Genomic DNA, 61,114 nt, shown 5'->3' on the forward strand with positions numbered 1-61,114 from the left:
ATCTGCATGCTCTTGGTCTATGGACGCTGCATTGCTGGTGACAATTCGGGAGTTAAGCACACCATTCCCAGGACACTGGTCGGTGGCACCAGCCGGATAACACAGCCTTAGCTGCCAACTGAAATGCTGAACTGGTGATACAGACCCCTGCCCAGTCTGATCTCCACCCCTAAGCCCAGCTGAAGGTTGCAAAGCAGTGTTTGAGGTGGAGACACCACACTTGGGACTTGCACAAGGTGTTTCTATTTATTACCTGTGTGTCCCTGCCAGTGAGCAAGAATAAGCTTCATAGAGATGGGCCAGTGGTGAAACCAGTTTGTTCTTGCTGGTGTTACAGAACGGTAGTGGTGGAGGTTGGCAAGGTGAACACAGAGGTCAACTTTTCCAGGAGGTGACAATGATGCAAGCAGATGGTCGCAGCTACAGCATGAACATCTGATCTTCGTTCCGGGCAGGGGTGCGATGCTCTCTCTTCCCACCCTGCTGGGACTTTGCCAGGTCCTCACACTTGGACCCGTCACGTGTAAGACAATCGTGGCCACTCACAGGGCAGCTCCATGGACTACAGGCGGATGTGAATCAGCTTTTAATTTAGAAATGCTGACAGGTAAGGAGCTTAGATCCAGCATCATGAGCAAGTATATCTTGTGGATCTTAATTCCTGTGGCAGTTTTGAATGAAAAAAAAAAAAGAAAAAAGTAGAAACCTACACTTTCTTCCGTAAGTCCCCTGCTCTCAGAGCTGTATTTAAAAGGTTGGGTTAAAAACTGTCTTTAAAAAACAGACTCCCTAAAGTATGCTATTGGTCCCCCAGTGTCAGCCACGCAAGATGAAAAGATTGCCATTTTTCACTCCGTTGTCTTCTCCATCTTTATTTGTGTAAGAAGCCCACTGGAAGCACGAGGGAGCTGAGTAGATGGGTATTTCTGGTCACTATGTGCCATCCTTGCCTAGCCGGTGCTGTGCAGAAGGGCAGCTGAGACTTCAATATATCCATCTGGCCTCAAAATCTATTAACCTGTCAGTATTAGTTCTTGCCTCATGCAAGTCCCCTGCTAAAATCAGACCCCAGATGTGCCTGACATTACGCAAAACCCAGGTCCCAGCATCATAAGCTGTCCTCTGCGTGGTCACAGAGATCTGAGGGGGCTGGCAGGGGATTTGTCTCCTGCAGAGCTACGTGCAGTGGATCTGCGGTGACGTGGAGCTACCTGTGGCAGATCTGTGGTGACACTTTGTCCCCCAGCCGGCGGGGGCTGTCCCACGTTTGCAGCCCCATGTGGTGGCCTCTTTTCCCCTTTGCAACCCCACGTGCACGTCAGATGCTCTCAGGGACTTGCAGAATGATGAAAAGCCCGAACAGGAACCTGACAACAAGTTTCCCCACCGTGATGTGACCCATGGGTGCAGACACATTCCCACCACCCCAACCACCCTGCTTTGGCACTTCCTCAAGCTTGGGGAGACCACGGGGAGGTGCAAACCCAGATGTGCCACACAGCCCCACCGCTCACGCGGGTAGAAACATCACAGGCTTCAACATCTGCAGGGCAGATCTCTCCCTCCCCTTCCCCAGGAGTTTGCAGCTCAAACAGATGTAGGATCCTCTACAGTTTATAGTCTTTTCCTTCTCTGTCCCGGTCTTTGAGAACCCAAGGATTCACCAGTTGCAATATGTTTTGGGCAGAGCCTGGCATCTTGCCCTTGGCTGCACTGTGCGGGGTAGAAATGCTGCCGGGAGAGGTGGACAGGGAGCATCAGCACTGGGAACGGCATCGGTGATGAGATTGCTTTTATAGTGCTCCTCTGCTGTGTTAAAGCACATAACAAAAAAAACAGTCCAACCTTTTATTTTAAAACAAAATCTATACGTTGGGCTTAGCCAGGCCTGAGAGCATCTCTTAATTTTTCTTTAAATAACAAGTTGAGCGCTTGCCAAGACAAGAGGAGGAGAAAAGGGAAAAAAATCAAAAGTATCTTCCTAACTTGTTTGGGAAGCCGAAAAGTCCCTATTACACAGTCGCCGTGTCAAACAGCCTTTTTCCCCATGCAGATAAAATAATTCCCTAGATCTAATTTTAGACAATTTGCCATTTTGTGTGGAAGCTTAAAAAAAATTTAACTGGTGTCTCATGAAAGTAAAATCGAGTTGGGTCTTTTTCTTTCCTTCTTTTTTTTTTTTTCTTAAAGATGATTTTCCCCTTTACTTGGGGTTCTCACTAAGTGAAGCCGTGAACAAAGTCCTTCAGCACAAACTGAGCTCCTCCATGGCTGCTTTCATGCTGTGCTCAAATATGAGAAGGGAATACATATACATATATATGCATGTGCATGTGTGCGAGCAAGAGATACTTAAGAGAGTGGTTTTCTTTTTTCAAATGTTAATACTTAACCTGACCCACCTCTACAGCCCACTTCATTATTCATTTTATCTAATTTAGAGATGGGGAAACCGAGGCACACTGACTGTGCCCGCATTATGAGGGATCCTGCTTGCTCAGCTCATGGCCTTGCACCTTGGCTCTGCCTTTTGGGCTGGATCCCGGTCTCAAAGCACCCTTGACAGGACGAGCATCTTCCAATGACAAGGTACATGCCTGGACATCTGGGGAGTGTCACGAGGCAGAACTGCTCAATGACACTGGCCCCACACGGGGAGGTCCCCGTGGTTCCTGAAGTAATTTGTAAGCAATTGCTGAGCAGTCAAGCATTTAAATACTTTGCAGAGTCAATTAAAAGGTTTGGGGGAGTTGCTAGTTTTTGGGTTGTTTTTTTTTTCCTAAAAGCCTTTTAAATACCAATAAGGAGGTCTTTATTCATTTCCACTAGCGTGATTGGCAGAGCAAGGATGCTGAAAGCCTGGGGTCATTCGGTGAGCCATTAATCCTGCTGGACATAAGCTTTGTTAGCAATATTTTCTTCTCCAGCTGGGTGAGATCCGACTGTCACTGAGAGCCTGGTGGAGTCAGACCCACCTTTGGTCTCAAGCTGGGGCAGCAAGTGTTAAGGTCATCAGCACAACACCAAGTCGGGTATATCTTTATCTCTCCCTGTGAGAAACAGCATAGAGCCAAGACACGAGGGCTTTGTGACAGCAGTTTCTCCTTGCTGGGCATTTTCTTCTCTGTTTAAGCACTGTTGCCCTCTCTGGTAAAACACAAAGATCTGGGGAAATCTTGGCTGTTGGTTGATGGCAGAGGAGAGGTGCTTTGAAGAGCCCTGAAGATGGGCAGGGTTCTTCCAGCTGCTGCTTTAGTTGGCCCCATGAATTTGGATCTTTCAAATGACTGCTTCAGCTTTCTTTCCAGGCTGTTAGATCCACAGGGGATATTTAATCTGTAGCATCACGTGTATTTCATTCTGTATTGAACCCCCTGGCTTCATGGAAACCAAAAACTGAAGTGCTGCAACTCTCAGCGGCTGCCTACCGCAGGCAGAAGGCAGGACACGCTGTGTGATGGCTCGTGCTGCTGAGGTCCTTGTAGTGGCTAAGAAGTTCTTGGCTGGCCAATCATCTCCTGGGCTGGAGAGGAAGGCAAATTCTCCCCAGATCTCTGCCAATCTGCCCTGGTAAGCGAGGTTGCTCCTCCATCCCCTTCATGGGATCGGTCAGTCTCTGAGCACCCGCCAAGTAGTGGGAGGATGCCCTGAGTTCACCTTCTCTTCCTCTCCACGACATCATATTTCCCACTTGTTTCTTGCACTTCTGGCAGTTTTGGAGCATCTTTAGGAAAAGCAAAGCTTGCTCTTTCCCCTCCGCCACCCTCCACCACTGCTGTCATCCCAGTCAGTCCAGGATGCTGTCCATAGCAATACTCATCATTGTCAATACTGTCTTTGATGGCTGGGTTCACCAGGGTCAATGTGGTCAGAATTCACCCCAGAATATTTTATGGCTGTTGTTACAGATAAAATCAATCAATCCATGAATGACTCATTACCAGCAAGCATGGGTTGGGCCTTCTGCATCCCATTGGGTGTGAGATTGTGGGATAAATTAATTTTGCCTTTTTCTTGCCCCACCTCGTTCCCCTTCCACGCCCCACCCCCCTTCAAACATTCATATTTCCCGTCCCAAGCCTTGGAAGGTGCCTCTAATGAGCCAGCTGGGCTCCATAAGCTCTTAAGCAGCTCTGGACATGCCCACGTCACAGAAGCCATCGCTGTGATAGCGGAGGTGAGCAGGACAGATTTTCAGAGGAGCTCATCTTCTACCGAGATGCTCCAAGGCTTGGGCAGACGTTGGATTAGGTGCTTATTATCCTCCCCCAGTTATAGCAACGCATAATCCAGGGATGATGTTTTTGACAGGCAGAGATGAGCGGGTAGACCCATCCCTCCTGCCACTAAGGCGCTTCCAGCAGCTCTGTAACCAGTCAGGGTCCCCATCATCCATCGAGGGTGCTACCCCAAGTCTGCCCCGGGTTTAGCTTGCTTCTGGTGAGGTTCTCAAGAGTCTGCACCTTTGCTGCTGCTGGATCATCTCCTTAGCCTTCAGCTGGAGATAATAAGCCCCTTTTACCCCCCATCAGATTTGTGAAAGGGTTTCCAGTGGGACCAGAGGGTTTCCAGCAGAGACAAACAGGAGGGACCATATCTAGGTACCCTTATCTCCCATCCCTGGGGGCGAGCAGCAGGCCAGCAGCTCCTCGGATTTTTCCTCTAGTGCAGCAACTGACTTGGCACTTTTGCATCTGTGTACTAACGAAGCAGTGATTAATTTCACCGGGCCACGCTGGGATCTTATTAAAGTGAGAGCAAGCACATCCCGAACCTGTCCCCGGCTCCCCTAGAGCGGGGCTGCGCTCTCTCCTCTCCCCCCTCCTTGCTTTTCCACTCTGCCTTCTCTCTCCTACTAAATTAATCTCCATTGCTCCAAAGGTCTCTCTCGCACACACCGCTGACCCAAGCTCAAATTGATTTTTTTCCCTTACCCCTCACCCCCTGCTGTTTTCTGCCAGCAAAGCAGAGAGAGGATTTTTTTCTACTAGTATTATTTTTGTTTTTTATTTTTGGAGGTACTAAACTTTGACCTTCTGGGCTCTGGAAAAAAAAAATAATTTAGAAGTGAAAACTAATTATTTCAATGCAGGAATGTGAGGAAGGAGCCTGGAGGGTGGGGGCCCTTTTTACTGACTGCTTAAGGGGTGAAGTTATCAAGCCAGCTGCTGGGGTTTCATTCTTTCTTGGTTGCTCCCTGCCTGCCCCAATTCAGCTGTGGATTGGAGCCATTTATTTCTTCTGTTTCAGACAGATTGGGGCAGCAGCATCTTGTCCTGTGGCTCTGAGATGTTATGATGGTCCTGGTTTTGGGAAGCCCTTCAAATTCACCCTCTTTGGTGGATATGTGATGAGTTTGAGCAGAGGAGCCAGGCACGATGCTCTTAATTATAATGATGCTGATTGCGGCATCTTGGGAAAGAGCCTGCCTCTCTCCCCCAGTCTCCACCTCTCGTTAGCGAAGAGGGCCCTTGCAATTAGGTCATCAGCCTGGGAGCTGGGGATCTGTTGTGTGCCAGTCTCGGAGCTACCTGGGAGAAATTGCTGCCAAGACTCGGCACCATCTGCTCAGTGGAGCTGGTCTCTTACCCTTAACACCCCTCTTCACTGGGGGCTTCTTGACATGGCCAAGAGAGAAATGAGTGCTGCTGCAAAGCTCCCTTCAAGCGGAGATGCTCGGAAATTGCCATTCAAATCCTCTTGCTGACAAAAAAGGAGGCTACCTTGGCAAGTGCCTGCTTTTGATGAAGTTTTTTCAGGTCTCCAGAAAGAACCGGTAGTGGAAATGTTTCTTGCAAGAGGAAACCAAAAGTTCACGTGCCTTTGTGACAACGACATTTAAAGTTTTCTATAAAAGAAGAAATCTTCACGCTGGCGTGCGGCAGGATGGTGGGGATGAGAGTTGGTCAGTCTCCACTTTCAATCCTCTGCATAGAGGAGAATTCACTGGCAGAGGCAGCAAACACCTGCCTGAAGGAGAAGGAAATATAATTAGTAGCCCTGGTCAATAAGTTATGGCTCAATTAGGCAAACAGCAGGTTCATGGTGTTTAAGAAAATCCACAGGACAGAGAGAAGAAGAACTGGGCATAGGAAGGGGAGCTACAGCAGAGTGGTTATGTTGGTTAGGGCGTTTCTGATGATCTAACACCACCACCAGCCTGAAGAGGATGGCTTTGCTGATGGGGCAAAGCTGTTGGTGGTACACAAGTTTGGAGGAAGCCCAGCAAGGGCCTTCTCCTGGTGGGTTGGGGCACCTGAAATGTATGGTGTCCCTACAGCACTGGCCAACAACTCCTTCACTGTCCTCTGGTGTATGTTGTCTGCTAAGGGCAGGCACAGACTGGTGGGTGCAGGGCGCAGGAGGAAGAAGGAAAATCAAGGGGTGACCCTGACCCATTGGTGTCCACCTTGGGGTTGAGGCACCAGGGATTTTTGTCTCCTGGGAAGTCAGAAAGGGATGGAGGGATGGATGGGGCAGCTCAGGTCACTCAGCTCAGCTTGTCCTGGCTTGCTTTGTCAGCACGGCTGCATCTGCCCTACAAGCATCCTCCCATGAATTCCCCTTCTTATGTGGGGTCAGGTGTAGCACAGTGGGTGCTGGATCCTCCCTTTCTCCTCCTCCTCCCACTCCTGAGCCTAGACATGCTGCAGGAACATGTCCCATGGAGGAGCTCCCATGGGAGCTTTGCTTTGCTTCTACACTGGGTAAAACATACCACTTGCCATGGCAGGGCCTCTTCCCTCCATGCACAGTAGCCCCGTAAGGAGTCTGCAGGCTGCTCCTGGACATGCAGACAGGATGTTCTGGAGTCTGTTACATGCAATGAGAGGACCGTTCTCAGCCCTGCGCATGAAACTGTTGACTCACCTTGGCCAAAGAACAGAGGAAAATATGTGTCTATCTCTACTGGCCCTACAGGTCTTTCTTCTTGTTCCAGTGTTTGGAAAGGAGATGGTCATGCTCTTGGCAGATGCACTGAGGGCAGTGTTAGTTAAACCCTGTCAAGGCCCAAAGGGTTTTGTGCAGATGAGGGTCATTCTGCTCTTCCTTGGTACAAGTGGGTCTGAAAAACGGGTGGAAAAGTTTGAAAGCCTGGCCTGATCAGGAGCTCTGGGAGCAGCATCCCGGCTCTCCACAGCAAAACTCCTCCCTGACAGGGACAGGACGGTCAGCCTCCTTCCAAGGGTCAACCTGGTGTTGGATTTCAATTCCAGGGCCCAGGTGGGGAAGCTGGCCCCAAAATGCCTCCGTGCGTGAGTGCAGCCAAGGCACCAAGTCAGCAGCCTGGGAACTGGCTGCTCAGCAGCTTCTGGGGGACGTCTCAAGGACGATGCTCCCGCAGAGGCCACATGGGACTGGGAGGCCAGGATGCCACACACAGAGCGGTGTGGCCAGTGTGTGGCAGGGGCAGAGTGGAAAGAAGAGGGCAAGCAAAAAGTGCAAGGTGTTTGGGGCGGACTTGTCCCTGAATCTGGTATAGGAGCAAGTTTGGGATAGGTGGGTACGGGGTGAGTGTACCTTCTGCAAGTGTCTCGGGGCCATCTGTCCATCAGACAATTTGCCTTCCTGCTGAGGAGCACCTTGGACAAGGAGTGAGAGATTCAGGGCACCCTTTACCATGCCCATAAAGCAGGACTTATGGGGCCAGCCCTGCATGGGGACAGCCCCTGCTCCAGGGACTCCCTTACAAAAGTGGAGAGAGATGTGACCTTCAGGAAGGAGACAGAAGTGACCGACCTATCACACAGGGACTCTGAGGCATCAGGGAGCATCACACATGGATCACCAGAATCCCAGCCTGGTGCCTGAGCAGTTAGGGAAGAAAAAGGCACCGGGTTGATCCCAGGCAGTGCTGCTCTCCTCGACAGGAAGATTTATCCTTCTTTTACTGAGCACTAAACCTCTGGTGCTGTGATGTTGTCAAAGACAAAGACAGTCCAACAGGAGAATGAGACTGAACGTTCTAAATATCAAAACCAGCCCAAATTCCAACCTCCTTTCTAGACTCAAATGCAGCCAAAACAAGACTTTTTTTTTTTTTTCCCCACTGAAAAATCATGGAAAAACATTTCCTGGTCTCCTTGGACACCAGAAGTGATATTCACAGCTTCTCTATCCTTCTTCCTTTAAAGAGGTCTCATCTGGTCTGGAGTGGCTTTGCTCCTTGCACCCCATCAGAACCACCTTCCGTCTTGCAGCAGCCCACGAGTGGGTACAGGAATCCAGGGATAAGAAAAAGGAAGATATGGGGATCAGCAGGGATGGGGTCAGCCATTCCCTGAGCTGTGTAAAGGTTCTTGTTTGGTGCTGGAAGAAACCAGCTCCTTTTCCTACGGTTCTTTACTGTTGGCACTTCACAGCCTGGAGGTCGGCGGTGTCAGAAAAGAGTTGAAGCATCCGGAAAGGAAATGCTTTGGGGGCGCATCTGCAGGGTGAAACATATTCAGGTGGTTATAGAATCATAGAATCATAGAATTGTAGAATAGTTTGGGGTGGAAGGGGCCTTTAAAGGTCATCTAATCCAACCCCCCTGCCGTGGGCAGGGACATCTTCAACTAGATCAGGTTGCTCAGAGCCCCGTCCAACCTCACCTTGAATGTTCCCAGGGATGGGGCATCTACCACCTCTCTGGGCAACCTGTGCCAGGGTCTCACCACCCTCACTGGAAAAAATTCCTTATATCTAGACTAAATCTCCCCTCTTTTATTTTAAAACCATTCCCCCTTGTCCTGTCGCAACAGGGCCTGCTAAAAAGTCTGTCCCCACCTTTCTTATAAGCCCCCTTTAAATACTGAAAGGCTGCAATAAGGTCTCCCCGAAGCCTTCTCTTCTCCAGGCTGAACGACCCCAACTCTCTCAGCCTTTCTTCCTGAGAGAGGCGTTCCATCCCCCTCATCATTTTCATGGCCTCCTCTGGACCTGCTCCAACAGGTCCATGTCTTTCCTGTGCTGAGTGTTCCAGAGCTGGACGCAGTGCTCCAGGGGGGTCTCACCAGAGCAGAGCAGAGGGGCAGGATCCCCTCCCTCGCCCTGCTGCCCACGCTGCCCAGGATATGGTTGGCCTTCTGGGCTGCGAGCACACATTGTTGGCTCATGTTATGTTGTGTCCTCAGAGGCTGCTCGGGTTTCTTCTGCTTTGCTGTGCAAAACAGCCTGGCGTTGGATGGCAGGGGAAGGGAGAGGCGGTAACTGGAGAGGATGCTTCCCAGCAGAGCTGCTGGGAGACATGTCCAGCTGCCATCCCCAGCAATATGGGGATGCAAATGCCCGTGTACTGCTGGCCCACAAGGATCCAGCAGACAGCAGGAGAGTCTGCAGGGCAGGATGGAGGCCAAGAGCCTCCCATGGGGCATGGTGGAGCTGGAGGAGTGGCTGTCACAGTCAGTGGCTGAGGTGCGTGAGGTCCTTTGGGATGTATCCACATCACAGCCACCTGTATCAGTGTAGGCAGTGTCCAGCTACCCTGGACTGGTGCAAAAATAGACACAGCCCCTTTGCCAGAGAGGCTGGAGATGGTAGGAAGGCAGTCAGTCATGCGAGGTTAGAGCCAGCCCAGGCACGCCAGAGTGATGCTGCAATCCTGGCAGATACGTCGGTGTAGACATGATCTTCACCTGCCCGTTTGCCCACGTCTCTGCTGGCATTTTAGCCAGGGCTGCAGGGAGGCTGGGTGGGAGCACACACCTAATTGTCCCCACAACGTGTGAAGAGCAGTGGGATTTTGGGGTGGGGGTCCCTAGGTGTCAAGGCAAGGCTTTCCCATTCCTTAGCAGAGCAGCTCCGTTTGAGTCAATGGGACCCACTCAGATGCCCGCAGCATGTGCAGAAAGGAGAAACAAAAGAAAAAAAAAAAAAAAAAAACAACAAACCAGCACACCCAACAACTTGTTTACCTAGATGAAACATTTATATGCCCATTTGATCTTGGAAATGTAATTACTGCCGCTTGCCCATTGATCGCAGCGAGGCGTATTGACCAACCCCGGTGCTCGTGGAGTCCTTATCTGACTCCACTAAGATACGTAACGCTGAGGCCAAGCCCAGAGTCAACTCTCCCCATGGTCCCAGCCCCTTATGGTAACCCCACCTTGATGTGCATCACCCTAGGGACAGCAAATGCCTTTTGGATCTCAAAAAGAGTTGTTTTAGGACGTGATGTTGTTTTTCTTCCATCACCAGCTTGGCTGCCCTGGGGCCCAGATGGGCTGAACCTGCATCTCTTTGGGACAGGAGGGTCTGGGATGAACCTTTCTGTGGAACTAGGTCAGGAGCTGGGGTGATGCAGAACAGCATGGGGTGCCAAGCGGAGAAACTGGGACCACTGGGCACCTGGACTTTCCATCTGAGGAGAAGATGCCTATTGCACTGGTCCCAAGGATTCAGGAAACACCAGCTTTCCTGAGGGCTGCCCATGCACGTATGGCATCTGCAAACGCATACAGGGATCCCGTGCATGAGGATGTGTGTGGGACAGCTCTCTCGTGGGTACCCATGCTTTTGGGGCAAGTGGAGGCATCACAACCCCATGTCTCTCCACCTCCTACCCACCGCCGGCAGCCCTGTAGGATTTGTGCATGTTCTGCTGAGCTGGTTGCACTTGCAGCTGCGTTGGCACGGAGAGCAGCAAGCTCACATGAGGAGAAGGTGCTCATTTCCCTCTGGACGTATGGGTGCGTCACTTCCCTTGGGTTTAGGATGGAAAAACCCAGAGTGAATTCACAAAACTCCCCTGCCCCAAGGCAGTCGTTGCTTCTGCATTGACCTATATAAGCTCTCAGCTGCCCAAGGGTGAATATGTACACGCACGCACACGTCCAGCGTGTTTCCCACTCTCCGTGGAAAGTCACGGTGCAATCATAAACAGGTGAAAACCCTCTGATTTCAGCCTCAAAAACCCCAGAGCGGATCAGATCAGCCACTTTTTGCTTCCCGTTTGCACTAGTGAGGTAGTTTGTAAATTGGATAATACGGGCATGAAAATCTATGGGTTTAATGCAAGTGGTGTTTTCTCTCATTCATGTTTATTTTTGTTGAAATTCTCCATGTTTTCAATGAGAAAATGAAAATGCAAAGCCTCAACTTCCAAGTTTTTGATAAATGAAAACACTTTATAAAGCCAATTTGATAGTTTTTAACAAATATACCTTGAAGGGGTATGTGGGATTTGGGTTTTTAAAGAAGACCATCCAAACAGCACTTTTTCTGGAAATTTTTCATAAGTAACAAACTCCATTTCCCAACTCCTCCTACTTCAGATGGAGGTTTATGCAGGCTCCAGAGGGTTTTCATCTTTTTTTTCCCTTTTCCTTTCTCTTTTTTTCCTTTAAAAAACCATAATAACCTTTTCATTTAATATTTCTGAAGGAAACCCACCGTTAATCTGTCCGAATGCCGCAAGTAACAGCCGTCTACCTTACAGCAACAATGCCGCAAATGGATCCCTAAGGGCAGGTGAAAATCCTGATATACCATCGGCTGCGGATCTCTTTCAGCAGGGACGTAACCGCTTTACAACCAGGTAGGATCGTGGAGAAAGGACGGGAATCAAATTGGAAAGGGATGAGCGTGGGGATGAGCGCATTGCTACTCCATAAATACAGGATTGGGGCAGGTGCCCCAGACCTCTCTGGCTGTAGGTTTTTTGGGGTTGCAGGAATACGAGTGGTGGCATTTGCACGGTGACATTGCGGGACGTCGTCCAGTCTCTTCTGGCTTAAATCCATGCAAATCTGGTCATGCCACGAAAATCCTTCCTGGTTTTCACTAGTAAGCCCTGCATTAAGTAGGGATGGGCACAAGGTAAAGACTCCGCTGGGAGGGCTCACGTGGAGGATAACACAAGTGGGGTTGCTAATGGGGAGAGGGCAGGATGCTGGGGTTCATTTCCCAGTAGGGCTCCCCTGAAAAAGACCCCCTTCTGCTACTCAATGCTCTGGGAAATGGGGTTCATCCCTACCCCACGCCTCGGTTGCAGAAAGGGGTTCACACCACTGGCCCTTGGCGCTGGTGCCGCAGGACACAGAGCTGTGTTGGACATGCTCTGCAGACACCTCTGGTCTCTGAAATCCTGAATTTGCCCCCTCTGAAGCTGCTCCCAAAGCAAAGCAGCCCCATGGGGGGCATATGGGGAGGTTCGAGGGTGCGCAGGTCTCTAGGACCATTCCTGGTCATCACCACCCTGTTGAGCTGAACATCTCTGGTCTTACATTCTCTGATCTGGGTCCTGCATGGGCACTTTAGGCTCTCAGGATGCAGGGGGATGAGGAAAGGGTTAAGAGGATTGAGGGCTGCTCAGGCCTCCCTGCTGTGGGGCTGGCAGCCCCCCACCATGGTCTCAGGGTAGAGAGGAGGGCTGCGGGTTAAGGACACCCCAGGGAAGGCTGCCTTGCACGCAGCCCATTTCTAAAGGCTTTTTTCCAAGCCGTGCTTTATTTACCTGTTCAATATCAGAGAGCAATTCCCGCTGCAGCCTTAACATTACACGCCACAAAGTGCTAACTCTGCGAAACAGGGCTTCCTCTTAAAGGAGCACATGCCGTAACACCCTGCACCCCACCGGCGCATGGAGTACCCGTGCACCCCCAAAAATACTCCGCGAGGGGCTCTCAGGCTACACAAGAGCATCTGCGTATGGATTTGCACACACAGCATCCTCCCACTGGCACACAAATAGAGTGCATTTGCACGCTCGGGGGTGGACGGCAGCCCCACGTGCACGCCTGCAGCAAGCACACACACGCGCAGAGCTGGGGGGGAGGGATTTGCTCAGATGCTGCCTGGAATTTGCTCAGATGGTGCTGGGGGCTCCAGCGTGCTCGTCCTCTGCCCATCTGGCTCCGAACCTGGGAGGTATGGAAATAGGAGCCCATTGCAGCAACAGAGTGCAAGGGAACAGCAGAGGACAACAGACGAAGGAGCAAGGAGATGCGTCCCAGAGCTCTGTGTGTTGCTATTTTTTTTTTTCAGTGGGTGAGCTCGAGGGAGAAAAGAGGCTGAAAGGGGCTGAGGTGATTTTGCCTCTCTACTCTGCTCTGGTGAGACCCCCCCTGGAGCACTGCGTCCAGCTCTGGGGTCCCCGGCACCAGACAGACATGGACCTGTTGGAGTGGGTCCAGAGGAGGCCACAGAAATGATCAGAGGGCTGGAACAGCTCTGCTGTGGAGAGAGGCTGAGAGAGTTGGGGTTGTTCAGCCTGGAGAAGAGAAGGCTTTGGGGAGACCTTATTGCGGCCTTTCAGTACTTCAAGGGGGCTTATAAGAAAGATGGGGACAGACTTTTTAGCAGGGCCTGTTGCGACAGGACAAGGGGAAATGGTTTTAAACTGAAAGAGGGGAGATTTAGACTAGATACGAGGAAGAAATTTTTTCCAGTGAGGGTGGTGAAACCCTGGCACAGGTTGCCCAGAGAGGTGGTAGATGCCCCATCCCTGGGAACATTCCAGGTCAGGTTGGATGGGGCTGTGAGCAACCTGATCTAGTTGAAGATGTCCCTGCCCATGGCAGGGGGTTGGACTAGATGGTCTTTAAATGTCCCTTCCAACCCAAACCATTCTACAATTCTATGATTCTATAAACCACTGCCAGGACGAGAAGACGCTACAGAGTGGTGAGTCCTGTGCAGCACCTTGCCACCAGCAATGTGCCTGTGACCCGTGAGGGAGAGACAAGTCTCAAAAGACCTTGCTGAGCCATGGGTCCCCCCTTGGGTGCACCAGCCTCAGAGCCCATGGGCAGCCCAGGAGGCCTTGAGCGACCAGCGGGTCCCATCTACAGTGTGACCCTTCCCAGCCCACTGATTTGCACCGCTCTTGACTGCATCCGCTGTGGTATTGGCTCGTGTGAAATCCCATCTCCATCCCCACTGTCATCCTCGGTCATGTCCCAAGGTAGGGAGAAGGATGGAGGCTCAGGGGCATCACAAACTGCCATCCCTCACTGCAGCCCTGTCCCCAAACAAGTGCCTTCCCCAGGAACCGGGATATTGCCCAGGGTTTTCTGGTACAGGGGAGGTCCCGGAGTCCCCCCTGCCCGCCGGTGACAGATGTGCTCGTCTGCTGGTGGCTCGTGCTGCCAGTGGCTCCTCTCCTTGTGCCGGGGTGATAAATGGATTTACCCTGCATGAAATTGCTGGCAGCAGCTCAGCCCATCCATCAGCTGCTCCTTGCTCACCGCTTTTCAGTTCCCCAGGTGAGCTTGGTATCCACAGCCTTTCCCCAAGGCTCAGAAAGCCTGGGGATGGGGACAGGGACAGGAGGAGCTGGGGTCCAGGGGAGCAGGGACATCCTGGTGGAGTTCACCCCATGAGCACCCCAGGGCTTGGCATGTGGTTTCAGTGTTTGCAGACCAGCCAGAAAGCATCTTCACATCCATATTTTTAATTTCAGATTTTTAATTTGAAACTCTACCGGATATCACCCCAGTTGCATGATGGGTCTTGTCCCATTGGAGAGTCTGATCTGAGGGGGGGGCCAGCTCTGCCCTCCATCCCTGAGGGGTGGGGTGGCAGAGAGGGACGGTGGGGCAGGGGAGAGGCGGCGGTGCAGCTCCCTGCCTTGAGCTTGTGCTCATGCTTGGCAGAGCCCGACTCCGCGGAGCCCGAGGATTAATGCTTGTCCTTGCATTTCCGATGGAAACCCATCTTCTCCGGAGGAGCCGGCTTGCCTGGTACTTTTCCTGCTAAAACCTGGATGCTGGGACAGGGAAAATCTTTCCTGGGAGGACGCCGCAAGGTGATGGGGAAGGTGGTGGGGCTCCAGCCAAGCCTGGTCTTGGGTTGTCCTTATGGCATGGGACAGCAGCTATGGATGTCAGTGTGGATGTTGACCTGGATTTGGATGGGGACGTTCATTCAAAGGGATGGGGAGGGTTGACAGCAGGGTTGAAACCTGCAGCCACAGCCAGGAGAAACATGAAAGAAGTCAGGTCCTGCTAAATCGTGGATGCCCAAACACCCAGCCAGGGCTTGAGGATATTATAAATACCTCCACCAAGGGGATGCGCTGATTTACTTCCATTGGTTTCAGCTGAGCTGAAACCTTTTCCCGTCTCCTCTCGCCCTAGACATGCATTCAGATGCTGCCTGTCAGGGCTGGGAGCTGTTTCTTTCTCACCTGCAGCAGCAGAAGGAAAGGAAGAGCAAGGACAGGAGACAAAAGGAAGATTACAGCTCATGGACCAAGGATTGCACAAAGTCCCAGCCCAAAAACCTCTCCTGTTCCCTGCGGGTGAGATTTAAGAGACCAACTGAGCTGCTCTGACAGCTCACAAGGAGCATCCTGGTGCCTCGGCAAGGGTGTCCCTGATGAGGGGACCCCAGGGTCCTGCACCCACGCAAGCATTGCTCTTTGCCACCGTAGCACGGTGTTGGGGCTCAATCAATAGCTCTGGATATAAAGAGCCGCAGCAGCAGCATCGGTGTGGGCTGGGGCAGGGTAATGGATGGGAAAAGCCAGTTCACCGAGAGGAAAAAAAAAAAAAAAACCACCCAGAAAGAAAAAAAATCAATGGGCAGGATTGAGATGACATCATATCGCCATTATTATATCATCAGCCCCACGCTGCTGATTTATCACTCGGGTAATCACTCTCCTTCCGCACTCACTGGCCTCGGCTCGGCGTCTCCTGCCCTACTTAAACCAGAGCTCTCAAAAAGCAGCTCTGGGGTTAAAAAGCAGAAACTGGAGCCATTACGGGCCCTGTGACATCCCTCTGATCTCCTCATCCTTTGCAGGTGTCCCCAGAGGGATTTGGGGAAAATAACACTGCTGGTTCTTCACTATTTGCCTTTTCGCCAGGGCACGCTGGTGCGTCCTTTGGGGATGAGCTTTTGCTCGAAGGCTTCCTGAGCCTGTGCTAATCTCTTCGCTCTAATCATGTTTTCATCGTTTGCCTTTCTTTCTGCGGAGGCAAACACGGAAAGGAGAGCCCAGTCCCCTTTGAAAGGCCAGATCCTTGGTGGGGGGCATCAAAACCCTTCTTTCAAATCTTCTGATGCATCATCTGTTACACGTGTCCTGGTATCAGCATAGAAATTCAGCTTGTTGACTTTCCTACTTTCCCAGCCTCCTTTCCCATCCCTTTCTGTTGAGTTTTGGTAGAGATAACATCAGCACGGCACAACACCTTCAGCCTTTCGCTGAATACGGAAGGGAAAAGGCCACGGTGAAGATGCCACCTCTAGCTACATTTTTCTCTTAAATCACAGAAATAATCATGTTGGTCTCAGTCTGATTTAAATAAAAGACTCCCAAAAACAAACAAACAAAAAAGTCAGGAGAAAGTAAACACGCCCCAAATCGGGTAATTAAGAAGTTCAAGTCTCTGTAGAAACATTAGCTTAGTAACATTACACATGTATGGCAATTTTTAATGGCTGTTCAAGCAATTTAATATGCACTTTAATATATCTGTGTTCTCCACAATACGGGGCCTGGGCAGGGAGGCTGATTTCGGCTCAGCAAGGATTAAATGATTTGGTTATATCACATAAGCAGCTGAGGAAACGCCACCTCCCAGCCCTCAACCTGGCGATTAGAGAAGATAAGGGCAGCAACAGACCCAGCCAGCTGACCCCACGTGCCTCAGTTTCCCCTCTCTGTAGAACAGAATGCTCCAAGGAAGCAACAGCACGAGAGTTTTGGGGACCTGTCAGGAGGGCCGAGCCATCTAGACATGGGAAAAGCCAAATTTTCATGCAGGGCTGAACTGAGGCCAAGCAAAGCATCCCTCCAGAGTCCTTGCAAGCCACGTAACCCTCCTCCCTTTATTTCACAGAGCCCAGAAACTCCCTCCCAGCCTGACCCCCATCACGGGGACAGGCACCGAACTCCCCAACCCTCCCAGTCCCTCCACCTGCTATTAATTTTTGAGCTTTGCCAGGCGGTGACTCACTGGTTTTCCTCACATCCCCCTATAGCCTTCCTGCAGCCATCGCTTTCCCTCTGCTGCTAATTTTGTTGCCTTGTTAACAGTAAAAACAAAACTCTGGCCATATCATGTTCATTTTGGCAGGACTAATTCCCCGCCAGGCCCCTCGGCCTTTTTTATTGCTGCGCTCCCGCTGCGGGAGCAGCCCCCCTGCCTCGCCGTTAAACCCGAGTTTGTCACCTGATCCCCAAAGCTCGGCACGCCAGGGCTGCAGCGGTGTTGAGGCCGCGCGATCTCGTTGCACCTGACTCCCTCGCAGGCTGTGCAGCATCCAGATGTGCACTGCTCAGCCTTCAGCTGTGCTGGATTTGGTATCCAGCTGTGCCAGGCTCCAGATCCTTGTGCAGAGCTCAGCATCCAGCTGTGCGGGATTCAGTATCCAGCTGTGCAAGGCTCCTGATCTCTGTATAGGACTCAGCACCAGCCCATGAAGAGCTCAGCACCAAGCTGAGCAGCATCCAGATGTGCAGAGCTCAGCAGCCAGATGTGTCGGATTCACTGTCCAGCTGTGACAGGCTCCTCATGCCTGTGTAAGACTCAGCACCAGCCCAGGCACAGTTCAGAATCAGGCCTCACAACATCCAGATGTGCAGAGCTCAGCATCCAGCCGTGCCAGAGTCACATCCAGCTGTGCAAGGCTCCTCATCCCAGCATAGGACACATCACCAGCTCAGCATCCAGCTGTGCAGCACCCAGATGTGCAGAGCATCAGGGCACAGCATGCAGCTTGCAGGATTCAGCATCCAGCTGTGCAGGGCTCAGCACCAGGCTGTCCTGGGGCATCCTGCCCATGCGGAGGAACGGGCTTGGGCTTACGTCGGACATCCCCACCAAGGCAGGAGTCCAGGGAGAGGCAGAGACGATTCACAGCCGGCGGCTGACAGCAGGGACTCGCTCCGGGGAAAGGGCAGGGAAAGTTTTGGCAGAATGGAAACGTTTCATCACCAAGATATCATCAAGCTGAGATCTTTCCTCGGGGAAATTTTTTTTAACAAAACATTTCCAATGAGCATTTCCTTGTCTGAAAGAGTTACCTGCATGTTATGGGGGGTTGCAGTTTGGTTTTCTTTCAAAAAGTAGAGGATCTTCTGTTCCTGGATAATATGGCATGGAGGTGCTGCGCATCAATGTATTCATTGACCCTGGTTGCAGCAGCCGTGCGTTTCCCCTTGGCATCTTGCAGCATCGTCAAGGGGTTAATGAGGGATGCAGGGGAGACAGAAGGGACCTTTGAGACCCTGCCAACTTGCTGCCTGGCTGCCGGCAGCCTGGACCATGCTCCCCACCTGAGCTGGTGGCCGGAGGTGGCAGATGCCACCACCCTGCCCTGCCGCATGGCTCTGGAGGCAGCAATTTCCCCGGGGCTTGGCAGCGCAAGGTTATGGACTCTCTGATTTTTAATTAATGCGATTGACTCGGTGCGTGTTGGGAAAGGGGAGGGCCGGGGACGGGAAATTGTCCCTTCGAGGGACAAACCCTGACAACCTTGTCATCCCCAATTAGCGGGTAATTACCTCAATGACGTACGTCTTTATTAATCCAATTAATAGAGCGGGTGGCGTGACCTCGGCAGATCTGCTGACTCAGGGTGATGCTCGCCAGGAGGCGACGCGGGAAGGGGGTGGAGGAAGGAGTGAATTCCTCCTCTCCCGACCCCTCTTCTTCATCACTAATTAGAGTGGCTGTTTGCAAGCCCACACACTGGCATGGTTCGAGCAGACAGGGATGTCTTCCAGCCTGATGCCAACTGTTTCCTCTTTCGTTCCTCCTTTCCCTATCTGCCGTCCATCTGCCTTCTTGTCTGTTTGTCCCCTTATTCATCCATCTTCCAACAGACACTTCTCCGGGGAGAAATAACCCTATCTCAGCGTGTCTAGCCCCAAACGGTCATGATCCAGGACATGGGGATGTCTCCCAGCCTGGAGTGTTGGGCTCATCCCTGGTGACTTTTTTAAAGGGCTGCAAAGGTCTCAATGTACAAAGCTTCCCTGGATGGAGAAAAGCTCAGTGCTGGATGACAGGATAGATGGAGAGATAGATGGATGGGCAGATGGATCAATGGAAGGATAGAGAGGTGGATAGATATATAGATAGACTGATAGGTAGATAGATGGATGGGTAGATAGGTGGATAGATGGACTGGTAGATAGATGAATGGATAGATGGATGGACAGATAGATGGATAGACTGACTGATGGATAGGTAGATGGATGGATAGATAGATAAATAGGTAGGGAGGTAGGTGGATAGATAGACTGATAGAGGTGAATGAAGAGATGGATGGGTGGATGGATGAATGGATATTGATGGGGCTGGGGCAAAACGATTGATGATGCTGATGTGTATGTGTGTATGGGACCAGGTGTCCAGGAACCTGTGGGGATGGCTGGGCAGCCTGATGGGTGACTGGAGGGCCATGTGCAGGTTGGACGGGTGGAGAGACAGTCAGATCAATCGCCCAGGCCATACCTCTGGCGAGGCCACCGTGGAGCACGGGCAGCTGATGGTGCCCAGTATGGATGACGGTGCTGCCTGCACATGCTGATGGGCTTTGTGGACCGAAGCTGCTTGTCCTGGCCAATTGTAAAGGGGACACCCTTGCAAAGCTAGAGGGGATGCATCACAAATGGGGGTGCCCCCTTTCATGCAAGGGACAGTCCCAGGGGGCTGGTGGTCTCTGGTCTCCCCCAAGGAGGGGACACTCTGAAGGTCCCATGTTCCCAGGGCCACTGGTTGAAGTGGGATTTGCTGCTGGGAACTAACCAGGCAGGGCAGGAGCGGGGGAAGGTGGAGAGAGCTCTTTTTTTTTTCATAGCTCTCTTGTGGAGCGACCTCTCCTCTGTCTTTCCCCACAGATGGAGCCTCAATTAAATTCGGAAATACATTTTTTAATAGGACTTTCACCTCAGCTCCCTCCCGGGCTATTAAAGCCATTATGGCAGAGTTAAGTAAAGAACTAGCAGCCAGGCAATAAGCTTGAGAGCCTCTGTTGCTGTCATCATATGTTTATGGCCCAGGCAATGTTTGCTTTATTAAAGATTCAGGAGCCATTTCCGAACGGCTCAGTTCTGTCCTTCCCATTAAAGACTGGGCCCTGGCGAAGGAGGCCCTTTGTGGGTGCGGGGAAAAAGAGGGCGACTGCTCCCGAAACGAGAAAAAAATAGGATGAGCTTGTTGGGAGAGTCTGGGGGCATGGCAGGCGTTGCTCCATGGCAGGAGAGGAAGAGGGAAGAGGCAGAGCAGGGAGATGCACCCCACAGCATTGCTGGGTGCTGCAGGGAAGGGCCTCTCCGTATGCTGCAGGGTTTATTCGCCCCTGGTCCCCCGGAGTTGAGCAGGACCCACAGCTCCCAGAGGGTCATGCAGGCTGCTGGCTTGGCTCAATGCAAGGGCACATCCCTGTTTGGCCCAGCCGCTGCATCTAGCCATGCAGAGCAAGGTCACACCAGCCAGACTGGCTCCGGAGGTATGAAGGATCCCCACTGAGTACCAGGACCCTGAAAGCCCCCTTTCCCCACAGCATGACCCTCATTGCCCCATAGCATGACCCTCTTGCCCTGTAGCATGTCTACCTTGCTCTATAGCACAACCCTCTTGCTCCATAGCGCAACACCCTTGACCCACAGCATGACTCTTGCTCGATAGCACGACCCCATTGTGGTCTAGTGTGATGTCCTTGACCAATAGCATAGCCCCCTTGCTCCATAGCATGACATTCTTGCCTCCTAGCATGATCCTCTTGCTCTACAACATGACCTCCTTGCCCTATAGCACATCCGCCTTGCTCCATAACATGACCTTCCTTCATCACAGCATGATCTCCTTGCCCCATAGCATGGCCGTCTTGACCTCATTGCTTGGTGTAGACCCAGACCCAGGTCTCCCAGTGCATCCTGCAGCCTGCGAAAGTCCTACATTCCTGGTCTGGTTTCAGTCTTCTATGCCAGTGGAGTTTGTGCCACTCTTGCCCATCTCTCCTTGCTGCTATCGCAAAGGGATGGTCAGAGGCAGCTCCTCATATGGGGATGCAAATCCCGAAGTGGGGCAGCTTTGTACTTTGTCTAAGGTAAAAATTTTGCAGATTAAAATAAGGAAGAGGGGGCTGCGTGAAAACTACTAGCTTAGAAAAGGTGACCCACAATGCCTCAGGACAAGTTCTGCAGATGAATCCAGGACCAGCATCCTCCCCCATCCTCCTTTGGACTACAGAGCACAGACCCTTCAGAAACTCTCACGTCGCACAGAAAATAGGGCACGAGGGATCGAAGGAGGTTCCCTTTCCACTCCCGCCCTGCTGCCAAACCAAGTCCACCCTGGGCCGGGTCTAACCCATTCCCACACGGGAGACGCTTGCTCCCATGGATGGGAAGGTGGCTGAGCACTCCCCAGGGACCACACAGGGATGGCGGGGGGGAAGGGGCTATCCCCAGCCACCACTTTTGTCCCTGGTAGGAAGCAGCTGAGGATGACGGGCCCTGGGGACAGGCAGGTGCCTGCTCGTGGCAGCTCGCCTTCCCTCCTCTCCCAGCATTTTCCCCACTGGGAAGATGCAAAAGGACTTGTTATCGGGCAGCATCGAGGCCATCGCTAGAGCAAGAGCTGACTTGGGTGTGAGGATGTAGATCGGTTTGCAGAGTCTTGTGCGTGGAGCTACGTGCATGGGGGGGTATGTGACAATTCGGGACTCAAACACCATCCCACCCCGTGCTGGGGTGACGAAGGGCTGGCCAGGTCGTGGGGAGCAGGATTCAGCGTGAATCGACTCTGCCCTCTAGTGCAACGCTGCCAGCTCACATCCCCACCAGCTCCTGAACCTGCTGGTCTCTTCCCTGCAGCCTCCAGCGCCTTGATATGAAGCCCAGCCTTGACCCACCCGGCTCTGCTGCCCTGGTGGCTTCACACCCCTCCGGCACAGCCCCTCTCTTTGTGGCTTCAGTTTGATGGGCCTCCCACTGCCGTTTGCTGCCACGCAAGGCCATGCTGGAGGGGTTTAGCATCTCCGAGCTTCTGGGGAGCCAGGGCCAATAGAGGACCTTGCAAATCTCAAAGAGCACCTTGGCAAAACTTTTAGGATCAGCCCAGGGGAGTAAGCTCCCCATTGCAGCCCCAGTGGGGCCTGAGGGCCAGCTTGTAGGCGCAGGATGAGTGCTCCCAGTACTCCCAGCACTCCCAGCACAATTTCACCCCTTCCTTTACGGGGTGGATGGAGCTTGCTATGAGCTCAGGGTGCTCTATCCCAGAGGATGCTGCAACGCAATGCTTGATTTCTTGCCCACTTCCCCCATAAGGACCTCGCAGGATATATGGTTTAAAACAGCTTTTTACGCCATGCCTTTGCAATGCACTGGTCTCTGAAGCACCCCAGGGACACCTCTACTCACCCTTGGGTGGCAGAGTCGAGGGGTGCCAGCCTGGCTGGGCAGATGAGGGGTGCGGGTGCTGCGAGGAGCGGGTGCGTGGGACAGGGTGCTGCTGCCCTCCAGTGGGCTCAGGCTAGAAAGGAGGATGGCTGTGGGCACCTCGCTCCGCACCTAGCACATGGGTGCTCGGGAAGGGCAAGGTGGGCTGAGGATGACACCTTCCATGGGATGGAGTGAGCACTGGACAAGGGACCAAGTGGGCACAGCATCGCTCCCCTTCCTGGGAGCAGAAGAAAGCCTGCTCTGCCCCATCCTTCTCCAGAGATGATCCCACTGATCTGCTCCTGGCCCAGGACTCTTTGAAAGCAGCACTAGGTGCTGCCCGCTAACAAATTGCAAATCCAGTGTAGCAAGCAGCGAGAGCGCCTTGCACGGCTGTAATGTCCCAGCACCAAACCACATTAGGGCTGGGGGCCACCAGCCCAGTAGCTGCTTTCCCCCTGTTGTCCCCAGGGACAGGCAGGAGCATTAATTTGTAGTCAGCGACAGCTCCAGAGGAGCCATTATGGGTTACGGTACCAACGAGCCGTGAAGCGAGGAGGCAGGCGCACGGCCGCGGCTCCCAACACCGCAGGTACCTTCTCCTCTTCTATTAAGAGAGCCGTTGTGTACTTAATGGAGGGGAAAATCAAAACATCTTCCCACCACACTGGAAGGGCTGATATATGGGCTGGGAGATTTTTTTTTAATCGAGCGTGAAGCTCTGAGAAGAGGAAAATTCCACCTCAAAGGCAGGGAACTGGGCTGAACCCCTATGGGTTTGCTGGGCTTTCCCTGATGGGGTTTTCCAGGATGGTGGGCACCACTGTTTTCTGTCTCAAGGGCCCTAGAAATCAACAAGGGATAAAAATAAATCCTCTTTGCACCTCCTCTCTGATCATAAGATGCCCCTAAGAGCTGCATTAACTGGTCCCAGCCCAGAATGCCCAGACCGAGGAGCATTGCACATGGCCTCAGCTCCTGAGCCCACCCAGAGCTCCTCTCCACAGGGACAGAGGTTGGAGAGAGACTTGAAGTTCTTAGTCACTGTAAAGCTATTTTTGCAATGGTTCTTGTGCTTTCTACCCATGTTGTCCCCCACCACCAGGATCCTACAGGATCCCTTCACCTCCTGGTCCAGATGGAGAAGACAAGCACGGAGAGATCCAGCGAGGAGGCAGGGAGCACCAGGCTCTTGCTGATGGAACACACATCTCGTCTGAAAATATGTCATCAGAGGGGGAGGCAATCCCGGCTATGGAGTCACGAGTTTCCCACATCCACTGAACGTAGGTGGGAAAAGGATCTTCTGCAGCAGAACAACTTACTGTGGGTGGCTTAAAAAACCTGGTACGGCTTTGAGGTTGGTGCTGGGTACAGGAGGTCTGATGAAAGGGGAAACACCTTAAATTACAAAAATATGTCAAAAAAAAAAAAGTCAGATGCTGTTTTAACCCTTGATAGATGGGAGAAAGAGAGGATCCCCACCACCCTTTTATATATTAACCCAATGTTGAAAGCACTGACCCCGGTTCATTCCCATCTAAGAGGGTTTAAACCCACCTCTGTGTCTCTGAGGAGGAGTTACTCTGTCCTTTCACCTCCTGTGGGGTGCACTGGGGTGCACAATCCCTGAGCGAGGGACTTGTCTGACTGCCAGGAGCCATGGTCCAGCCTCACAGCCATGGGCTTGGTCATCCTCCCAGGATGGCGGGGAGGTGGGGTCCAGGGAAACACAGACCCCCAAGGGAAAACAGAAGGGGTGGTCCCATGGCTTTGCTGTTCACCAGCTACCATGAGCTCCTCCAGCGCGAGTGATACCTTTGTTCCCATTGATGTGCTCTTCCAAAAAAAAGGGAAACTCTTGTTGGAAACCTCCTTGGAAAGCCTTTTTGGAAACCCAACACCAGATCAAAACATGCTGTGTGAAGCAAAGATGATTTTCTTGAACGATTTCCTTTTTTATCCAGGAGAAAAGCCCCAACGGGATCCAGCCTGAGCCCCGCTCTCCACATCCCGTGTTACTTCCTTGAAATAACTCAAGCAACAAAGCCACCAGCTCCCATTACACCACACTAGAGATGGAGATGATGGCTCACCAAGGGCTGTCGGGCTGATTTGGATGCTTAGGAGCTCAGTTTGCCTTGGATTAGGTTGTACTAGAGCCAAATGATCTCTCCCAACCCCAACGGCTCCAGATTTATGTAAAAATCACCCCAAAGCAACCCATTTACAAGCCCAAGCTGGGGCTTTGTTCCTCTCGTGCTCGGTGCACCCAGTCCACCTGCAATTTGCAACAGAGATGCGCTACGAAGTGTTTTCAAATCAGTGCTTTTTAATCCACAAAAGGTGAGAGTCCACGTACAAATTAAAAAAAAAAACCAAACCAAACCAAAACCACCGGTGTTAGGGAAATCATCCCACTCGCACAAAACGCAACCCCTCTGCCAACAGAGGAGTTGGGTGGTGCGGGTGGAAATGCGATGCGCAGGCTCGCCGCTTGTGCGTGCTTCTTCTAAATAAATACATCTCCACCTCGGAGACATCCGTGTCGGCAACACATTTAGGATCGGGGGAAGATGGTGCCGGGATGCTTTAACGGCAAGGTGGCCTTTTCTGTGAACCTACCCCCTTCCTTACCAACTCCCGCGCCAAGCAGCTGGCAAGATTACGTAGAAAAGCTGACTGCACCAGATGGCCTCGTGGTGGCAGCCGGATCTGTAATCCGGTCTGATGATGTCTCAGTCTACGGAGAGGCCTCTTGGTCAATAACGCAGAGTTAGAAGCCCTCCTTTAGTTCTCCTTAAATAAAACTGGGGCTGAAAGCTTGGCACGTGGGCACTGAGCCACCTAGAAGAAGTCACGGTACAACCCCGGGGAGATGCTCTCGCGACGATATCCCGCTGCCAGCGCGCGTTCACTTCATTAAACTACCGCTACAAATTTGTCACGACTTAAAAAGTACAAAAATACAATTGCATCTCTGAAGGGTATTTTATACCTACCAAGATCATCCAAGCACTGAAGACCAGACAGCTCTTTAGCCTTCAGAAAAATAATGCACAAGGCAGAAATGGGATTGAGAAAATTTTGCCAATATATCTAAGCGTATATTCGGAGTCTCCCAGCATTTCCAGTACAATTACCAAGATGTATGTATCCATCAGCCCAGCTCTGGTACGAATGCTGACAGCACAGTGTTAGGGTATTAGCAACGTGTGCAAGATCCAATACTAGCACAAATTTAGTAGTTTAATAATCTGGAGGAGCTATCTTCCTGGAATTTTAATCTCATACCAAGAAAAAAACAAGGCTCTTAGCTATTAATCTACTCACATATTTAGGGCAATCCACCTCTACTGATTAAAAAAGTGAGACAACAAATGCACGTTAAGTCTTTCCCTTTTCTTCCAAAGGAGCAGGCTGTGCAGCTGGGTTGTATTTGCTGGGCCAACCTAGGTGTCCATTAAAAAAAAAAAAAAAACCAAAAAGTACTAAAAAATTGGTCAAACCCATCCTAACTTCAACCCATTTCACTGGGACATCTTCATAACTGGTACCGTGGCAGAGATGCACAGCCCAGTGCTGCCTGGGCAGGTCTGCGCCAGACCCCATGATGGGATCACCACGAGTCATCGATGCCCACGCTATCCCCTCTCCCGAAAAAGGGGAGTTGAAGGTGACCTCCAGCTGGAGCTGCTGAACCATTTGGCTCTGCCGGCAACTCTCGGCGAGCGGCGGCCGTGGTGCCATCTTCTACCTTGCAGAGAAAGCCTAGGAGACGCTAAAGAAGGTTACAGCTTTTGCTTTAATGGCTGGGGCTTGGTTTGACTGCTCCTCGCACTGAGCAGAAGACACAAACCAGTCCCTGCTTTATACCGAAGCACAGCTCCCCCCGACCCCTTAAGAGCAAAAAAAAAAAAAAAAAAAAAAAAAATTAAAAATTAAGAATAAATCAGTGTTTCCCCATATCGTTTAGCCGAGGATCGTTTAACGCAGGAGCTGGAGGAGTCCGGTGCTGTGCATCGCTCGCCTCTTTGGAGAGGATCCGACCAGCAGCACGTCCCCGGGGCGGGGGGTCCTTGCAGCACCGACACCAGCACAGCCCAGACAGGCCACCGGTGCTTGCAAGGATTCACGGGCAGCCAGCCCCGGAGCTCACGGAACACGACCTAGCCCAGTGGCCGCTTCAGTACATGGCCTCGTTGTCTCCCACCGCGGTGAAGGGGACGCCGTAGGTGCTCTTCTTGCTCCGCTTGCTCTTCTTGCTCCAGACCAGCAGCGTGCTGGCACTCTTGCTGTTCATCAGGCTCTTTCGGCTGTTCTCCTTGTTGCTCTTCAACATCCCGCTGCCCGAGGACATCGCTGCTGCCTTCTTGTCTGCCTGGTTGGGAAGGGGAATGGAGAGGGACGTGAAGCCAGGGCAGCACCTGAGTTGCAAATGTGGTGCCTGGCTTCAGCCCTGCACCTCCATCCTGGGAGCAGGACACTGGGGAACCTCTGCTCCCCATGAAGCCACCTGCTTCGGTGCTTGGCTTGAGGCTAACAGAGAAAAAGCAAAGCTTTCCATCCCTGGAAATCCTGCTTCACATTTGCTAAGACAGCTGCAAACAAACCTGCCACGCCAGAGACAGCGCAGAGCCTCGTTTAAGCAGACCACAGCCAGTCTCTGCCCCCGCAAGACCTGCAGTGTCCCACCTAAGGCTTGGGACGTGACTTACGGCTTTTGGTGCCTCTGAGCCCTGCAGGGTTATCACGCTGATCTCCACTCCCTCCTCCCCAGTGCTCTTCAGCAGCTGCACCACCTCAGCGTGCTTGGACCACTTGCAGTCCTTGCCGTTCACCGAGATGATGTAGTCTCCCTCCTTCAGCCCAGCTTCCTGCGGGGGAAGAAAGAAGATGCACATGTTTGAGCTCATGAATGCTGCTGCACAAAATCTGCTTGGTTTCCACCCCACAGGTCCCAATCCTGTGGAAACAGGGGCCACAGGGAGGGTTGAGGTCCAGCCTCCACCTACAGCATAAGGCAGCCGATGCCTTCATCATCCTAAAGATTTTACATCTGCTTTGCAGCATGCACACAAAAGTGGGATGCTCTACAGACTAAGGACCTCTTTTGCAGCTGCCGGTGATGGACACGCTTGACATCCAGCGTGCTATAAACTCCCAGCCTCGTGACTTTTTGCAGCCTTGCAAAAAGTGCATCCAGCTCTGACTCTTCGATAAAGGTTAAACGCTGCAGGTCTCCAGAAAAAAAAAAAAATATAAAAACTATTGCCTGCAAGCCTTGATCCTTGAGAAAACAGAGCAGGCTCAGCAAGGTTCTTTGCACACCCTTCATCCATCAAGGCATCAACAAGGCTCTTGACATGCTTGAAGAAAAGCATGTGCCAGCTCGGGGCTGCGGGGACAGCATCAGAGCTAGGAGCAACCCAGCCAGGACACGCCGGACCAGCTGCAATGGAAGTTTAGAACTTGTCCACACAGGGACACCCACATTTCGGTGTCTATCTGGAGACCAATCCCACCCCAGCTGAGTGCAATGAATCTTAGTAGCCCTGGGGATGCAACTGTGGTCCAGATATGGACCATATACGGTCTTTAAGAAGATTTTAGTCTCCCCAAAAGGGATGCGATCCTGCTGCTAAGGAGCGTGTTGTTACAGAGATGATGGGTGCTGGACGGCAGGGTTGATGATGAACAGCGCTGAGGGAAGGGGGAGACCTTTCGGGCGTCCCACCAGGATGCTCCAGCAAGCTTCTGCTGGAAAACCAAGTTGCCCCTGATACATCAGAAAGCCCATACAGTAAGTTTTCACTGAGATAACTCGCGTTTCAGACTTGCCATCTTGTTCCATCCACGGTCACGTCCCAAAATGGGCGAGAAGGGAGCTGGGTGCTTGCCAAAGAGAGGCTGTCAGCAGTTAAAAACTGAGCTAACCTCCATATTTTTTCCTTAGCTGTCTCCTGAAAAAAACCAAAAACCTCAATTCTTTCGTGACACCTATTCGCAAGCCCCGGGCTGAGATCTGGCAGGGATGAGTGTCCACCTGAGCACACCAATGCAGTTACTAACGGAGTGTTAAGACCTAAAACCAGCTGGTACCCCTCGAGCCAACCCCTGACACGTCACTTCCAGCATCCCCACGGGGACAGCAAGAACCTGGGGTACTCACAGCAGCGCAGCCCCCCGGGATGACACCAGCAATGAGGACGGGGGAGTCTCCTCGCAGTGTGAACCCAAAACCATTCTCTCCTCTCATCAGGTGGACTCTCCGTGCCGGGTACCACTTGTTTTTGGCCGAGAAAACCGAAAGGGGTCCCTGGGGTAAGGTAGAAACACGGAAAGCACCTTTCAGTGCAAGAACAACTCCCTCGGGATGTGCAACCTTGCAAAACACCCACTGATGGGGAGGAGGCAGAGCAAGAAAGCCTGTCTTTCTCATTTCTTTAAGGATGTGATTTTGAGCCTGCCCGGTGTTTTACCCTGCCTGCACGCCCAAAAATGCAGATTTATGCACTATAAAGCTAGAGGTGCTTAAAAGCCCATGTCAGACATTGGCTTTATGAGCAGCAGCAGTCTCGTGTGGGTTGGGAAGGACTTCAGGAGGTCTCCAGTCCAACCCTCTGCCCATAGCTTAGGTTTGGACATCCTCCCGGCACTGCCCTGCTCCTGCAAGGCAGGAGGAGGAGGTCTCGGCACAGTCAGCGAGCTGGCATCAGTTTAGACACTATAATCCTGGAGCAAATGAAACAGAAAGCTCCAGTGGGCAGAGCTCCTAAATTCCACTTTAGGAAAAAAACCTCATCACCCAAGGAGGAACGATGGGGGTTGAGGTTTTTTACCGCTGCCTGGCTCTGGGGCATGCAGCCCGGCTGGGGTGGTCCAGCAGCAGGGTGCAAGGCAGCGGGACAGGTCACCTCTTCAGAGTCAGATTTCCCCCCCCAATCTTTCCTATTTTCCTGTCTTTTTCCTACCTTTCTATTTCCACAGGAGGAGGATATACCTGCCTGCCCTGGGGCTGTTCAAAAGCAGAGATGACGCCCAACCTTTCCCTGGGTGCCTGGGGTATGGTGACAGCACAGCCAGGTCCTACAGCAGCCCCAAAGCTCAGCTCTACTCCCCAGGACCCTGTAAGCCTAAAGAGGGTAGGGATAAAGGTCCAGTAGGATTTTCCAGGTGCCTCCCAGCTGGCACCATCCTGCTCTGCTCCCCCAAAAAGCTTCCTCTAAAGGGTGCCTTCAGTTCTTCTCAGATAAAGCCCACACAAAATGCCTGTGCCCGCTCCCCCATGCAGCGGAGGAGCTTTGCGACCCATTTAGGTCTTGCAGAGACAGATCTATGCCCTCCCACCCCTCCTCCTGCACGGGTCCCTGCTTGTGAGGAGGCAGCTCGTCCTCCTTAGAAATCCGCCCGTGAGTGCAATGGCTGCACCGGGAGAGGGAGAAGAGGCTGCGGGGAGGAAGGAAACCAGGCAAGCAGAGCATGCAGGGGAGGAGGAGGAGATGTCTGCTCCCATGGGGCAACCTCCATCCCGTAGCCGTACGTACCAGCCTGTGGAAGAGGTCGGTCACCTTCACCTGGGAGAAGTTGGGGGATTTTATCTCTGGTTTCTGGTGCGTTTTGGCTAGTGGTAGGGAGAGAAAAGCACATACACGGGGCTCAGGTAGTTGCAGCAGCTGCTGCCTCTACATTGTGCTCCCCGAGAAGGGATGGTGTGACCCATAAAAGCTGGGACCTGCTCAGGCAGCTGCCAGACATGCAGCCTGGAGCTCCCACTCCCACCCGTGATGCTCCACCGCCGTGCAGGGAGCTCTGGTGCACGGCGACATGCCACAAACTCACCGTGGAGTTTTCCCACCCCATGTAACCTGTTACAAATCCCCTCCCCAGCTGCACCCCCAAAAATCCACTTACGGTGAATGTCCGGGGCATCTCCTGTTTCAAAGAAGTCCTCCTCGTGGTCGATTTCCGAATATTTGCTCAGCGAGCGTTTGTGGGCGAAGGAGAGGACCTCCTGGAGGATATCCATCTTCCGCAGGATCTTGCACAAGCCGTGGATCCTCATAGCTTCCTCGTGCTTCATGATGGCTTTCTTCAGATGAGCTTTGCCTGCAAGGGAGCAGAGAGATCGCAGCCCGAGCGGAGCGGAGCAGCCCCGCCGCCACCGCCGCCGTTCCCTCTCCGCTCGCTCGGCTGCCCACGGATGACAGCAGCCTCCGCGGCTGTGTCACCCGACGTGACTCAGGGACAGCCCAGTCACGTTCGCAGCCTGCCAGGCGTTCAACGTGCGCTAAATAGAGTAGGTCCCAGCCGTCAGCTCGAGCCCCCGATGTAGGGCTGGGAAGGGACCTTGAAGGGTGACCTACTTCACTCCCCTGGCGCCGGTGGCAGAGCTGGCAGATGTTCCCAAAAACCGCCGGCGAAGGAGCCGCCACCACGTTGCAACGCCCCTGAAGTCCCTCCTAACGCTTAACCTCAATCTCCTCCGCAAATTAACTTCTCTCCATCGCCTTGCATCCCCCGGGGAGGGGACATGGAGGACAATCAAGCCCCGACAGCCTTTTAGCTTCGGGAAGATGCAACACATCATCCTCTTTTCTAGGCTAAGCAAAGCCTTCTCCCTGCCCTGCAGGTCCTGCTTTCCGCCCTCTTCGGCATCTGCACTTGCTTTGCTCCTCTCAACTTGCCTTCAATGTGTTTCCATCCTCGTGAAAACGGAGCGGCCGAAAAATGGCCAGAAGAGATGAAATCACGATGACCCATAGGTATGAATGCAAACATCTCCTTTGCAAGAGACTGCAACCAAGATACCCGTATCCAACGCTGAAGTACCGAAAAAGCTATATATATATATATATGTACACACACGTATCATAGAAACACGTGTGCCTGTAGCATTTCCAGTTTTAGGACACATGGTGGCAACATAACCCAGGGAGATGGTTGGATTTTGCTTCAGACTTATGAGGACCACAGCCAGTGGCCTGAAAACCTCTGCTTTTCCCCGCAAGAAGTCACAATCGAGGAAATATATTGAAGTTGGATGGAAACCACAGGGGAAGAAACTCTTCAGAATAATTTTATCAAATACAATCAATCATACTTTATCAAAGCACCCACCGCCAGCCCCATCCATGGTCAAGAAAGCAACTACGTTTGATTGAATATCATCAACTCCTGCTATTTTCAAGAGATCACTGGGAATAGAGGTCAAGCATGGAAGTTGGGCAAGCTTTTGGCTCCACTCTACTGAAGATGGTGGAATATACCATGTCTGATAAAACATAATGTTATAAGACTAGGAGACAAGGGAAGGGGGGAAGAAAAAAAAAAATCCTTTCAGGGAGTTGGTTTTAATGCTGCAAGTTTCTTCCCTTCCTGTAAACCAAAACCAGAGCTGAGGCTGGCATCTGCACATTCATTTTTTACCAGCAGACGCTGAACAGAGCCCATTCCCCCCAAGAAGAGCAGGCAAAGCTGGAAGCTGGGTTGATGCAAATTGGGAAATCAGATGACAGCAGCTGAGGGTGGTGTTACCATAATGCTCTGGTTTTGGGGTTTACTTAAGGAGTCTCCTCATGCACGTTGTCCACCTCCCATCCCCAACAGTGAAATCTGGCCGAGTAGCCGGGAGGACTTCGCTGGGGCCGGCAACGTGACAAACTCATTCCTAGTGGGACCTGTCTCCTTTCACACGTGTGCAATGAGGGGAAAGAGCACGAGGAGGCAGATCATGGAGGAGGCAAACAGGAGACGACACCCCAAAATCAGGGTGCTGAGCTTGCTCTTATCGCAGCGGGGCTGCAAAAACATGACTTCAGCTGAATAAGCAACGCTCCGTTTTTCCCCTGAAGCTGAAAATCCGCATGGGAGGAAGCTCTCGTCTCCCAAGCATTTTGTTGCAGCTAAAAAAGCCACCCCCTGGCATCTGCTGTGTCTTCTTGTCATCATGCCAAGTCAGCAGCAAGCCCAAGCCAAGAAGCTTCCAGGATCTCTGTGTTCCTACAGATTTCTCCATGCTGCGTTGGGTGACGTTACCTGGCTCCAGTGTTCGAGGTTTTACTGTCAAACTCGGCTGGGCAGGTTGGTGCAAGTACCATGAGTTGGTCCTCAACACCCTAATAGGGAACTGTGACGCTTTCCTGCCTTCCCAGGAGAGGTTCTTTTCAAAGAAAGACAAAAATAAGGTGTCTTTGCACGGAAACATCCCCCAACAGCCCATCACATTCCATTGTGGAGAACATGCCTACCTGGGTAGGGTTACGATGGGGCTCACTGCCCATGCATCGAGGTTTCATCGCAAGAACTGGGGACTTTGTCCCCATGGATGCACTTACCCAGCTTCCTCCTCTCCTCGGGATCCTGGAGCAGGACGTGGAGCGACGGTCCCTCTGGCATGGTGACGTGGAACTGGATAAAAGCCTTCTCGTGCTCCGGCAGTTCAGCGTCAGATGCCACTGTGTGAAAAAATTGGGTGGGGATGGGCTTAGAGAGAAGTCAGGGTGCTGCTCGGCCACCTGGACCCCCACGGTGGTGGGGAGAAGGGGACCAGGAAGCCACATCCATGCTCATGTGGCCCTGATAACTTCAGCAGCAGTTTCCTCTCACCCAACCACAGCCTGCAACAACCAGCAAGACATTACTGCTGGGGAGAGGGATGAGTTATCACATTCAAGGCTTTGAAGCCAAATGCAGGATTTGTCCTGTGCACAGCACAAGTATCCGGCTCTTTTGCCTCCTCCCCTCCTTTGCTCCGGTCTGGAAGCAGGATTGGACATCAAGAGCCCTGGGTTTTCCCCACCTGGAGGTTAGTGACACCAATCTAAGTCAGACAACAATTAAAGCACAAGAGCTGGGCAGATTAAAGTGTAATTTGGGAGCTGTGCCTGGGACCCCTGCATGGGCAGAGAGCTTGTAGTGCAACCAAGGGGGTCCTTCGATGGAGAAACTGAGATGGATAGAGCTTGCACAGCACTCCAAGCACCGCGCTGGGCTCTGTTCGCATGATTTTTACACCCTTATTTCCAGCCAAAGCTGTTCCTCATCCCTTTTGGCTTCCAGGGAGCTCAGGGTTGGATGGCAGCCTCCTTGCCTGGCACAGGGTGCGATAGGAAGGAACCCAGAGGGCTCCAGGGAGCCTTGCTGGTCTGAATGTTAGGAGATCTCAAAGTCTGGTGAGCACCCCCAGCACAGGCATCCAGCGGGCTGGGAACTGGCAGCTCCAGGGCTGGCTCTCCCCATGCTAACCCTTTCCGTGTCAGCATCCCTGAGGGATTAAACCGCAGCATAAGGAGTTTATTGCCGGCTGGTTTTGGGAGCAAAAGATTTGTTATTCTGAACAAGGGGGTCAGGGAGAGGCAGCGAGCGGGCACGTGAGATCTCAACAGCATGCTCTGGATGGAGCAAAAAAATCCCCAAACACCCAAATTAGGCATCTCCTGCAGATTTGCGTTTCCCTCAGCACCTAAGGTTATTAGGCCAGGCAAACAGCCTCAAAATTTTAGGGGAAAGGTTTGCCCTGTCCCTTGTGACCCCATGCAAATCCAGCCCCATCGCCGACCTCTGCCGTTTCTGTCTTTAAGCTGCTCCAGGTACCCCATGGTACCCCACTCTCTCCCGTCTCTGCCCCAGCAGCTCTCCTTGCTCAATCCTGCTTCTGCAACGCCCACGCGGCACAAGCCCGGCAGCAAGATTTTGGGCAGGCTCTGGAGCGGGGGAGGATGCTGGGACAGTCTGGCAGCCATCGCCGTCACCAGCACAGCACTGCTTTCAGCAGTCATCCCCCCAAGAAGTCCCCCAGCCTGTCCAAAGCCACCCCACCAAGTGATGGATCAGCACCACAGGTCACAGTGTGCATCGTCTGCCTGCCCCCAGATCCTCTGCCTGACCCGAAATTGCTTGCACGGGTGTCGGTGATGGCGCAGATGGAGATCACAGGTCGCATCCTACGTCCACGCTCCAGATGGCTCGACGGAGCCGCGTCAGCCCGGCTCTGGCACAGCCACACGTACCCTGCTGCCAGCACCCTGCCACCCTGGGATGCCCAGGGCAGCTGGCCACGAGGCTGGCAGTTAAATTTGAGTTTATCCAGGGATATCCTGCGGTTTTTTTGGTTTTCTTTTTATTTTTTGAAGCCCCCAGCTGGCCTGCCACAAGGACCAGGGTGCCTCTGGAGGATGCCCGGCCGAGGACACCGGCACACGTGTGGTCAGCAGGCAGCTGAGCCCCCCATTTACCCACCCAGCCCCAAAGGGGACAGCAGGTGACATCCCTACAGCACCTTTTTGCTCACCTTCTGGAAAGGACTTTGCAAGCACTGAGCAAACCAGAAATATGGGGGAAATCTGCCCTGTGCATGAATCGCTGAGTCAATAAGCGAGATCAACAGCTCAGAGCATCCCAAAAACTTTAGGTTTTGTATCCATCTACCCTGTGCATATCTCCCTTCACCTCTTTTTTTGCAGTCCCTCCCAAACACCAGGCTACCACGTGGAGCCAGCATTTGGCTGAGCAGGCAAAGCTATAACACTCACCGGGGCAGTCACAGAGAGCAATGGCAGCGAAGTAGTGGGAGAGGGCTTTGAAATGCTCCGACTTGACATGGACCATGGTGGTCCAAGAGAAGGGAACATAATCCTTCACGTGGGCCTGGGTCATCGTCTGGTGCACCAGTGAGTAGACGTCTTCCACCTGTGAAGCATCAAGAGACAAGCAGCTAAGCCATAGGTTGAGATGTAGGACATCCATCAGGAGACAGTAACAGCAGGCTGTCTTCTCCTGGGGGGTTCTGTCGACCACAGAAAGAGCCTCTCCAGTGGTGACAGCCCCACCAAGTCCTCTCCTCCCCGAGGTGCTCACCCTTGCCGCCTCCTGGGCGAGCTGCAGCCGGGCGAGGAAGTCGTGCTGGGCACGCAGCAAGGTCATCTTCTCAAAGACGCACTCCTGGACCTGGGCGACCATCAGCCGCACCAGCATGTTCAAGGAGGCGGCACTCATATCCAGGCTGGGAGCGTTGGAAAAGTTTTCCTTCAAGTAGTTAAAGGCACCTGCATGAGGGAGAAGCTCCTGGTAGCCACCGGGCTTGTAAGGAGGAGGGCAGACTTTCGGACCACAAAGATTTCCCCACCAGCAGCACAGGAGGAGATGAGCTAGCAACCCAGCTCACACATCAAACATCTCACCATAATTGGCAGGTAAAAAGGTTGGGAGTCCCTTGCTATCTAAACCATCCTTGTGCCCACAGCTTTCTTCTCCAAAGCCCTGGGTGACCACAGTCCCAGGGTCCCTTTTTTCCCCAGCTGCTCATAGACAGATTAGCATCTCTCCTCTCCCCAGGTGGGACATCCCTACTGCCGTGCGGCAAAAGAGAGCCCTTTGGGTGGCTGCTGGGTCATCCCAGCTCCTCTTCATAACCCACAGAAGCAGCATGGTGCCAACTTGTGCTTGGTTTGTGGTCCCTTGAAGATGCCCTGTCCCCATCCCTCTTTGCACAACTGCTCTTGCCTCTTCACGCTCTTGCATGCTCCTGGGGAGCCGGGGAAAGGGGGAACCCACGTACCAGCTGCCTTCTGAAAGGCATCAATGGCCTGATTGAGCCCTGGCAGGGATGCACGGTCCTGCCGCGCTCCGATCTGGGTGTGCAGGGCTCCGATGTTGAAGAGCACGCTGCCCTTCTCGAAGGCCAGCGCTCGCTGGTGGGACGGGACCCCCGTCAGGGAGTCGTACCTGGGGAAGGGAAGAGTCAACGGCTGCCCATCCCTGGGTCCTCGCCCACAGATGCAGGAGGAGCCTGGAGGGTTTTCAGCGCTCTGCGTGGGCTCTCAGCCATGGTTCCCATCATGGCTCATCCCTGTGGGGCACACACTTTCCCCTACCTCCCCTAACCAACCCAGCAAGCCCAGAGCAAGATGAAAACCCAGCTCCCCGCATCCACCAGCCCCGGCTTTGCTGCCGAGGCAGCAATCCCATCGTGGAGGTTTGGTCCCGACTCCCTCCCCACTCGCGATGCCCCAGGTGGGATGGGGAAAGCTGCACCAACCAGTGGAAGAAGACACCCAGGCTTTTGGTGGGAGGGAAGAAACGGCTGTCGAAGAAGTAGAGCTGGTTGTAATACTCCATCAAGAGCTCGAGCCCAGCTTCATTGCGGCTTGGGGTACGCATCGCCTGTGGGGATGGGAGAGGAGACACGTGGGTGGGAAGAAAGGGGGAAAACAGAAGGGGAAATGATGGATTTATGGAGCTGCATATGCTGGCCAGCCCAGGGGCGGGAGAAACTCCACCTGAGATCAGTAGGATCAGATCAATATGATCAATAGGGTTAGATCAATAGCAGATGAGATGCTGCGCAGCAGCGGGAAGCAGCCCCCCGGCACAGGTTCAGCCACAGGAGAGGTCAGGGGGGCACCAATTCGGTGCTGGGGCACCCAAATCCTGGGCACCCCCAGGCTGGGAGCTGTGCTGATGGCAACGCTTGCCTAAACCAAGTTGGGATTATTATTTTTTTTAAGAGGGAAACTCATGCAAAGTCTGCTGAAGTAAACGCTAGGGAAAAAATAGGATTTTTTGATCTTAATAAAAAAGCCCTTGAGCTTTTGACCTGACACAGGGAGGAGGGTCAGAGCTCTCCTAATGTCTAGTTTTAACCACGGGGCTTTTCCCAGCTTCTGGCTTTGCAGGGCTCCTCTCCCACAGCCTGAAGAGCAGGATCAGGCCCTTCAACAGGGCTTGAGCAAGCCTCTTTCTTTCCTCTCTCCCAGATCAAAGCTTCACAGCAAGGCAAAACTTGAAGTTACTTATGAGAGCTGTTTCGTAAGAGAGGAGAGAATTCACCCTTACCAGATTGCTTTATATTTCCTCTTCTCCAAGCACGAGCTGGAGGAAGAGCAGTCGTTGAGCCTTGCCGGGGGTGAACTAATACTCATAAACCAGTAATGGATTGCATTATAACTTTTATTGCTGTTCTGTTCTAGGTTAGCAGGGTGTTAAAGGATGGGGAAAGAAAACAATTACTGAATAGTCTGTAATATTTTGTAACCTATGAACCGAAGTCGAATCTTGCACCCCGAGACACAAGGATAAGTGCAGTTTGGAGAGAGGATGAGGGGATCCCAGAGCAAAACGTGGCACCTCCAACGGGCGTTTCTGGACAAGCCAAAGCAAGACTTTGCAACTCAAGGGACACCCACCTGCCGTAGCTCCATGAACTCTTTGATTTCCTTTTCAAACAAGATGCCCTCCTCTCCATAGTGTTCACTGATGAGATCCTGGATGGGGAAACAAGAGAAAAGAAAACCCTAAGTCACCCTTGGAAATAGATATTCAAGATTTAAAGGGTGACTTTGGGCAATACTGTATAGGCAATTTGCAAGGTCTCTCTGCAAGGAAACCTGTGCCAGGGAAAGCCATCTCCTCCCCAGCCTGGCTCTTGCTCTCCATCATCTCCAGACCCTAATGTCTCACTTTCCCATGTTTTAAGTCCAGCTCCTCCCCCTAAACCTATTTTTTTTGCAACTGTTCCAAAATAGAAAACGTTTTGCAGCTGCTGCAGCATGTCCTCTAAAGCACCCAACCATACCCCAAGTGCACGGTTGCTCCCCTCCATTGTCTTACATCGCATCGAGTGTGCAAAACCCTGATGCTCACCTTCAGTGGTGCCAGCAAATCCAGCTCCTTCGTCTCCTTCAGGCCCAAAGGGATCATGGGGACGCTGATGGACTCGCTGGAAGAAGACAGGAACCTATTTGGTGGTTGGTTTAAAAGCCTTGGAGAGACCCTGTGTGTCAGGGACTAAAATGAAGCAGCTCTTTGCCCTGGGCTTGTGCTGCTCCTGTTAAAGGTAAAGCTAGAAGAGGACCTGACTCCGCACAGCAGAAGGATGTTCTTCCCAACGTGATGTCGGGAATGGCAGCACGAGAGGAGGGGTGCACAGAAAATAACCTGAAACCATCACACTTATTCCTCCGGCTTCTGCTTTTCTCTCCATTACAAGCACAATAGCAACAAAATAGGCTCCAGTAATGAAGCTGCTTTAATTACCAGCCCTTGGGAACCGGGCGTGATGCGAGCACAGGTCACGGATTCACCCACTCCTATGTGCTAATCTGGTCTTCGGCGCTGATAAGGACTTGCTTGGGGTGCAGCCCTGCGCCTGATATTAAAATTTTCTACGTCTGTTAAAAACAGTTGTCTAATAATAGCTCTTATCGCAGAGCCCGTTCGATATTGTAAAACGCTGAAGATAATGATGACTCTGGGAACACCCAGTTGGGGAGTGGTTTCTGTTTTAACTTTAAAACCGGGCAGTTGTGCAGCACTGAGGAAGAAGCGCTGTAGGATGACAGCCAGGAAGGACCATCTTTTGGGGGATTTAGCAGCTATATTGATTTTCTGCTGCCAGGAAGTAAAGAAATAGTCTGTATAAGCAGCAGAGCCCTGGAGCATGCAGAAAATTACAGCCCTGCAAAGAGCCCCAAAGCTGGACCCATCGTTTGGCTCCTGTATACAGAGATGGGGATGGGAACCCGTGGTGGAATCTCCAGCTCAGATCGGCTCTGCAAATGCTTTTCCCGATACCCATCTATCCCTCAGGGATGTCCCCAACCCTGGCACTGAGCCACATTGCCGCATCCCCAGACCCTTGGGCTCCCAGGGGACTGGTTTAAAGAGACGAGAAAGGTTCGGCGGAGTGAGAAATGGGAAGCGGGTAGGGCAGGATCAAGCCCTCGCCAAGCCCAGGTTTGCACAACAGCCCCCTCTCGTTACCTCCAGAAACCGCTGATAACTCGTAAGCACATCACTCATTAGTCCAGGGAGGAAAAGAGGCAAAGAAAGTTGCAAAAACCTGGGGAGCCAGGCAAGGAGGTTGCACCCACATTTTCATCTGTTCATACTGAATAAACAGCTTCAAGAGCTATAATTAGTACAGAAAAGCCATTATCGCTCCTTCCCTAACAAGATTTCCGCTTGAATCCAACGCGGGGAGCAAACAAAAGGGCTTTTGTTTGGCCTGGGAAGGGTTTTGGGGTTGCTGCTACCGCTGTTTTCTTTTTAAACCAGGGCAAACAAGCGGTGGGTTGTAAAAGCTGTGCATCCCTGATAGGGAAGAACTTGGGGAGGATGCATGCAACATGGGAGACGTTGCATGCATCCCTACTTCTAGCACAGAAGAAGGACCAACATCCAGGATTACATTCAGACACTGCAATACACCCTCTGAGTGCAGCAAATACCCACCGTGGTGGAGATATGGGCTCTCTTGGCGTTCTCCCCATAGGAGATCCCGCGACCCTAACACAATCCTGCACCCAGATCATCCTGGTCCTACATTTAATATCAGTGCAGCAACCTGCAGGATGGAGTCACTGATGCTCTCCTGGTCTTTGCACCTCTCTCCGTCCCCAGCAGCACAGCAATCCTCCCCTGAGGAGAACCATATGCCAGGAAAAGCACATGGAAGGACACAGAATCGTAGAATCATAGAATAGTTTGGGTTGGAAGGGTTCTTTACAGGTCATCTAGTCCAACCGCCCTGCCATGGGCAGGGACATCTTCAACTAGATCAGGTTGCTCAGAGCCCCCTCCAACCTGACCTGGAATGTTCCCAGGGATGGGGCATCTACCACCTCCCTGGGCAACCTGTGCCAGGGTTTCATCATCCTCATTGGAAAAAATTTCTTCCTTAGATCTAGTCTAAATCTCCCCTCTTTTAGTTTAAAACCATTCCCCCTTGTCCTGTCGCAACAGGCCCTGCTAAAAAGTCTGTCCCCACCTTTCTTATAAGCCACCTTGAAGTACTGAAAGGCTGCAATAAGGTCTCCCCGAAGCCTTCTCTTCTCCAGGCTGAATGACCCCAACTCTCTCAGCCTTTCTTCCTAAGAGAGGCGTTCCACCCCCCTCATCATTTTCGTGGCCTCCTCTGGACCTGCTCCAACAGGTCCATGTCTTTCCTGTGCTGGGGACCCCACAGCTGGACGCAGTGCTCCAGGGGGGTCTCACCAGAGCAGAGGAGCAGAATCACCTCCCTCGACCTGCTGCCCATGCTGCCCAAGATACAGTTGGCCTCCTGGGCTGTGAGCGCACATTGCCGGCTCATGTCCAGCTTTTCATCCATCAGTACCCCCAAGGCCTTGAGCAGCAGGGCTGCTCTCCATCCCTTCAACCATCTATTGAGACTGGGGGTCGCCCCGACCCAGGTGCAGGACATTGCACTTGGTCTGGTTGAACCTCATGAGGTTCACACAGGCCCACTTCTCAAGCTTGTCCAGGTCCCTCTGGAGGGCATCCCGTCCCTCAGGCGTGTCAACCGCACCACTCAAGCTTGGTGTCATCAAACGCCATCCACCCATTCATCTTGGGAAGGGAAGGAGCGGCAGTGGCTCCCACGTTGCTGCAGCGTTCCCGGTCTGTTCTGCCTCAGGGATTTCTGCTTTTCTCACCCAGCGAATCGGCTCTGCTGAGCCGCCCTGGCACGTTGGTTTGCTGTTGGTGAGCGTGCTAGGATTACCGCTCGGTGAGTCAAGCCCGAGGTGACTGTGTAAGCGTTTCAAAGCAACAGACCGTTTCAATTAACAAAAGGTCTAACCTCGGAAAGAGAAAAATAACCCAATACCCTCGATGGGAAAAGAAATCAGTGAGTAATCTGCTCTGGGAACAGCCAGAACAGGAGGTTGGACACCTGAGCAGCTGCGCTTTTAATTTCTTCTGCTAAACACCCTATTTCACCTGCTGGAAAAAACTCATGCTCTAGTGGGATGCTCAGGTGTCCTAGTTTCGGCTGGGATAGGGTTAAATTTCTTCCTAGTGCTGTGTTTTGGATTTAGTATGAGGAGAATGTTGATAACACACTGATGTTTTCAGTTGTTGCTAAGTGCCCTCCTAGTCCAAGGACAGCTCCCGTGCCTACTGACTGAGCTAGGTACACAAGATGGGAGGGAACATAATCAGGACAGCCAGCCCAGCTGGCCAATGGGGTATTCCATACCATGTGACGTCATGCTCAGTATATGAAGGGTAGGCGTGATCCAGGAAGTACCGATCGCTACTTGGTTATCGGTCAGCGCGGGTGGTGAGCAATTGCATTGTGCATCACTCATTTTGTATATTCTATCATTATCATTATTATTTTCCCTTTTTCTGTTCTATTAAACTGTCTTTATCTCAACCCACGAGTTTTTCTCACTCTTACCCTTCCGATTCTCTCCCCGTCCCACTGGGGGGTGGGGGGAGTGAGTGAGCGGCTGCGTGGTATTTGGCTGCCTGCCAGGTTAAACCACGACATCAGGAAAGGGGGATGATGCAAGTGGAGATGGTTATTTCTGACATTCCTCTTGCTTGCAGCGTCCAGAGAACACACCATCCATCCCCAAATACCTCCTAAGTATCTGCTAGGAAAAGCTGTTGAGTTTGCTCTGCTTGCAGCTCTATAGATGAAAAACATGGATATTCCCAAGATGAAAAAACTGTTTCCAGCAAATCAGGCCCATGCCCAAGTCCTCCCCTATTCTCCAGCCACCACCTCGTGGTCCCTGCCAGAGGGCCAAACCCTGTGCAGAACAGGGAAGCAGAGCAACGGGTACAAGGCAAGAGGCTGCCTTGCTCCCAGAAAAAGCAAAAGTGAAATAATAGTAATACTAATAATAAAAATAAAATCCCGACTGAGCAAGCTGCTCTTCCCACACCGCAGGCAGCTGCCTGCCTGGCTTGGCTGCCCAGTGTACCTATCGTTCTGGTACACGTCCACACTGCTGTTCAGCTCCTCCAGCTCCTCTTTCAGCAGCTGCAGGTTGGAGTTCACGTAGCTCAGCTCCAGGGCGACCGTCTCTTTGACCTTGTGGTTACTGGTGGCCCTGCAAGACAAGATCATGTGGATCAACCCTCCCTCATTTGATCAATCCTTTATTTATCAACGCTTGGTTGCATTGACAAATAGAGATTAAGTTATCCGGCAGTGCAATACCATGTGCATCCATCCAAACCTTCCTGCAGAACCATGCCTCTTGCTCTGCACATGATCATAGAATGGTTTGGGTTGGAAGGGACCTTTAAAGGTCATCTAGTCCAACCCCCTGCCATGGGCAGGGACATCTTCAATTAGATCAGGTTGCTCACAGCCCCGTCCAACCTGATCTTGAATGTTCCCAGGGATGGGGCATCTACCACCTCCCCAGGCAACCTGTGCCAGGGTTTCACCACCCTCATCATAACAAATTTCTTCCTTAGATCTAGTCTAAATCTCCCCTCTTTTAGTTTAAAACCATTCCCCCTTGTCCTGTCGCTACAGGCCCTGCTAAAAAGTCTGTCCCCATCTTTCTTATAAGCCCCCTTGAAGTACTGAAAGGCCGCAATAAGGTCTCCCCGGAGCCTTCTCTTCTCCAGGCTGAACAACCTCAACTCTCTCAGCCTTTTGGGACTGGGGAAGCCAGAGCATCCAGACCACTGTGCCATGGAGGTTGAGGCCAGGCAAAACTCATTACAGTGTTGCACCCTGCTCAGATGAACCTGCTATTTTTGCCCCAGAGCAACCTTCCCCTTGCCTATCCATGCTCCCACCCCAGTGCAGCTTCAGATTTGGCTATGAGCACTCAAAGTGATCACCCACATCAAATAAAAGTGCTTTATGGTTGGGTTTGAGGAGGAAAAACTTATTTTTGGGTGCAAACAACCCTTTTGCAAGAAAAGGGGGCTTGCTGTGCTCGCCCATTAGTAGAGCTGGACCCTGCCCTCCCTTCCCCACTCATGCAGGTCAGGAGATGTAAACACCAAGGATTGATTTCAGCTGCCTGCTCCCAGCAAGACAAGCTCCCAGGCTGATTATAACCTTCTTATCTGCTCCAAAGGAAAGCAGGGAGAGATAACCCAGAGCTGGCAGCGTGCAGTCCAGCCGTCGGCTGAAAGGAGCTCTGGCTGCTCGTGCTAAATCACACCAGGCTCCAGGAAAAACAACACGTGCACGAGCTCTGCTCAGCCAGGGCACCGCTTTCCCCCAGCTTTTGCAGAGCACACTGCCTTCGACTTGTGTTTTTTGTGGATAGGATCCTTCAGGGGCCTTGCCCTGACCTGGCTGAGGAAGGAGCTATGCTGTTTTAATTTTAAGATGCTTGTCCTTTAGTGTTTCCTCCCCTGACTCCCCTTTGCTGGGATTTCCCAAGACCAATGCATTTTTTTGTTCTAAACAAACAAAGCAAAACCACAGCAGGTCCAAAGATCTCCACGGCTGCTTCCATTTAAACATCCTTCAGCATTTCTGCAATTCCCCATACAGTATCAGCACAGTAATCACAGTCTTTCCATATAAACCAGTATTTAGTCGCTATTTTAGTCCTCCACACATCACAACACCTCCAGGACACAGGTGCATTACTGCTGTTGCTACAATTTTCTTCCAATATGAATTAAAGAGTTTCCCATTCTTGCTCCCAGCTGGCAACAATATCTTTTTTTTTTTAATTTCTTATATTACCAATAGGTGATTTGTGCTGATTTGCAACCCAGCAATACCAGGGTAACATTTGTATATACACATGATCTATTTCTGACCAGTGCTTTCACCCCTGCTCTGCAGCAAAAAGGACACATTATCCCACAAAGCCCGATTTTGCTCCGCAGGATTTTGCACGCACGTGCAAGTTTTTCACGGATTTGTCACGAGGTTAAGGTTTTAAAGCCCAATGTCTCTTCAGGGCACTTCATTTTGCACTCTGCAAGCGCCACATGCAGCAATTAAGAGCACAGTAACTCTGAGAGGTAATTTAGTGGAGCACTCGATCGTTTCCGTGAGCAAACCTGCACTGACGCGCTTCGTGCTCGCTGTCCGGGGCAAGCGCCGATATCCATATGAGCACGCAGAGCCTACGTGTCTCTATCAACCTCCTCCGTGAAGTTATCAGCTGTTTCTTTAGCTAACACCAAACAAAGATTTCTGATTTTTTTTTTATTTTATTTCTTTTTAAGAAACCGGTTTATTGGCGACACTTTATCTCCCTGATTGCTTCCCTCAGCCCCAGTATTTGAACAAGAAAGGAAAAGGTTTCCTCTGCCTCTGCCCATTTATTTATCCATCAAACAAACCCTCTTAGCACCACTGAGCAAACACCACGTGCGTTTTTTCCAACACACCATTCATGGCAACCTCTCCAGGAAAGGGGACTGATATGCTGAACAAGAACAGTTCAGGAGATTATTTTTTTAAAGCATTGAGGGTGGATTGTGGGGTTTTTTTTTTTTTTTAAGAGGCAAAGAAACCAGCAAGTTCAGCTGCAAACTCTGCTCCAAGCTGGGCAACCCACAGATTTTTCTATTTGCATTTAGCACTAGCCTAGAGAGATGCAAAGGAAGTTTCTCTGTGCAACTCAAGCCTTTAATTTTTAAGCAATAACCTTTATACTTACAACATAATCCCCCCCTCAGCCTTTAACTTCAGGCACAAGTTGATTTTTCTTCCCCCCCCCCCCCCCCCAATTTCCCATGTTTCATAAGCTCTGGGCACCGTAGCACCCAGAAACCCACATTATTACTCAGCTGCAAAGTGGACTTGTGGGAGGGAGGGAGGGAAAGTGGCTGCTACCAAAAGACATTAAAACTGCTGATCCAGCAAAAAAAAAAAAAAAAAAAAAAAAGCCCCATCAGTGTATTTCCCTGACCAAGTAATTAAGATGTGTTTTGCATCACATTTTTGCTCACTCCCCTGCACGCGGCTCTGATTCCTGCTGTTTGCACCAAAACCGTGGCCAGACACGTTTCTGCTAAGCCAGCACATTTTCCCCTTTTTTTTTTTTTTTTTTTTTTTTAATAATAGAGGGGAGTCGCATGGAGTGGCACACATTGGGATTTCATGGTCTTTTTTTAATTAGATGAGGCATGGCGGCCTGGTTGAAGCAGCAGGGTATGGGGGCTGTAACCTCACCTTCCCCAGGAAGCCCGCTGTCCTTGTCCACCAGTAAAATACCATTTCTTCCTATAGTTTGGTGGAGCAACTATTACTCCCTTCTTCCAGGTACACAAGTTCAGAAGTGAGAAGTCAATCATATTTTATTGGGGGTGAAAAATCAACAAAATGGCAAAATATGCCAAGAAAAGCTATTTTAGTGCAGCCTTATGATATTGTCTTATATTAACAGACTGCACATGTGCTCCAATATCCTACAGGAATATAAGATAAACACAAGAGCTACAAAAAAAAAGGTCATCCTCAGGTTAAAAAAGTAAAATAGCTGCAAAAATCATGCGATTGCATCATGATTGCATCATGACCGCTCCACAGAGGAAGGCATTAATGCGCTGGCTTTACTTGTGCTGGACCAGCTGCAATCTGAAAGCCATGCAAAGGTACCAACTTCTGCACCATCCCATAAATGCATCCTCCAAATAGGTGAAGAGTCGCTGGACTGCACCCATCTGCAAAGACATACCTGAAATTTCAGATTCTCCTCCTGGAAGCACTGGGATGGGGATTTTTGGAACTAAAGCTGGATTTGATCCATTTGCTGGAGTTATCAGGCAGGAGCTCTGCAGTCCAAGCTCAATCCCAGTTAAACATTTATTCCTGTTATTCCATCTGCTCACACCCTGCTTTGTACCAGTCTTCCAGGATATTAAAATGATATTTTTTCATTAAAATCTATAACATCAGCATTGCACCAAATGGAGGGCAGGCATTTCTAGGATGAATGGTGCAAAGTCAAGGGAAGACTGAGAAACCTCAACCTTAGTCATGGGAGCGCTAGCATCAGCTGCCTCCTAGATAACGAGACCACAGGGAAGGACCAAGGAAAACATCCCCAGCCAAATCCCCGGACCAGAGGGACGCTCCAGGAATCACGACTCACCTGAAGAGGTTTTCTGCCCCCGCTCGCATCCTCATCTCCTTGTTGATCTGCTGGTTAATCCGCGCCCGGCGATGCTGCAGTTTGCTGCGCTGGGTCTGGGCGAAGGGGTCGCAGCCCTGCTGAGAGAGAGGGGCAAGGTCTCACCAAAAAAACCCCACGATTTTGGGATTAAAAATGGCACTTTCAGAGCCCAGCATTGCACTTGAAATCAAAGGTTCATTACCCAATACCACATGTTGCTTACAGCAATTTATTTTCTAAGCTATTCAGAAAAGGCTTCCCAAATACAACCACGAAGGGATACAGGAACTAAGCATCTCCTTTCCAGGGTCTCGCCATTCAGACACAAGACAAGACCCAGGGAGCTGCAGACGAGCTCAGTATAACCCTCGAGCTTGGGAACAGATGTGACCCTATGTCTATAAGTGCTCCCATCTCCTGCCGGCTATAGGGGATCGAGCGCAGGCAGCAAGTCAAGAGTTCATGGGGGTGGAGAAATGAATTGCACAAAGCAGTAAATTAAAACCATCCCTGCCTCCTTCTTTGGCTTCGGCTCGGACTTTCTGCAGACAGGGCAACATGTTTAATCTCCGACTTCAGGAAATAACAGACGGTAATATCGCTCTGTCTCACGGGGGCAAGAGGTTATTATGGGATGCCCCAGGCAGAGAGGCTGCTGCGAGGAGGGTCTCTGAATCCAAGGCCATAAAAGCTCTGCCCAAGCAGAAATTATTTCCATTGTGCAAGGAGCAGTTCAGACGGATGAAATGAGCCTCTAAAAGGATAAAAAAAACCAAAACAACTCTGTTTGGGAGGGCACAAGGCTGGGCAGTTTAAGAGGATGGAGACCTCCGAGCCAGCACAAAGCACAGGCAGATCCCTCCAAGACCATATTAAGATCCACCACAGCACTACAAGAAATTACTCAAAGCCACTATTTCACCCTCTCACTTCCCTTAGAAAACCTCCATTTGCTGTGCACATCCATCTCACCCTGCTCCTCACTGCTTTACGTCCACCACTGCCAGTGGACCCCTACATCAAGACCCCTACATCCACATCAAGAAGGGGTTTTGCCACCCAAGAGACTCTACAGAGCTCCAACAGTGCCCGCTCTCGTCCTGTCCAAAACACCTCCTCAGCTAATTTCTTCCATGTAGAAACCTCAGTAGGCTTCATCAGGTCTCACCTCATTTCCAGGATGGGTCACAACTGTCTCAAACCCAACAAGCTGGGGCAAGGTTGTAGTGAGGTGTTGGTTTCTTCTCCCAAATAACCAGCGATAGGACGAGAGGAAATGGCCTCAAGTTGCACCAAGGGAGGTTTAGACTGGACATTAGGAAAAATTTCTTTACCGAAAGAGTGGTCAGGCCTTGGAAGAGGCTGCCCAGGGAAGTGGTTGACTCACCAACCCTGGAGGTATTGAAAAGACGTGTAGATGAGGCGCTTAGGGACATGGTTTAGTGGGCATGGTGGGGTTGGGTTGACGGTTGGACTCAATGATCTTAGAGGTCTTTTCTAACCTTAACGATTCTATGAACGCTTGGTTACCTCGCAAGAAAACACTATAGGTTCCGGTTACTCTGGGAAAACTTCTAACAAATTATTTGATGTTTCTGGGGAAGTAGGAAAGGATAAAAAGAAATCCTTACTCAAAAAAGGATGAGACCAGCTTCGATTAGTAAGTAGGGAATGGAAAATTCTGCATTTTCATGGACTTCAGCTTTTTGAAAATTCATTTCTTGTATTTCAAGTCCACTAAGTGGTATCGCCTTTGAAAAGGATCCGGGATTAACGTTGGCATTTTCATTTAAGTGAAAGATTTGAGCTCCTAATTGGTACATTGGAGACTGAGGAATCAGAGTCACTCCATCTGGTCTGTAAATCTACAGGCTTAATGCTTTACAGTAATCCATGAATTTGTTGAAATTACGGAAGGAACAAGCTGGAAGCATGAGACCCTGATTATTCTGGACAAGCAATTAAGTGGGACATTAAGAAAAACACCCCAACAGCTGCAAAAATCTTGCGTCTGAGACACTCGGGAGCAAATACAGGAAAGGTTGATTCAGAAGTGCCACTTCTGGATTTGCCTTGGGGGAACCCATCCATCCTGCACACATTGTTGGCTCCCTAGGGAAAAATCCAGAAATTGGAAGAAAAAGGAAAAGGATGAGGAATCCCACACCATGAAGCCCAAGAAGCTAGAAGGAGCTGGGTCATTGCTGAACACCGCCCTTAGAAAAAAACCAACCCAACCATGCAGGCACTACTCAAATCTGAGCACCCAGAGGCTCCCAAAGCAAAGGAGACAGCACCAAACTCTTGTCTAGAAAGTAACTGCTCATGCAGATGTAGTCCAAGATATTGCACAAGTATTTCTTTTACTAATTAAAGGCCGATTACAAACATCGTGCCTTCAAAGATGTTTCTTCACACAGTGCAAGACATTAACCTACATATGGAAGTTAAAGCTTAAGGGAGGGAAAGAAGCCGTAAAGAGAAGGTGGTGCTTATTAAAATTTTAGAAGCGCCTCAGGTTTACAGATGAGAGCTGTGTGTGCTTGGCAGCTCCGGAGATACGCAAGCCAAATGGGTATGCAAATACATCCAAATACATGCAAGTGAGCAGAATCCAGGCCCCCTCTCTCTGCCTCCAGAGCCATAAAAATCCATCCAAAAGTCAACAGCTCTGGTAGCAACTGTTAGAGGTGGAAAGCACCTCTTCTCTACCTCCAGCTCTTCCTACCAGAGCTTTCATCATCTTTGAGAACTCTCCACTTCTTGCAAAAGTTTGCTTGAAAGCAGTCAGAGGATTTAAAGTTTTTTTCGGGGGGAAGAAGAGCAAAGACTACCTGAATACATGGGCAGGAGGCCAGAGGAACCGCAGGTGAGAGATCATGGAAGAGGCACAAGTGGAAGGACTATGCAAAACACAGAGAAGGTCCATGAACACCTCCTTGTCTGGAGGCAAGGCAAGAATAAACTAAGTAAGAAAAGAAGCGAGATGCAGAGTGACATGTGAAGACACTAAGATGGCTCTACATGATATTCAAAAACAGCGTTAAAATCTCTTCACTGCAAAAGCAATTAAGGGATTTAGCTAATTGACTTGGCAGCTCCCCACTTCTCCCATGCCTGGCTTGAGACAACACCAAGAGGCAAAATTTGAGTCACTACAGTGTCAAAGCTGATGAACAAGAACCCTCTCAAGCATGCAAACAGAGCAGCACTGATCACTTAATCACATTAATCACTCCATCTTTCCACAAGGGCACAAAGGAGCTGCTCTCCAGGAACACTTGCAAGCCCTGATGCAGCTGGGGACCAAACAGGGTTCAACAACATCCAGGACATCACAGCATTTGGATTTGCTTAGACTTGGAGAGGGAGGTGCTGGGCTCTTCTCCCTGGGATCCAGTGATAGGACGCATGGGAATGGTTCAAAGCTGCACCAGGGGAAGTTTAGACTGGTCATTAGGAAGCATTTCTTTACCAAAAGGGTGGTCAAACACTGGAACAGGCTTCCTAGAGAGGTGGTCGATGCCCCACGCCTGTCAGTGTTTAAGAGGCATTTGGACAATGACCTTAATAACATGCTTTAACTTTTGGTCAGCCCTGAATTGGTCAGGCAGTTGGACTAGATGACCACTGTACGTCCCTTCCAACTGAAACAGTCTATTTTATTCTTCCTCATAGACACTAAGCCATTTGTAGACCTGCGAGGTTTCTTTCCCTATCTGAACACTGGGTGTCTTTTCAATGTAATTTAATGAGATACTTATCAATTCCCATCCAGGCTCCTAAGTCAACAGCAAAAAGGTACCGGAAAGTCAGGTATTGGAGCACCTGATGTAATACCAAAGCCCTGTGAGGATGTCGAGTCAGGATCTCAAGACTTGCTGCCCTTAGGGACTTCACGTGATCTCCCTACACCTTGCTTTCCTCCTCACCCTTCATGAAATTGGGTAACTGCAGTAACCCGTGGGACTGCAGCACATCTTGCCTCAAGAGGATCTGCTGTCGGTCCCAAAGCATCATCCCTGGCTGGCACGGACCAATATAAGCATTACGCCAAGGCCACCAAGGGGAACAACCAAGCCTAGTCTGCAGCCGCTCCTGGAGCATTGTAGAAATGATGTTATTTCACAAATATTGGAGTAAGAAGGAAATCGCGCTCTAGAATAAGATGCTTAGCCCAGGTTAACTTACATATGAAAGGAAACACCATCACAAGCAAAAAAGGCCATATTTAAATCAAAAGGTAGATAGGAGAGACAGAGAGTCAAGAGGAAAGCATGCCCATCCTCCAACAGCTTGCGTTCAAAGGAACCAACACTTGGCCTGTGCCTGTAGTCTCCAAGTTGCAACCAAAAGCTAAAAACTACAGCACAGTTTCTAAAGCAAGCAGTGACGGATTTAAGCATGCCTTACATAAGGGGGGCATAGAGAAAAAACACACCAAAACCCACTGTTAGGTTATAAAAAGGATTTTCCTTGCTTAATTCTTCTTTGTACAAGCTCTTGAGGTCAACCCTTTAAGGTCAGAAGAAAGATGTGTTATTTCAACCAGCCTCTTGGGCTTTGGGGTCCACCTAGCGACACCAATAGAAGAGTAAAGTTGGGTGCTTAAGAAGTGGCCAGGTTGAACACGAGATTTCTTAGCCTTCCTAGTTTGAAGCTTTTACAAAGGAGAAGCGAGCATATAACTCTTCCAGTAAGAGGCCATAAATTGTGTAGCAGCCAGGGAACAGCCCAGCTTGTATGTACACAGAGGTCAGCATAAGTTAAGAAAGCCATGAAAATGAATGAGGTGTGGGTCATTAAGTTATACGAGTTGTGTCCAGCTCTGAAGTTTACTGCCTCCGACAAAGCAGGATTAGAGGCAGTATTATTGTAGCAAGGCCATTTTATGCTCAGAAGACATCTGTCAAATAACATTGCGTTCAACCCTCAGTATGGAAAGATGACAGCGTTACAGAAAGCTCTCAGCCAATAGGGGAGAAAAGGGAAGAGGTCAGAAGACCCCTTCCAGAGGGGGCCAAGACAAACACATCCCCTTTGAGGGATATCAAGGTTTCTGCCAACTCAAACTCGATCTTTGAAGGGAACATATACAATGATGTAATAGTGTTAGCAACTCCCCAACACCTCTTCCAGTTCAAGAGTACCCATCTGGGGTGTTAAATAGGGCAATTATGTGGTTAGGTTTCCTTCTATAAGGAAGTCCTTAGGGAACGTTTGTTTAGAGATGATCACCAAGTGTACTTTGCACTTCACATCTCCAGTAAACACAAGGAGATGAAGACTGGATATGTCTTGGGTGACAAGACACACCTAGAGCGTTATTTGTGACCCTGGTGACAAAACAAGGCCACCACCTCCCAGCCTTCCCAGAACTAATCACCTGTAGGAAGAGGTGGATGCCAGCAAGTCCAAAGGACAAAGCCTAATTTCTGCTCTTTCGATTCTGCTAGAAGAACAGGAGTTCGGTCGCTGGAAGCAACTGAGCAAAAGCAAAACTTAAGCGTATGAAGCAAACAAAGGATGACTGCGAGTTGTTACCGTGACACCTGCGAGAAGGGAAAACACGATCCTAGGACGTGCTGTTAAAGTTATAAGCAAGAGAGATGCATCTGGAGATGCAGATCCGGTTGATTAAGGGGCTTCTGCATCCCTGTCCAGAGGAACAGGCACAGATCAGGAGCATGCTGATAAAAAGCCAGCCATGGATCTCTTCAGAGAAATGAGGAAGGGGTCTGTAGCTGGGATTTAAATTATAGCCCCAACAGGTATGACAGCAAAAGCTCCCAGCTACCTACAGAGCTTGGCTGGATCACAGGAGGTGCTCCACAGCCTACCTGCTGAAACATGGACCAAGCCGTGCCATCTCCAAGACCGGCTTTAGCCACAAAACAGTCACCACCAGGATTATTGCCAATTACAGCAGCTGGAGAGTGCCCACAGAATAGCAGGAGAAACTAAAGAAGTTTAATTTGCACGTAGACTGGAAACATCCATAATACGGCAGTGGTGAGATGAGTCATCACCTGGTGCTGACCTAGGCTATAGAGCCAGCCCCACCACTGAGCAGACAACCTTCACAACCCCAAGGACAGGGAAGTTCAAGGAGAAAGCTGCAAGGGGAACAGGGCACTAGCCAGCCTTGTATCACTGCCATGTGGGTATACAAACATATGGAGACCCTTGGTGCCAGACAACGCAATATCTAAAGGACGAGCTGCTGCTTCAGGGAAGTCAGGCATTTTTCCCCCCAATTCTCTCTCCTTTTTCAATGAGGGAATCACCTGGTTTCATGGAAATCAAATTATCTGCCCTAAAACTTGTCATTAAGGTCATGCACTACACATGGTCAGCAGTACATCTGCACCACAGTCCTGGTACCCCATGTCAGACAATACAGGCCAGGATCCAGTCTCACAACGCAGAGCGATGTGGTTGATATCGGATGACCAGAGCTCAGGGACATAGCTGAGGACTAACAACAGGATTAGGCCCATCTCAGCTTCCACTGCTCAGACTAACTTGGGAGATGGTGGATACCATGAATATGTTAAGTGTAGCCCAGCTGCATTTAACAAAGGGACCAACAATGCTCATCTGCTACATCCCCTGAAGCCTCAACTGCCTTCAGCATCTCCATTATCCCAGACTGCTGCATATGTTCCTACAAGCCTTAAGGATTATTTTGTTTTATATTTATATTATAATTTATCCCTCCCAGAGAATAGACAACTTATTGCTTTTTTTAAGGGAGGGAGTCAAAAGGCATCAAGAGTGTTACTATTCAAACCCCCCCCCAGGGAAGAAAGAACATGGTTCAACCCTTCTGTTGGACAACCCGTTGGGGTTTCACTCATATGACCTCTCCAGTGCTGCCTTGTTCCCTCCTCACATCAACCAGTTGCTAAGGTTGATTGCTCAGGGCATAAATACACCCCTCAGACAAAATGGCAGGAGCTCTGCTGCAGCCTGGCTCCCCGTGACTCACCTCCACCTCATGATCAGGGCCACGAAAATGATCAGAGGGCTGGAACACCTCTCCTATGAAGAAAGGCTGAGAGAGTTGGGGTTGTTCAGCCTGGAGAAGAGAAGGCTCCAGGGAGACCTGATTGCAGCCTTTCAGTACTTAAAGAGGGCTTGTAAGAAAGGTGGGGACAGACTTTTTAGCAGGGCCTGTTGTGACAGGACAAGGGGGAATGGTTTTTAATTAAAAGAGGGCAGATTTAGACTAGATATCAGGATGAAATTTTTTTACGATGAGGGTGTTAAACCCTGGCACAGGTTGCCCAGAGAGGTGGTAGATGCCTCATCCCTGGAAACATTCAAGGTCAGGTTGGACAGGGCTCTGAGCAACCTGCTCTGGTTGAAGATGACTCTGCCCATGGCAGGAGGGTTGGACTGGATGACCTTTAAAGGTCCCTTCCAATCCAAACTATTTTATGATTCTATGATCTCCTCCTACCCCAGCAGTTCCCACAAAAGCCACCCCAGGTGCTCCTTCTACACACACAGAGAGAGAACTGGCAGTCAGAATAAAATAAATAATATAAAAACCCCCACCTTTGGAGCCATAGGCAAAGCCAAGCAAGGCTACAAAACAAGCCTGAGATATCTCGGTTTGACACCTGATAACCACAAGGGCCATGTTCCAGATAAAGCCACAGCAACCTTTGGACATCATGAGTCACCCTACCTGCAAACTGTCCTCTCATCCAGAGAGGGAATTCCTTTAAGTAGGACTGGGATTCATGGGCAATGCCAAAGCCGTGCCAGTTTGGGTTTGTTGCTAACCCTAAAGGTCCCCAGTCTTCAGCACTGTCTGCTTAGTGAGTCCTGGGTGGTGAGCTCCTACACCATTCACCACCACCAAGTGAGCTACCAACCAACCTTTCCAGCACTACCAGTCTGCGCTCACAATGCCATTAAAGAAAATGGCACACGAAGAAGCACAAGGTGCTAAAGCACAAGAAACCAGATGGCTTGTGCTCAGGAAGCCTTCAGCCCCAGCAGGATGGTGAATGAAGAGCTGAAGATCAGTGCTTGGGAGGGTCAAGCACCAACTGCCAAGCGTAATTCAGGTAGAGGTGGGCAACTCCATGAGAGCTGGTCAAGTCCAAGCTGTGTTTGCTCTCTGCTAATTCACCCAGCTTGCATCAAGGCACATTACAGAATATCAACATTTGCTCTGTAGTTAAAACTAGAGCAAAATACCTGTGCAGAGACAAGGAACAGCCAAAACCGACAACAATTTCTGCAGCTCTAGGAAGCGCTGACACACAAGCTACCACTGTCATTAACAAAGGTACCCTTGATCCATGACCCCAACCCTGTGCATTGAACACGTGGTCTCCAGCTGCAACCTCAACCCTACAGGTTTTACTCAGCAATTGCTTACAACATCTCCCACTGAAAAAAAATAGGCAGGTACCTACTTTCATCCACTCTCAGGAGCAATAATATTTCCTAACAGAGTTTTGTCCCCAAAAAGGGATGTTTCCAAGTACACAGATGATCCAGCAGCTGGAAAACTTGCTGTAGAAATAGGGTAACTGGAGCATCAAGCTCTCAGCACCTATTTTATTTCCAGAACCACGCTGGTCTAAAAGCTATTTTGACAGAGTCAGAGCTGTCAACTGGGATTATTACTCCTCTTTGCAACCCACGAGTTTGAGCCAGGCCAGCACAGGACAAGTGGCCAAGTGACCCTGGTTTGGCCGCGTTAGCCTGTGTGATAGAGAGCAAAACAAAAGCCAGAGAACCACTCCACACACAAAAGCAAGCTTTAAAATTCTCTTTTTTAAAAGATTATTGATAATTTCCTTCTCCTCCCGGCCAAGGGCATTTCAGAAAGTAGCATGGGCTGTTACTACAAGACAACCAGTAGGTCACAACAAGTGTTTTTGCTCCCTGAACATCTATTTATATATAAAAGTCCCTATCACAAAACTAATCTCATGAAGCACTCCAGCTGAAAGCTGTTTTTCTGTGGGAGACTTTACCAGCTAAAACCTCTAAAACCTTTTATTGAGAATATGGTTACATCACACAGCCTTTTAACAAATGAGTGGAGGATTAAGGTTTTACATTTCCCAAAGAAGTGCCCTCACTGTTGGCTAATGCACTCAGCAAGAGGAAGAAAAAATAAAATGGGGGGGTGGAAATAAAAATATGGGGAATTAGGGTTTTTAAACAGCAAAACTTGCATCCAGAGCTTGAATTTTAGACGTGTGAAACCGCTCTGGGGAGCTGGGGGAGGCATAGGGGTGTCTGTGCATCATGAGAGCCAGGGCAGGGCGCCAGCAGGAAACAGATGTATTAAATCTTCAGCCCTGGTACATGAACCCTGGCAAAAAAAGAAAGTCACCATCACAGCAGCATTTGGGATCCCGCACAAGAGAGCAAATATACAGCGGCCGCATCTACAGTCCCTGATGCTGTCAGGGTGGAAAAAAAAAACAACTAAAAGAGGCTACATTGAGAGCTTCTTTTAATTAAAGAACTGATATCATTAATAGGAAATCTAATGAGGTGTTTTGTTTTTTTAATTAAAAAAAGTAATCATGTTATGACAGATGCTGCATATCCCGTGCCAGTTTTCCCCCCCTGCTAAAGGTTTGCAACATTTTCCTATGTTATTCTCCTCTGTGCTACTGTCTGACAGATCCAAACAGAGTAAAGTGATTGCTCATACAAGGTAAATGGTGTGTCTGTACACAGAATAAATTGGGGAAAAAAAAAGTCCTGCTAATCCTCCCTTACAAGCAGCACCTTCTATTTAGACACGGCCCTGGGTAAACTCCAACCTGGTTTAAGGTTGCAACCTCTTTAGCTGCAGTCAAAGAGGCCAGGCTCAAGTGACTCAAGATCAGACTGATCCTTGTTCAGCCGAGGTTGCAATCTCAACCCTCGCTCAAGAAAAAACCACCTCTAGAGCCTGACTGAGTTTTGCTTTTTTGGTTGTTGGGATTTTTTTGGTTTTTAGGTGGGTTTTTTTGTTGTTGTTGTTGAGGCTTTTTTGCCAAAGGGCTGCAGAAACGCAGCTCTCTGCTGAAGAACAAGTTTTGAAAATTATATACTTGCAAGAAGAGATCAGATTACAGGGCAAACTCACGGCAGGTTTATAAAGCTGGCTCCCAGGGGACAGACTTAACGGGAGACGCACTTAAACAGCCTCAAAAACTAATGCTCACCCATCTTTTCTCGCGACAAGCGGCACTCTTTAAAGCCCCTTTGACCCCAGGAGCATGCATTGATGACCAAGGGATGGCGAGGAAAAATTGAGCCGCGGGGTCGGTAGCAGCCCGAGGACAATCCCCGTTGGTTTCACCCCGCTGTTACTAATTAAACGAGTGACGCCAGCGGAGCTATCGGCCCCATCTCGCACGCATAGCCAGGCTGCCGTTGCACCGATTTTCCTTGCAGCTCCCCGGGGAGAAGCAGCAACACCCTGCCCGGTACCTCCAACAGTAAGGGGCAGGCAGTGCTTGGCTGGACCATCTTCCTATGGGCAGGAAGGAGAAAAAGCTGAAATATAGGAGAATTTGGTTAAAAGTAGTCACTAGGAAGCTTGCAGATGGAGCCAGCGGAGGAAGATGTGATAGAGGAGTGGAGTTTAAAAGATGATGAGCTATGAGATACTTGTCTGCTTATGGATGAGCTACTGGACACATTTCTACCCCACATCACACAGTAAGCCCTTCTCCAGCCAGCCCCTTGCCATGCCCTGACACCCCCAGCATGGTTCGATGGCCAGGATGGACCTGCATCCCCACTCATGCCCTGCAGCACCCATGAGGACCACCATCCCCATGGACCGGATAGGGATACCCAGCCCCACGGAGCATCAGTTGGGTGCTTTGCCATCCTGCCCCCACCCATGGCACCCCACCGCCGTGCCTCACCTTCCGGGTGCTGCCGCTCTTCAGGGCTCGCAGGAGGACGAGGCCACTGTCCCCGTCCCCCTCCCCGCCACCAGACGGGCTCTCCTCCTCGGGGGGCATCATCTCCAGGGGCACAGCATCCACGGGCTGAGGGGGGTGGGCCCACAGCTGGGGGCTCCCGCCTGACCCCACGGGGTGGCTCTGGGGCTTGGTGTCCCCTCCTTGGGCTCCTCTGGTCCTCCTAGCCTAGCCCCACACCCTGCTAGCCCCCAGGGAGCTCAGAGCCCAGCCCTGTCCTGGGTGGGGGCTTAAACCCCCACTAGCCCCTGCCCTCTGCTGCTACAAACCCCCACACACCTAACATCTGGGCTAGATGTAAGCCCAGAGCCTGCTTCCCCCCTTGCAGAGCTACCCCAGATGGGGGAGAATCCCCACAGACCCCCCCTTGCAAGAGCTACCCCAGATGGAGGGGAACCCCCACAAACCCCCCCTTGCAGAGCTACCCCAGATGGGGGAGAATCCCCACAGACCCCCCCTTGCAAGAGCTACCCCAGATGGAGGGGAACCCCCACAAACCCCCCCTTGCAGAGCTACCCCAGATGGGGGGGAACCCCCACAGACCCCCCCTCGCAAGAGCTACCTCAGATGGGGGGGAACCCCCACAGACCCCCCCTCGCAAGAGCTACCCCAGATGGGGGGGGAACCCCCACAGACCCCCCCTCGCAAGAGCTACCCCAGATGGGGGGGGGACCCCCACAGACCCCTCCCTTGCAGAGCTACCCCAGATGGGGGGGGGAACCCCCACAGACCCCTCCCTTGCAGAGCTACCCCAGATGGGGGGGGGAACCCCCACAGACCCCCACTTGCAAGAGCTACCCCAGATGAGCAGAAACCCCCACAGACCTCCCCCTTGCAGAGTTACCCCAGATGGGGGGGAACCCCCACACACCTCCCCTTGCAAGAGCTACCCCGGGGGGTGGGGGGGGAGACCCCCACAGACCCCTCTACAGAAATGCCCCAGCGGGGTGGGGTGGGGGGCAAACCCCTCAGCCCTACAAACCTACCTCCCGTGACAGAAAAACCCCACGGCCCCGTGTGAAGCAAGCCCCGGCCGACCCCCCCCTACGGGAGACGATGCCCCCCGCTCACCCCTCGGTGCCCCCACACGGCCCCGCCGGTCAGGAGCGATCGCGGAGCCAGCCCCGCCGCGACGCGGGGCATAAGCAGGGCGGCGGGGCGGGGCGGAGCGCGGCTGCGACCAATGGGAGAAGGGGAAGGCGCGGATCGGCGGCGGCATCGCCCAATGGGAGCGCGGGACAGGAAGAGGCGGGAGGGGGAGGAACGGAGCGGGGAGGGGAGGGGAGGGGCGGGGGGGGAGCTGTCGCCCGTGGCAACGGTGGGAATTAGAACGCCGAGGACGTCACGGGAGGGGCGGGGCCTCGCGGGGCCCCTCCCACAGCCACAGCTGGGCGCGCCCGCCCCCCCCCCGTACCACATCTGGGTGCGCGTGCGCTCCGCCCCCCGCCACATCTGGACGACCCCACCTCCAACCAGACGCCCCCCCTCCGCATCTGGCCGCTCCCCCCTCCCTCCGGCTACATCTGGATTGTAGGGTCTGGGAGGGGGGGAGCACCCTTCTCCCATGCAACTCCCCCCCACCCCGCAACATCTGGGCTGCTGTGGCAGGAGGGGTGCAATAAGGCAGCATCCATCGTGCACCCCCCCACTCAGCCAGCTGCCTTCTGCCCCGATGCTGTGCCCCAGGCGCTCCCCTCTGGGTGGCCACATCATACCATAGCCCCCAACTCCCCCCCCCAAAAAAAAAAAAGACCCCACATCTGGATGGTGACACTGCAGCTCACACAGCTGCCGGAGCAATTCTGCAAGACCTGGGACTGTTGCAATTCTGCGACACCTTGCCCTGCTATAGGCATTAGACGCTGCTTCTGTACAGCCCTGTGCAAAATACAATAAAACATAAAAAATGGTACAAAAGTAAATTAAAAAAAAATAAAAGAAAACCCACTTTCTTACTGTTTCCAGCCAGATAAAGGCAAATCCTGCCCCACTTTCCCCACTCTGAGCTATCTTGTTAAGCCATAGCGGGGTTTTACTTTCAAGGACGCTCATAAAATAAAAGCTGGACTGGGCAAGAGCGTTAAAGCCGGCAAAATTTTATGGAAAAGTCACCAGGGATTGGAAAAATCCAATTCCCAAAGTGCTGACAGGACCCTAACGTGTGCAGTGCCCAGCATGGGGATGCTGAGCTGGGCTGTCACCAGCATATGTCACCATGAAAAGGTCTCTTAGTCTTTACTAGGGCCTGGCTTCGTTTCTGTAATGAAGTTAATGAGACCGCGCTTGTTGCGTGATGAATCCTATTCATGTCAATGGGGCACGAGGAACACCCTGCAGATTCAGCTGTTTAACGAGGAGGGAAAAAAAAAAAAAAATTAGCCCGGCATACATTAAACCTTTTATATTGCATGAATTTATTTTATAACTGCCTGAATGTATTAAAACATTTCCACCTTTCCCAGTCAATTTTTCCTTGTCGGGGCTTCGAGGATTGCATGCGATCCCAGGGAAGGGAGTATGTTAGGAAGGACTTTTCTCTCCCTCCTGGATTTCCCGATCCGAAAGGAGCCACTGGACTAGAAAAGCAAAATGACTATTTAATCCAGTGTCACCAAACCGTGCAGGGACCCCATTTGCAGTCCGGTTTTCCCCAAGGATAAGCCAGACCCCCTTTTGTGATCCATGTTTCCCCACTTGCAGAGCCCTGGATGGAGCCATCCTGCTCCCATCTCCCCCATTGCGAAGAGCATCCACAAAGGGAAAAAATATAAAAATATATATAAACCCTATCTTAATTATTAAGAGGTTTAACCCAGGTTGTGCTTGGGCAGGATGTATAGGCAAACTGGAGCTGGTTTAGGTCAAGACAGGTTTCTCTCACCTCACTCATCCTGCAAACCCCATCGTTTCCCATCACGGACATCCCAACTGGTATGCAAAGCTTGAGAGAAACCTCCACCAAGCATCAGCGCTGGATAAATCTATACGGAAAATGGAAGAAAATCAAATATACGCCGGTCCCCAGCTTGGCAGAAGGTGGTTGAGAGCGAACAAGCCCCGACACGATGTTGTCCTCTCCTGCTCCCTACCCCGGGGCTGGCTCCCATCCCTTGACAACTTTTACTCATCCAGCAAGAAAGGTGGCTTGGATGCCTTTTCCCCGAGTGGCGCAACGGGGATCAAAGAGGTTTTCCCAGAGCCAGCCCTACCTCCGGGGTTTTCCGTTCCCGGCCGCTCCCGGACGGCACCTTCCCAGGGGAACGCGTGGCCCCGCTACTCGCCCCGATCAGGGATCTCGGCGTGGGGCAATGCCTTTTTTTGCCCTAAACCCCAGCATTTTGGGGGAAAGCTTGCGTTTCTTTGCGCTTTGTAAGGCCCCCGTGGTACCTTTGCACCAGCTTCTGCTGCACCAGGTTTGAAGGTGGTTGAGACCGTTTTGAAGTTCAGCTGCGATGAGGTGCTTGATGGCAACGTTGGCAGGTGAAAGCAATAGACTCACCTGCATGAATAAGGTTGGAGAGGAGTGAGATGGGTGAGGGCTTCAGGATGAGGGTCCCTGCAGGATCTGGCCTCTGCACCCGGAGTCTGGGCTCAAAGACCTCTGCAAATCCAACCGTGGGGCTCTGATGGGTAAGAAGCGGCTGAGAAAGGCTTGATTTGGGGATTAATTTAATCTTATAATTGAAGAGGGGATATCTCCTGGAAGATAGATTTCCCTAAGTTGTTTTTAAAGCAATGTGCTTGGCCCAATCCTTCACCTGAGTGGTGCAAAGTATTTTCCACCTAGCAGGTCTCCTTGCAAAGGAGATGCTGGCTAGGGCTTCTCCTCAAATTCAGCTTTTGGGTGAAAACTTCATTTCCCAGGGTGCATCTTGGGCTGGGAGCCTCCAATCAGGGCTGAGGGAGTCTTTAAATAAGCTGCCTGTGGGTGGGCATTGCCCTTAGGGAGGGAGCTGGGCAAGAGGTGAGGTCTTCTACAG

At 51.2% G+C, this 61,114-nt stretch overlaps 1 protein-coding gene across 1 annotated transcript; it reads right to left on the reverse strand.

Annotated features, from left to right (window-relative positions):
* Window positions 1–24,644: 24,644 nt before the first annotated feature.
* RHPN1 (rhophilin Rho GTPase binding protein 1) lies at window positions 24,645–57,455 on the reverse strand. Its single transcript, XM_075141065.1, has 15 exons — window positions 57,078–57,455; window positions 46,153–46,271; window positions 42,046–42,174; window positions 37,973–38,048; window positions 37,516–37,593; window positions 36,369–36,493; window positions 35,889–36,055; window positions 35,189–35,376; window positions 34,864–35,020; window positions 32,668–32,787; window positions 30,245–30,439; window positions 29,878–29,954; window positions 28,503–28,649; window positions 27,049–27,207; window positions 24,645–26,711 (listed from the first exon to the last, which is right to left on the reverse strand). The coding sequence occupies exons 1-15, from the start codon at window positions 57,177–57,179 to the stop codon at window positions 26,517–26,519; spliced, it is 2,034 nt and encodes a 677-aa protein (XP_074997166.1). The 5' UTR covers window positions 57,180–57,455; the 3' UTR covers window positions 24,645–26,516.
* Between the last annotated feature and the right edge of the window lie 3,659 nt (window positions 57,456–61,114).

This window comes from Calonectris borealis, chromosome 2, assembly GCF_964195595.1.
Source record: "Calonectris borealis chromosome 2, bCalBor7.hap1.2, whole genome shotgun sequence".
Taxonomy (NCBI): domain Eukaryota; kingdom Metazoa; phylum Chordata; class Aves; order Procellariiformes; family Procellariidae; genus Calonectris; species Calonectris borealis.

What these genes read in the sequence shown, in the direction of transcription:
- RHPN1 (XM_075141065.1), bottom strand. Translation starts at nt 57,179, where the DNA reads ATGATGCCCCCCGAGGAGGAGAGCCCGTCTGGTGGCGGGGAGGGGGAC. An exon ending in ATTTGCTGGCACCACTGAAG is followed by an intron (nt 37,594 to 37,972) that starts GTGAGCATCAGG and finishes TTCCCCATCCAG; the next exon opens with GATCTCATCAGTGAACACTA. An exon ending in CCGACCTCTTCCACAGGCTG is followed by an intron (nt 28,650 to 29,877) that starts GTACGTACGGCT and finishes ACCTTACCCCAG; the next exon opens with GGACCCCTTTCGGTTTTCTC.